Source organism: Lissotriton helveticus, chromosome 1_1, assembly GCF_964261635.1.
Source record: "Lissotriton helveticus chromosome 1_1, aLisHel1.1, whole genome shotgun sequence".
In the NCBI taxonomy this organism is placed as follows: Eukaryota; Metazoa; Chordata; class Amphibia; order Caudata; family Salamandridae; genus Lissotriton; species Lissotriton helveticus.
The window spans coordinates 52,501,290-52,573,378 of NC_136057.1; the positions used below are offsets into that span (position 1 = coordinate 52,501,290).

Here is a 72,089-nt window from a genome sequence, read left to right on the forward strand (position 1 = left end):
GGGGACCCCTGAGTCCAGACCTCCTTGTATCATATCATCGTAACCTAAGAATTGCATATAAAGTCTCGTTAACCTTCAATCTTGTGTGGTGTCCGTCTGTGGGGGGGAAGTTACTTGTCTGTACAGTCGTTGGAGACGGCTCTCCCCGGAGACCTCTCCCCGTAGTCTCGGCCGACCCTCCCGGTCCGTCTAACATTGGTGGCCAGCGGCGCGATCCGAATCACCGCATAACGTACAGAGAGTAGCTCACCCCACGACGAAATCACAATGACAACTAAAGAAAGCGGATCAACCGAGAAGTTCCAAATGGAGAAACTGGAGGAGTACAGCCATCGTGAACTAAAACAATTCTGCATCGAACTGGGTATCGCTACCACCGGACTAAGCACCAAAGACGATTTTAAGCATGCCCTAGAATCTTGGGCAGAGACCGGGGCTGCCGGAACCCCCGATCAAAGCACCGCAGAAAAAACCACCACGGCCCCTGAAGGGCAAAGAACGGGTCTCTCGCAAGACGAGATCCAGGAAAGAGAAAGAACCCGACTACACGAGCTAGAAATGGCCCGACTCAAGATGGACGTTGAACTCAAGTTGGCCGAACAAAAAATCAACTTAGAGCACCTGCGTCTCCGAGAAGAAAGAGAGGAGAAACAGAGACAAAGGGAGCTCGAGGAAAAGAAACTGGCGTACGAACACGAACGGAACCTAGCCGAGATCAACCTGCGCAAACAGAACAAAGAGTTAGGGGTGCCCGAGCGACCCCACACCTCAGGGGCCACAGAGAAAAAGGTACACATCCCCAAGGATGTTGTCCGAGAATATTTCCGAGAGGACGACATCCAGCAATGGTTTAAGGCCTATGAAATCGCTATGACTGCACACCGGATCGATAGAAGCGATTGGGGAGCCGGTCTATGGGGGAGATTCCTCAATGAGGGCCGCGATACCCTGCTACAGCTCCCGGACCACCAGATGACCTCATATGACCATATGAAAGCGGCACTCCTCACACGCTATGGCCTCACACCCGAGATGTACCGTCAGAGGTTCCGAGACTGCACCCGCATCCCGGGTACAACTTGGGTGGACTATGTAACGTACTTTAGCCGAGCTTTCGAGGGCTGGATCAGAGGAAGCAACGTCACGACCTACGAACAACTGTTCAATCTGATGGTATGGGAGCATCTGTCGAACAATTGCTTCATTGAACTCCGCCAGCACCTCCTCGACAGCAAGTTAACGGACCCCCGGCAGCTCGCAGCCGAAGCTGACCGGTGGGAGATCACCAGAGTGGGCCGGAATGGGTCCTACGAGCAGAACCGGAACAACAATGGTCAGCACCGACCAAGAGGAGGAGGAGGGGGCCAAGGACGAGGAAGAGACAACGCTCCGGTCGCCCCCGCTACCAGCACCACCCCCCCGGCCAACCGGGGCAGCACCCCGGCGCGACCGGGGTACAGAGCCAATGTCACGTGTCACCGATGCCAACGAGTCGGCCACTATGCAAACGACCCAAACTGCCCGCAGTACCAGAGCCCAAGACCCCGCCAAGTGGCCGCTGCGGCCCTAGGGGAAGAACAGATCTCCGAGGAGCAGGAAGAATACGCACAAGAGCATCAAGAGTGGGAGCCCGCCGCCATGACTCTCGCATGCTTAGGGGGAAAAGACATGGTCCCGCGGGTCCCCCTACCCGCTAACACCCAGAAGTACAGCCAATGGGTTAGCATCAATGGGCACCGGGCCGAAGCCCTTCGTGACACCGGGGCCAGTGTAACAGCCGTCCGCTGTCACCTGGTGACCCCAGAACAGTATCTACCGAACATTCTCTGCCCTGTACGATCAGCCGATAACTCGGAAAGTCTGTGTCGGATGGCCTGCGTCCCGTTCGAATGGGGAGGGGTCTCCGGCATGTTGAAAGTAACGGTCCGAGACGATGCCCCCGTAGACTGCCTCCTTGGAAATGACCTTGAGAGCTCTCCGTGGGCAGCCGTGGAGCGAAGAGAACACCTGGGGATGTTAGGCGTCCCGGACTGGGCGTGCGTCACCACCCGGTCCGTGACCGCCCGTGCCAACCACCGCCCAGAAGAACCAGAATGGCCGGCGCCCCCGCCTCCGGTCGCCCCAGCCGAAACCACCGACCATGACATCCCCCCCGAACCAGCTCAACCTTCCGACCTCGCTAACCTCGACCAGTGGCCTCAAGAGGGGGGGCCCACGCAAGAACAATTTCGCCAAGAACAGAAGACCTGTCCCTCCCTCGAGGGACTCCGCCAGCAAGCGCTCGCCCAAAGCGCAGGGGATACCTCCGGAACTCATTGGGTCTACTAGGACAATGATCTGCTGTACAGCGAGCAAAGAATCGCCGAGCTGGGGGCCAACCGAGTATTAGTGGTGCCCCTCCGCTTTAGAGACTTTCTGCTAAACCTGGCCCACGATGTCCCCCTGGAAGGACACCTGGGACAAGATAAAACCTACAGTCGCCTAGTGACCCACTTCTTCTGGCCCAAAATGAGGAACGATGTGCACCAGCATTGCCGATCTTGCCCCACGTGCCAAGCCAGTGGAAAGAGCGGCCGCAAACTAAAGGCCCCCCTGCAACCTTTTCCTGTAGTCACTACCCCATTTGAGAGGGTCGGAATAGACATTGTGGGGCCCCTGGACCCGCGCACAAAACAAGGCCATCGATTCATCTTGGTGCTAGTGGACCACGCCACCCGCTACCCTGAGGCTGTTCCTCTGCGGACTGTGACAGCCCCGGTAGTCGGCCGGGCTCTGATGGGGATCTTCTCCCGTGTGGGCTTCCCCCGAGAAGTCGTCAGCGACAGAGGCACGAACTTTATTTCTAAATACATGAAATCCCTCTGGCAACAGTGCGGGGTCACCTACCGATTCACGACCCCCTATCACCCTCAAGGGAACGGACTTGTTGAGCGGTTCAACCGCACGCTAAAGGGGATGATCGGGGGTTGGAAGAGCCCCTCCGTCGCCAGTGGGATGTGCTGCTGCCGTGCCTCCTCTTCGCCTACCGAGAGGTCCCTCAGAAATCCCTGGGCTTCAGCCCATTTGAACTGCTATATGGACACCCAGTGCGGGGGCCGCTCAGCCTAGTCAAAGAAGGCTGGGAGATGCCTCCGTTAAAGAACCCTCCAGACGTCTTCCGGTACCTCCTAACCCTCCGCAACCAGACCCGGCGGTTCAGGGAACTGGCAAAAGCCAACCTAGAGACCAGTCAAGAGGACATGAAAAAATGGTATGACCAGAATGCCTCATCCATTGAATTCGAACCTGGCCAACAGGTATGGGTGATGTCCCCCACTGAGCCATGCGCCCTGCAAGACAAATGGACGGGGCCCTTCAAAGTAGTCGAGCGCAAGGGCCCTGCCACCTATCTCATCGACATGGAATCCTCCCGGAACCCTCTCCGGGTCCTCCACGCTAACAGACTAAAGCCCCACTTTGTGCGAACAGAGCTCAGCCTCCTGATGGCCACAGACAATGGGGTTGAAGAAGACTCCGAGCCTCTCCCTGACCTCCTACGGACTCAGGAGCAAGACGGCTCCGTGGATGGGGTCCGACTCTCGGGGGCCCTCACCAGAGAACAACGCCAAGAGTGTCAAGCCCTCCTATCACAGTTCGCCAGCCTGTTCTCCCTCACCCCCGGTGTCACTCCCTGGTGTGTGCATGATGTGGACACTGGGGACAGCCCCCCTATCCGCCACCGGGCCTACCGCGTGCCAGATCGGGTACGGGCCTGCATCCAGGAAGAGGTGGCCAAGATGCTCACACTCGGGGTCAGCCCTGTAGTACTGGTCCCCAAAGCAGCTGCACCCGGCACCACACCAGAACTCCGGTTCTGCGTCGACTACCGGGGCTTGAATGCGGTCACCAGAACAGACGCGCATCCCATACCCCGGGCAGATGAACTAATCGACCGCATGGGAGCTGCCCGCTACCTCAGTATCTTCGATCTGACGGCGGGCTACTGGCAAATCGGCCTCACATCCCGGGCGCAGGAACGTTCTGCCTTTTCCACCCCCGATGGCCATTACCATTTCACCGTCATGCCCTTCGGCATGAAGAATGCCCCGGCAACATTCCAACGGCTCGTCAATCAGGTCCTGGCGGGGCTCGAAGGATTCAGCGCCGCCTATCTAGACGACATCGCTGTATACAGTCACCATTGGCCCGAGCACCTCCACCACCTCCGAGCAGTGCTGCAAGCCCTTCAGCGAGCTGGCCTCACGATCAAGGCCAGCAAGTGTCAAATTGGGCAAGGGTCTGTAACCTACCTCGGGCACCAGGTGGGAAGCGGCCTGGTGGCCCCTCTGCAGCTGAAAATTGCCGCCATCCAGTCTTGGCAGCCCCCCATCACTCAGACCGAGGTACGAGCCTTCCTGGGCCTCACAGGATATTATCGAAGGTTCGTGAAGGACTACGGTACCATAGTAGGGCCCCTCACAGAACTCACGTCAAAAAACCAGCCCAAGAACGTCAACTGGACCCCAGAGTGCCAAGCTGCATTTGAACAATTAAAAGCCGCCATGTGTTCTGCCCCTGTGCTCCAGGCCCCCGACTACAGCCGGGAGTTCGTTGTCCAGACGGATGCCTCCGACCATGGCATTGGGGCAGTCCTGTCCCAAGTAAACACCGAGGGCCTTGATCAACCGGTGGCCTTTATCAGCCGGCGACTCCTACCACGGGAATAACGCTGGAGCACCATAGAGAGGGAGGCCTTCGCTGTGGTATGGGCCCTCAAGAAACTCCGGTACTACCTTTTTGGCACCCACTTTCGGGTGCAGACTGACCACCGACCCCTGCAGTGGCTGATGCAGATGCGGGGGGAAAACCCGAAGTTACTACGCTGGTCCATCTCCCTGCAGGGTATGGACTTCACAGTTGAACACCGGCCTGGGCCAGATCACGCCAACGCGGATGGCCTGTCCCGTTTCTTCCGCCTCGACGAGGAGAGTCCCCAAGAGGATGGGTAACTCTCCCCGCCTTCAGCTGGGGGGGACGCATGTTGGACAGGCCACATGAAGGGCCGCTCTCCCATGGGCCAACCAGGCCCGAGTCCGGGCCCGCAAGTACCACACACCACCATTGCACGTCCCCTGTCCCCTCAGGGACCCCTGCCCTCGAGCATGTCAACCTCGTGGGCCCGATCCACTGCCAGCCCTCGCGCCCATCCTGGGGCGCCATCTTGGACACTCCACCACGAGGCCGCCTGGCCCCCGATCGACCTCAACCCTGGGTCTGGCCAGGCCTCAGACATCCCGGCACCACCATCCACCCAGGAGGTGAGCGGGCTACTTGGCAAGTCAATGGGAGAAAGAGGTGTCGATGGCTCTCCCCCGCCAAGTGCCGCTCGCCCATCGCCTCCCCGGGCGCTGGCTCCACCCCCCTGCTGGGTGTCTGGACTCCCTCATCCCGGACCTCCCGACCTCCAAGTGCGAGGGTCCGGACATCAAAGAACACCAGCCCTATAACTGGGGCAGCTCCAGAGCAGGAAGGCAGTTGTATCTTGGAGTCGAGAGACGTAAAGAGGAACTCATCCTTGACGGACTACTGGCGCTGCCGTAGCTCTGTCTTGTGCACCATCGTCCTGCCTGTTGGCGCTGCCACAGCCTTCGCAACCTTCATCCTTCATCGTCGTCGGGACCTGCTGGCGTGGCCGCGGACCGTTGTAACCGTCATCTTCACCGGGACCTGCAGGCTCCGCCGCGGACCGTCGTTTTTCCTTCGTCCATCTCGGGACCTGCTGGCTCCGCCGCGGCCCGATCATCTAGAACGCCAAGCTCGAGGATTGAGAGCTATATCCACCTTTGGTAACAAGACTGTCCCGCTACCCCTTTCCTAAACCAGAGACTAGAACCGAGGGGACCCCTGAGTCCAGACCTCCTTGTATCATATCATCGTAACCTAAGAATTGCATATAAAGTCTCGTTAACCTTCAATCTTGTGTGGTGTCAGTCTGTGGGGGGGAAGTTACTTGTCTGTACAGTCGTTGGAGACGGCTCTCCCCGGAGACCTCTCCCCGTAGTCTCGGCCGACCCTCCCGGTCCGTCTAACAAGGATGATGCCCAGGTTCCGTGCGTGGTCCGTCGGGATGGGTGCTTTTCCAAGGGCCTCTGGCCACCAAGAGTCGTCCCAAGCGGAGGGGGAGGTGCCTAAGATAAGGACTTCTGTTTTGTCTGAGTTCAGTTTCAGACGGCTGTGCTTCATCCACTCTGCTACTTCTTTCATACCTTCATGTAGGTTGGTTTTGGCGGTGTTGGGGTCTTTGGTGAGTGATAGGATCAGTTGGGTGTCATCTGCGTAGGAGATGATGTTGAGGTTGTGTTGGCGAGCGATGGTCGCGAGGGGGCTCATGTATACGTTGAAGAGGGTGGGGCTGAGTGAGGAACCTTGGGGTACGCCGCAGATGACTTCAGTGGCCTCGGACTTGAATGGTGGGAGGCGGACCCTCTGGGTTCTTCCGGTGAGGAATGAGGTGATCCATTCCAGTGCTTTTCCTTGGATCCCGATGTTTTTGAGGCGCTGTAGAAGAGTGCTATGGCAGACTGTGTCGAAGGCTGCGGAGAGGTCTAGGAGGATGAGGGCGACTGTGTCTCCATTGTCCAGTAGAGTTCGAATGTCGTCTGTTGCTGCGATGAGGGCGGTCTCCGTGCTGTGTTTGGCTCGGAAGCCGGACTGTGAGGAGTCAAGGGATTTGTTGCTTTCGAGGAAGGCGGCGAGCTGGTTATTGACGGCTTTCTCAATGACTTTGGCCGGGAATGGAAGGAGCGAGATGGGGCGGTAGTTTTTGAGTTCGGTGTGGTCCGCTGTGGGTTTTTTCAGAAGGGCGCTGAGTTCGGCGTGTTTCCAGCTTTCCGGGAAGGTGGCGGAGTTGAGGGAGCAGTTGATGACGTCTCGGAGGTGTGGTGCTATGATGGAGTCTGCTTTGTTGAAGATGTGGTGAGGACATGGGTCTGTGGGGGATCCTGAGTGGATGGAGTTCATCAGGCGGATGGTGTCCTCGGTGGAGATTGGGTTCCAGTCGTTAAGGATGTTCGAGGGGGGTGAAGGTACGGCAGAAGATTGGGTGGGATGGTCTCCGGGTTGGTTGTCGAAGCTGTTGTGGATGTCTGCGATTTTGTTGTGGAAGAACGAGGGCTCAAATCAGTGTGAAAGGGATTTGTAAGTTGTTAGCTCCAGTATGGCAAAATGCTGGAATTCTTAAGTGTGCAGAGAATGTGGTCAAGAATTGTATGGTGTGTCTGAAATACAATCCTGGTAGGGGATCCCCAACTCCAGCTGGTCATTTTGCACCTCCAACGTATCTGTTCGAGCTTTTGCAGCTAGATTTCATCCACATGGAAAGGTGCAACAATTTGAAATACGTACTTGTTGTTGTTTGTGCCTTTTCAAGATGGGTAGAAGCATATCCCCTAAAAGACAACACTGCCTTATCCACAGCTAAAGCCCTTGTCAAATAATTTTTCCCTAGATTTGGAATGCCGAGAATGGTCTGGAGTGATAATGGGAGTGAATTTGTGGGTCGACTGATGAAGAAAGTATGTGAAGGGCTAGGAATCCAACAAAAATTCCACGCTGCAAATCACCCCCAATCAGCTGGACTAGTAGAGTGCTATAATGGCACACTAAAACTTAAATTGGCCAAGATTCAAGCGAGCTCTGGTCTTAAATGGCCTGACGCTATGCCTTTAGCACTCCTATCAACAAGAATGACTGTGCATTCACGAGTGGTACTTAGTCCCTACGAAATTGTGTTCGGCCGCCCGGCCAACATATGGGGAGTGCCAAGGCCAACAAAGTTCAGTGAAATCGAACACCCTGTTTTGCTTGTATTCAACAAAGCCAACACAACCATCGCACACCAACTACGGAAGGTCATCAACATCTCCTTCGAGACAACGACATTCCCAGAAAGCTAGAAACATGCATGAATCAACGCCCTCCTCAAGAAGCCCAAGGCAGAACCCAAGGACCTCAAGAACTTCCAGCCCCTCTCCCTGCTCCCCTTCCCGGCGAAGGTCATCGAGAAAATTGCCAACATGTAACTAGCCCACCACCTCGAGGACAACAACATCTTAGACCCGTCCCAGTCCGGATTCAGACGTAACCACAGCACCAAAACCGCACTCATCGCCGCCACAAACATCAGGCACCAACAAGACAACGACGAAACATCAGCCCTCATCCTCCTGGACCTATCAGCCGCCTTCGACACGGTCTGCCACCGCACACTAAAGACACGCCTCCAAGAAGCCGGAATCCAGGAAAAGGCCCACAACCTTCCTCTCTGGCAGAACACAGAGAGTCCGCCTTCCACCCTTCCGATCCGAAGCCACCAACATCATCTGCGGCGTACCCCAGGGCTCATCCCTCAGCCCGACCCTGTTCAACGTCTACGTGGCCCCCCTCGCACAAGTAGCCCGCCAGCATGACCTGAAAATCATCTCCTACGCCGACGACACCCAGCTCATCCTCTCCCTCACCAATGACCCGCACATCGCCAAAACAAACCTCCACGCGGGAATGAAGGCCATCACCGAATTGATGAAGAGCAGCCGTCTGAAACTCAACTCGGACAAGACAGAGGTCTTCATCCTCGGACTAACCCCCTCTGTCTGGGACGATTCCTGGTGGCCAACCACACTGGGAATGGCACCGTCACCCAAAGACCACACACGCAACCTAGGATTCATCCTCGACTCCTCCCTCTCCATGCCGTAGCAGGTCAACGCCATCTCCTCCTCCTGCTACACCACCCTCCACATGCTCCGCAGGATCTACAAGTGGATCCCATCTGAAACCAGAACAGTGACCCAAGCCCTCGTCAGCAGCAGGCTAGACTACGGCAACGCACTGTACGCAGGAATCCCGGGCAAACACCCACAACGACTGCAACGCATCCAAAACGCAATCGCCCGCCTGATCCTCAAAATCCCTTGTCGCAGCCACATCACCCCCCACCTACGAAACCTGCACTGGCTCCCGTCAACAAAAGAATCACCTTCAAGCTCCTCACCCACACACACAAAGCACTCCACAACACTGGACTAGCCTGCCTGAACAGCAGACTCAGCTTCTACACCCCCACCCACCAGCCCCGCTCCGCCAGCCTCGCCCTCGCCCTCGCCGTCGTCCCCCCGCATCCAACGAACAACTTCTGGTGGCACATCCTTCTCCTTCCTCGCCGCCAAGACCTGGACCACCCTCCCGGCCCAGCTGCGGTAGACCCAAGACCTGCTCACCTTCAGAAAGCTCCTCAAGACCTGGCTCTTCAAGCAGTAGCGGCACCCCCTCCCCTCAGCACCTTGAGACCCTCACGGGTAAGTAGTGCGCTTTACAAGTATTCTGATTAATTGATTGATTGATTGATCTTTTTTAATTTTTTACTAAATTTCCACAGCTGCCAATCATAATGCAGTAATCTCAAAAGAAAGATTTATATACTATATATTAGTAACCACTGCCTACCAATCACTGCCTTTTATTCTCCTCAAATATGGCCAGCACCATCTTGTCTTCCTCTTTTTTGCTGCTCAGCAGCCAAAATAAATGCGGAAGTATTTGAGTGCAGACGTTATTGTAGGAATGCGCCCCTTTTTGACATGGTCACCCCTACTTTATCTAGTATTTGATGCGATTTTGATGGAAGTGCATTGGGTTCCTGCTAACCAGGTTCCCATTGCCAGATCTCTTTCCCAAAACTGTTCAATTGTTTCCACAAGTGGCAATACCTTTAGCACCCTCTGTAAGTCCTTAGTCATTGGTACCCCTGGTACCTAGGGCAAGGAGGCTAAAGAGGGCACCTAAGGGCTGCAGCATATATTGTGCCACCCTAAGGGACTCCTCAGCAAAAACATTCGCACTGCCACAGCAGGCTGCATGTCTTGGTGCAGACAAAAGTGAAAACACCACATCGCTCACCTCCCTGTCTGCCATGACAACATACACTGCATGCAGTGTGGATAAGTCTCCCCCACAGCAGGACTTACAGCCCTAAGGCAGGGAGCACTATGCTACATGTGTGGACATATCTGCATGAGCAGATATGGCGCTGTGTTGGTCAGTTCCATTACTGCCAGTAAAAGTGAAGCCGTTTTAAGTACATGTGCAGAACACTGGTGAAAACGAGTTCCCCAACTACATGATGGTATCAAACATCTCGTATTAATACGCCCACACTGATTCCAGTGGTGATGTATTAATACATGCACCCAGAAGGCACCTTAGAAAACCTACCAACTACTAGTGTGCTACGCTGACTGGTCCTAGCCAGCCTGCCACCACTAACAAGGTTCTGGCACCCAAGGGTGAGGGGTTCTGTCTCAGGAGGTCAGAAAAGAAGCCCGCTCAGGCAGAGGGTGTTTACAACCCCTCCCACAGGATGACCTTTGAATTAGCATTCCAAGGCAGGGAGCTTCAAAGAGCCACCGCCTTTGGGAACCTGGCTTCGCTCACAGGAGAGGATGCTGATCCCCCTTGGTCAGGGTCTGCTCGGCGCCTGGACAAGGTGGAAAATCTGTAGTCAGACAGGTGGGTTCACCTTCAGGATAAATCCGCCCCTAAGATGGGCTACCTGAGTGAACATGAAATCTCAGAGTCATCTTTGTGATGACAGAATTAGGAACTCTGGGACAGAGGTATGCCCACTTCCATCAGGACTCTTTGGCTACTACACTTCACTCCCCTAAATCTAGTATTTAGGAGAGTTCCTGGCACCATGAAATCAGATCCTGATGACCTGAAACAAGAAGACGGTTCTGAAGATTCGCAAGAAGGAACAGAAGACACTAACTGACTTGGTGCCAACCGGATTGCTGTCTGTGACAAATGCGACAAAGACCCCTTTTCCTGCAGCTCCGTGTCTCCAGAAGCCTGAGAGAAGTGCCAGCACTTCACCCACGAACCAGGATCGCCCAAGGAGCAGCAGAGCTGCTTCCCTGCTTCCTGCAGGCACCCAAACAGGACTCCGGACCGATCCCCGTAGATGAACATTGGGCACCAGATGCTGTATTGCACCTCTGCACCCGGCCGCCCTAGTGCCCCTGGGGGTGACCTGTTGATGCTGCCTTGGACCTTTCCCCATACTCACCTTAAGTCCAAGAGAGTGATCAGGTGAGTCGCTGTAAAGAACTTGTATGCAGCATTTGTTTATCCTCCATAGGATAGCATTGACGCTTATGAAAATTGCACTGTTACCTGATCGTATTGATTCTGGTGCCTAAATATATATCAAGATATGTGTTATTTTTATAAATTGGCGTGGCTCTCCTTATTGAGTCATGTGTACCATTTATTGACTCTGTGCGTGTATCGCAGATGTCTTACACTCCTCTCTGATAAGCCTAAGGCTGCTCGACCTCACTACTCCCTAGAAGAGCACCTTGAAGATTGCTAAAGCAAACCCCGTCCACTCATAAGGGAACCCCTGGGCTCCATGCACAGTAGACCTCTTTTTGGTATACTTTATAAAGAGCCAGTTTCCCACAGTTATCATTCATATATCTGGTTGTGGTCATATCTTCTTATATAAGCTTATGTACGGTGTATTTGCTTCTTGATTAATTCTTTTATTTGATTGTTAATGTAATTGAAAGAGAAGCTGCTACACTTGTCTGCCGAGCGATGCAATCGGTGGAATTGCCACAGCGTTTCCATCTGTGGAGCAGTAGATTTGGGTCAGACTGTCAGGATCACTTAGCTGCGCCTACCTAATATGTTGAACTACGAGTCCCATCAGCCCGGTGTGTATTCCTGGTATATAATTAAGGGCGGGACCAGGAGACTTTGTGCGTGATTTTGGTTTGTTAACTGTTTTGTCTTTCTCCACCATTTGTTCCTTTCCTGAGTTCCTGCGTTGTGGAGGTCTCCTTGCTGAGTTGCTGTCATTCGGAGATTCCTTGGTTACGCGCTGATTTCAGCTCGGGTTCTCGAGCGCTGTGCTTGCCTAGTGCCTTTCCTCTGGGCTCTTTGCTTCCGGGTCAGTTCTCTTCGTCTCTAAGGTCGGCTGGTGAGTTGGCCGAGTGCTTGCTGCATAACGGAGTGTGCGGAGGATTTTCCAGATGTCCTAAGCATGAGTAGAACGCTTTCTGCCTTGTTTTGAACTTAAAGTACACAGTTGTGGGTCTTTCTCCGGCCACGGCAAGTCTTCATTTTTTCGAATCGTGAGCGGAGCGCTGTGGCATTGCTACGCGCTGCCGTTATGAAGTCACACACAATCTGGGGGAATTAGGAGGTTTCATTTGCATGTGCCAAAGCGGAAAGTAGTGGGTTGTTCTACACTTTGCCGTAATTGGAGACTGGTGTTAGGTACATTTGTTTTCGAATACAAAAGGATATATGTACTGAACTAAACAACGGAAGATAGTAGTAGGAGGCTACATCTTACCGTTTGATTGAACTGTTTCTCTGTTATCTTCGGATCGGGTGATTGGAACCCTTTTCTGATGACTTTGGATTTATGTTGTTTTGGAAGAGATAAGGAGAAGGATTTCTCTTTAAGCTGGGAACAGTTTCAAAGGAGCATCATTCCAGTATGAACTTTAATACTAGGGGGTGCTTTTTCCAACTGATATGTTACTAATGAAGTATTTCACAAATGTGTATGGGTCTGAGGAATAACTTGTCTCTTCTATCTTTAGGGATCAGGAACGTGTTCAGTTCTATAGATATACATACAGCAGCTGGAGGGCAATTTGGAAGACTTGAGCCAGGTGAATAGAGAGACATTAGCGAGAATGAAATGAGAGTAGTATTTCCTATGTGTAGTATAACATTGGTATGTTTTCTCTTTCAGCTATCCCTTCCCAGCTGTACCCTTCCGTCCCTCCCTTTTTTCTTTATTTCCCTCGCCCGATCACTCGAACACCCTGTGTATTTATATACCAGGGTGTTGGTGAGGTCAGGAGGTGGAGCCTATATTGCTACAATTGGACCCTGCGGAGTGCACCCTGACACAGACTGCACCCTCTCTGATCGGAGGAGCGTACCCTCTACTGCCTGCTTTGATGCGCGCGCCCAAGTGTGCCCTCTCTGATCGGCGGAGCGCAGTCTTCTACTGCCTGCTTTGATGCGCGCGCCCCAGTGTGTCCTCTCTGATCGGAGGAGCGTACCCTTTACTGCCTGCTTTGATGCACGCGCCCCAGTGTGCCCTCTCTGATCGGAGGAGCGTACCCTCTACTGCCTGCTTTGATTCGCGCGCCCCAGTGTGCCCTCTCTGATCGGAGGAGCGTAGCCACTACTGCCTGCTTTGATGCGCGCGCCCCAGTGTGCCCTCTCTGATCGGAGGAGCGCAGTCTTCTACTGCCTGCTTTGATGCGCTCGCCCCAGTGTGCCCTCTCTGATCGGAGGAGCACAGTCTTCTACTGCCTGCTTTGATGCGCGCGCCCCAGTGTGCCCTCTCTGATCAGAGGAGCGTAGCCTCTACTGCCTGCTTTGATGCACGCGCCCCAGTGTGCCCTCTCTGATTGGAGGAGCGTACCCTCTACTGCCTGCTTTGATGCACGCGCCCCTGTGTGCCCTCTCTGATCGGAGGAGCGCAGTCTTCTACTGCCTGCTTTGATGCGCGCGCCCCAGTGTGCCCTCTCTGATCGGAGGAGCGCAGACTTCTACTGCCTGCTTTGATGCGCGTGCCCCAGTGTGCCCTCTCTGATCGGAGTAGCGTACCCTCTACTACCTGCTTTGATGCACGCACCCTAGTGTGCCCTCTCTGATCGGAGGAGCGCAGTCTTCTACTGCCTGCTTTGATGCACGCCCCAGAGTGCCCTCTATGATCGGAGGAGCACACCCTCTACTGCCTGCTTTGATGCGCGCGCCCCAGTGTGCCCTCTCTGATCGGAGGAGCGTACCCTCTACTGCCTGCTTTGATGCGCGCGCCCCAGTGTGCCCTCTCTGATCGGAGGAGCGTACCCTCTACTGCCTGCTTTGATGCGCGCGCCCCAGTGTGCCCTCTCTGATCGGAGGAGTGTACCCTCTACTGCCTGCTTTGATGCGCGCGCCCTAGTGTGCCCTCTCTCATCGGAGGAGCGCAGTCTTCTACTGCCTGCTTTGATGCACGCGCCCCAGTGTGCCCTCTCTGATCGGAGGAGCGTACCCTCTACTGCCTGCTTTGATGCGCGCGCCCCAGTGCACCCTCTCTGATCGGAGGAGCGTACCCTCTACTGCCTGCTTTGATGCGCGCGCCCCAGTGTGCCCTCTCTGATCGGAGGAGCGTACCCTCTATTGCCTGCTTTGATGCGCGCGCCCCAGTGTGCCCTCTCTGATCAGAGGAGCGCAGTCTTCTACTGCCTGCTTTGATGCGCGCGCCCCAGTGTGCCCTCTCTGATCAGAGGAGCGTACCCTCTACTGCCTGCTTTGATGCGCGCGCCCCAGTGTGCCCTCTCTGATCGGAGGAGCGTACCCTCTACTGCCTGCTTTGATGCACGCGCCCCAGTGTGCCCTCTCTGATCGGAGGAGCGTACCCTCTACTGCCTGCTTTGATGCGCGCGCCCCAGTGTGCCCTCTCTGATCGGAGGAGCGTACCCTCTACTGCCTGCTTTGATGCGCGCGCCCCAGTGTGCCCTCTCTGATCGGAGGAGCGCAGTCTTCTACTGCCTGCTTTGATGCGCGCGCCCCAGTGTGCCCTCTCTGATCGGAGGAGCGCAGTCTTCTACTGCCTGCTTTGATGCGCGCGCCCCAGTGTGCCCTCTCTGATCAGAGGAGCGTACCCTCTACTGCCTGCTTTGATGCGCGCGCCCCAGTGTGCCCTCTCTGATCGGAGGAGCGCAGTCTTCTACTGCCTGCTTTGATGCGCGCGCCCCAGTGTGCCCTCTCTGATCGGAGGAGCGTACCCTCTACTGCCTGCTTTGATGCGCGCGCCCCAGTGTGCCCTCTCTGATCGGAGGAGCGTACCCTCTACTGTCTGCTTTGATGCGCGCGCCCCAGTGTGCCCTCTCTGATTGGAGGAGCGTACCCTCTACTGCCTGCTTTGATGCGTGCGCCCCAGTGTGCCCTCTCTGATCGGAGGAGCGTACCCTCTACTGCCTGCTTTGATGCACGCGCCCCAGTGTGCCCTCTCTGATCGGAGGAGCGCAGTCTTCTACTGCCTGCTTTGATGCACGCGCCCCAGTGTGCCCTCTCTGATTGGAGGAGCGTACCCTCTACTGCCTGCTTTGATGCACGCGCCCCAGTGTGCTCTCTCTGATCGGAGGAGCGCAGTCTTCTACTGCCTGCTTTGATGCACGCGCCCCAGTGTGCCCTCTCTGATCGGAGGAGCGCAGACTTCTACTGCCTGCTTTGATGCGCGCGCCATAGTGTGCCCTCTCTGATCGGAGGAGCGTACTCTCTACTGCCTGCTTTGATGCACGCGCCCTAGTGTGCCCTCTCTGATCGGAGGAGCGCAGTCTTCTACTGCCTGCTTTGATGCAAGCGCCCCAGTGTGCCCTCTATGATCGGAGGAGCGCACCCTCTACTGCCTACTTTGATGCGCGCGCCCCAGTGTGCCCTCTCTGATCGGAGGAGCGCACCCTCTACTGCCTGCTTTGATGCGCGTGCCCCAGTGTGCCCTCTCTGATCGGAGGAGCGTACCCTCTACTGGCTGCTTTGATGCGCGCGCTCCAGTGTGCCCTCTCTGATCGGAGGAGAGTACCCTCTACTGCCTGCTTTGATGCGCGCGCCCTAGTGTGCCCTCTCTCATCGGAGGAGCGCAGTCTTCTACTGCCTGCTTTGATGCACGCGCCCCAGTGTGCCCTCTCTGATCGGAGGAGCGTACCCTCTACTGCCTGCTTTGATGCGCGCGCCCCAGTGCACCCTCTCTGATCGGAGGAGCGTACCCTCTACTGCCTGCTTTGATGCGCGCGCCCCAGTGTGCCCTCTCTGATCGGAGGAGCGTACCCTCTACTGCCTGCTTTGATGCGCACGCCCCAGTGTGCCCTCTCTGATCGGAGGAGCGCAGTCTTCTACTGCCTGCTTTGATGCGCGCGCCCCAGTGTGCCCTCTCTGATCGGAGGAGCGTACCCTCTACTGCCTGCTTTGATGCGCGCGCGCCCCAGTGTGCCCTCTCTGATCGGAGGAGCGTACCCTCTACTGCCTGCTTTGATGCGCGCGCCCCAGTGTGCCCTCTCTGATCGGAGGAGCGCAGCCTTCTACTGCCTGCTTTGATGCGCGCGCCCCAGTGTGCCCTCTCTGATCGGAGGAGCGCAGTCTTCTACTGCCTGCTTTGATGCGCGCGCCCCAGTGTGCCCTCTCTGATCGGAGGAGCGCAGTCTTCTACTGCCTGCTTTGATGCGCGCACCCCAGTGTGCCCTCTCTGATCGGATGAGTGTACCCTCTATTGCCTGCTTTGATGCGCCCGCCCCAGTGTGACCTCTCTGATCGGAGGAGCGTACCCTCTACTGTCTGCTTTGATGCGCGCGCCCCAGTGTGCCTTCTCTGATCGGAGGAGCGTACCCTCTACTGCCTGCTTTGATGCGCGCGCCCCAGTGTGCCCTCTCTGATCGGAGGAGCGTACCCTCTACTGCCTGCTTTGATGCACGCGCCTCAGTGTGCCCTCTCTGATCGGAGGAGCGCAGTCTTCTACTGCCTGCTTTGATGCACGCGCCCCCGTGTGCCCTCTCTGATCGGAGGAGCGCAGTCTTCTATTGCCTGCTTTGATGCGCGCGCCCCAGTGTGCCCTCTCTGATTGGAGGAGCGTACCCTCTACTGCCTGCTTTGATGCGCGCGCCCCAGTGTGCCCTCTCTGATCGGAGGAGCGCACCCTCTACTGCCTGCTTTGATGCACGTGCCCCAGTGTGCCCACTCCGCTTTGCACGAGCGATAAGCCGATGGCCGAGCTGTGATAATTAGATCCACAAGACACGTTCAATACCACCTCATACACTGATCGGGGAACACTGAGGGCCTCATTTACCAAGGATTGGCATACAGCAGCATTGCAAGTCTTTTTTGTTGCCCTGCTCTGCACCAATCAAAAGAGCCGGAATGCACCGTACAGGACACAGTGCATTACTGGCCGTTCAGGCACACATTATGCAGCCGAGCACCAACACAGACACCCTTGCACCATGGTGCACTGGGGTCTATGTCTGCTGAAGAACAGGGAAAGAGGAATAAAAGAGGAGAAATGAAAACATTTCTCCTCGTTATGCCTGCTTTGGGGAGGTGTAAGGTTTTGGCATTGCCCCAGGTTTGCCCAAGTGTCTAAATCTGGGGCGGTGTCAAAATAAATGGGTGTTTCGTGGGAGAACCCAGAGCAACACCCATGGAATGCCTCCTTGATGCAGAGTAAGCCGACGCAGCTCTTTGCGCTGCCTAGCCTCACTCCATATCTATGAAGCCTTTTGCGTCGCCTTGTAGGTATGATTCAGAGGCCGGCGCCACACGAGCTCCAGCTGGGCAGGCCTCTTGGAAATTAGGCCAGAGTTTGCACCAGCAAGAGTAAAACTATGTGTCTACAGAGAGTAGCTGTCAAGTACTAGGGTACTCAGCCCCTGATGCCCTTACCACTGAGAAGGACTACAGTAATTCAATTAAGGGGGGACCGCCCAGAGCGAGACCTCCCTCCATGCTTATTTTTAGGGTATAGATCATTCCATGTCAAATAACATTTGGGCGGGGGGAAACGTGACATATTTCTTTAACAACTGGGACATGTTGTCACAAGACACCTGGATACAAGACGAGGTAACAGCCTTCAAGATGGAGCTTTACAGCTCTTCCGCTGAGTGACGTTTATACAACTATTGCAGTGTTCAGGTTAGACAAGGAAGGTAATCCCATCTAGGACCGGGATATTGTGGTTGAACTGTTTGAAACTGAGCATACTCAAATACGAGGCAGTAAGATGGTGCTGGCCATACCGGAGCATAATGGGCAGTGATTTGTGGACTGTGGTTACTGACATCATGGGGAATGTAGTTTTTAAGTGTACTGTTGATTGGTTGCTGTGCAAATTCAGTAATAGAAAAAGAAGCATTATTCTCACCAATATGTGCTTAATAACATTTACAATTCTTGATGTGATAGCTCAATAAAAATTTCTCTCAACACTTATATACAGATACATAAACATTAAGTCTGGGCGGTGAACTCCGCTCCGTTCGTAGACTTTGTGGAGTCTTTCCACACTCCTCAGACACTCGGAGTTCAGAAAAACATTTCCTTGCTTGTGCTCACCAACGTTAAATTGAAGAGCGTGAGCAAGGAAAATCCAGCACTAGACCATCTCCCAGCCAGATTTCTCAACGCGGCTGCCCGGGGATGGGAACTCACACTCATGTCGAGAAACCTTCCATTCACGTTGAGGAAGCTGCCGTTCTAGTAAAACTTCTACTCAAGCGGCGGAAAGATGCAGTTCCCTCTTGCACTGTGCGTGGTGCCGTTCACACTGATTTTACTGCGCGGGACAAACATCTGGCGCCAAAAAATCACTGTGTTTTAGTAGATGAATTTTGAGTCTAATATGCTAGTAACTTGTACTTTTAGAGCCTATGTAAGCCAAATAAAGTTTTATGTCTGGCTGATATGCCGTAAATGTGCCAACGCAGCTGTAACAATCTTGTGACCCGCTGGCTTGCTCTTGACAATAATCCAGTATCACAGCTTCAGCTGAGGCCCCCAATTCCTAGTCTCATCATTCACTTACACCCAGGGCGTCTCATCCTTGCACACACATACATGCCACCATTGCGACTTAGTTCATTCCTAGAGATCCACACGTCACTGCAGATCCAGGGCTTGCTACCAGCCACAGCAAGCTCCGAGCACTCACCCAAATAGGATAGGATAGGATATATGTTCATAGAGCGCTCGATTGCCGTGGCGTCTTGGCGCTAGTGTATGTAGAAGGGAAGTATGGCCTGTGTTACCGGGGGACTATGTGGAAGTGAACAGCCATGTTTTCAAGTTCTTCCTAAAGACCTGCTGATTAGATTGAAATGTCATGGCCATAGGCGTTTTGTTCCGTAACTTTGATGCACAACTTGATAAAGTCCTGCCATCCCATCTTGCTCGTCTGATCTTAGCAATCTGGATAAGGCCCAAATTAGCAGATCTAAGGGCACTTGGGGGGTATAATGTAGGAACATTTTTTGGAGATCCTCAGCACCGCCACCATAAAGGGCTTTGTGCACCAGGAATAAGGCCTTAAATTCCACCCGCTGCTGGATGGTAAGCCAGTGCAGTGACTTAATTCCTGCCGAGGTTGATTGTCCTTTAGGAATGTTTAGAAGTAATCTTGCTGCAGTGTTCTGTAGAGACTGCAGTTTTCTCAGCTGGGTCTTATCAATGCCCAAAAAAGGGCATTGCAACAGTCCAGTTTAGACAGGAAGAGCGCCACCACCAGCGTCTTTTGCAATTTTTGTGAAAAAAAAGGGAAGATTTTTCTCAAGGTTTTTAGTAAAAAGAAGCAGGAGGAAGTGAGACTGTTTACCTGGGCAGAAAAATTAAACTGGTCATCAAAGATGACTCCGAGGTTTCCTACCTTGGGGACAGGACACGGGCATTCCCCGGCCTCAACCGGCCATTAGGAGTCATTCCACAGGCACCGGCCAGGGCCAAACTCTATCACCTCCGTTTTGTCAGTGTTCATTTTCAGGAAGCTATGGTTCATCCAGGTCATGATCTCAGTGAGACAAGCATGAAACCTGGCGTCAGTGGCCTCAGGCTGATAGAAGATAAAGATAACAAGCTGAGAATCATCAGCATATGAGACCAGGGCAAATCCATGCCTCCTGATAAGTCTGGCCCAAGGAGAGACGTAGATGTTAAACACTGTCTGGGATAGGGGTGGCGACATGGGCACTGGTGTCTGAGTGACCCCAGAGCAGCCTCGCACCAGGCATCTGTCTGCCCCTTGCTTCATGGTCACTGATGACTACGGGTGGATCTTGAAGGGGACACACAATGTTCACCAGGATGATTCACGACTCTATACACTAGTGCTGTTGCTTCGATATAATAGTTTAGAGGCACGCCTTGTGCGCTCACAGATGGCACAGGGTCCAGAGTCATCAGACTATTTTAAGCCAATCAATACGCTCAGTGAAGGAAAAGGTCCAAGGGACAAAGGGGTTCCCAATGCAATTACACTATTAAACTTCAAAGGTTGTCGTCTGAAACATCAACAGTGCAAATTGTACTTGTAACGCTTGCACTACTCTAATAAACAAAGTGATGGCGTAAACTACACCCTGGAACGCCTCACATCTGAGGGGCTGGTGGTTGAAGGGCTGCAGGGGGGGGATGTTAGTTCCTCCCCACCCTCTTCCGTGACAGACTAATCACAAAGATAGAAAACGACACTCTGAATGTACTGATGAGTTTGAAGTATCTCCCGTCTCATCGCCACATGGAACAGGCAGGCAGATTGGTTTATTAGCAAAGTTTTATTGCATAAAATAAGACATTCTTGGCAAACAGCTCCCTGCGACAGTGTCCTTTGTCTAGTTGTCAATCTCCCCCTCACACTAGAACAGGACAACAACTGACCTCACAAAACACATCACAGAATGAGATGCAATACTCTTCACAGGGTCTTCATTAGCTAATCTGCTTTGTTTTTTAATGCATGTGAAAGTTAGTTTTGGGGAATTTAATTCTCACCGGAATAGCAGGCAAACTCCGGCCGACTTCGACCATATGGTTTGCTTTGCCCTGGCCTTGACCCATTCTGGTCCGAGGTGGAATCTGAGCTCACACAGACCTTAGGTCGCCAGGTTCCACACGATCCCTTACATCTTCTCCTGGGTGTATTTGAAGGTTTGGATGGCTCAAGAGCGGACAAACATTTTCTGGGTACGGCGGTCGCTGTGGCTAAATGAGATATTGCAGCGGCCTGGGCCCAGCCCAACCCCACTACCCTGCGAAAGTGCAACAGGGAGTGGATGGGTGCGTGGCCCAGGAGGAACATGGTTGTCCCGCGAGGTTCCATAGGGTTTGGGGCAAATGGCTGAACCTACTCTTTTAAATTGCCAGCTTTGGCTGTCCCACGTAACGGGATGCTGCTTTCCAGCTGGGGTGGCTTGCATAAATACTCCTACCCTAACAGTGTTTTTTTTTTACTGTCTGTTGGAGATGGAATTGGCTTTACTGTGTAAGATATATGCTGTCTTTTTTTTTTCTTCTCAAAATGATAATAAAACTGATTATCATTAAAAAAAAAAAAGGAATTCTCACCAGAATAAACCATCTCAAAACATTATGAATTGTGTAACGGTCTCGGCTGTTGAAACTGCAGAATGATATGGTTGGTGCCACCTTTGTAAGTTGTTAGAATCTGGACAGCCACGAATCCTCTTTTGATCTCTCAGCCTGGATGGGTTGTACAGAATATTTACACAGCCGGTCTGAAGATACTGACAGGGAGTAGATGTTCCTGCTTTTTTGATGGAAGGAGTTTATATTTTTTGTCCTCAAGTGGTTATTGATTCCCATTTCTTCTCCTAGTTTCTTTTTCCCATGTGCTCAGGTCTTTCAATATTTTTTTGTTGAATCCCAGAAGTTATGTCTATCAGGATAGTTTATGATCCACACTTGGTAACACGTCCTCAACACTGCACACATTTCATGAGAGTCGGACAGGTTTAATTCGCAGTGAAGCAGCCTCTGTGAAGTTCGTTGCTTGGTGAAGGGACGTTAGTGACGTTGAAGAAGCTACATTCTGTTTGGAGACGCTGCGAACGTTAGAGTGTGTCCTTTAACTCAAAGCTCTTCTGACTTCAGAGGAAAGGGAGGATTTCAGTCCGGAAGGATTGTTTGATGTCAGAAGAGGTCTAACTTTAGCTGTAGATTCTTAGATGATGTAAAAGATCAGATTTCTTTTTTAAATGAAGGTTTTTTGGCAGTGCTTTGAGAAGGCTTCCATCTTGTGTTACTTGATGCTGCTGAGCACCACCTTTTGTTTACAGCAGTTTCCATATCCTGTACGGCGTCATGGCCGTCGCCTGTGTGTTCTTTGATGGCGTACAAGGCTTGCCTTAAGACCAAAGCTCTTGCTACACACAGTGCAGTGATAAAGCTTCTGTCCTGTGTGTGTGACTTGATGGCGTACAAGGGTCCCCTTCTGAGAAAATCTCTTGGAACACACAGTGCAGTGATAAGGCCTCTCTCCTGTGTGTACGCTTTGATGGCTTACAAGGGCTGCCTTGAGAGTAAAGCCCTTGGAACACACAGTGCAGTGATAAGGCCTCTCTCCTGTGTGTACGCTTTGATGCTGTACAAGGCTCGCCTTCCGAGAAAACCTTTTGGAACACACAGTGCAGTGATAAAGCCTCTGCTCTGTGTGTACGATTTGATGCTGTACAAGGGTCTCCTTCCGAGAAAACCTCTTGGAACACACAGTGCAGTGATAAGGCTTCTCTCCTGTGTGAGTTCTTTGATGCAGTACAAGGTTTGCCTTATGAGAAAAGCGCTTGGAACACACAGTGCAGTGATATGGCTTCTCTCCTGTGTGTACGCTTTGATGCCGTACAAGGGTCTCCTTCTGAGAAAACCTCTTGGAACACACAGTGCAGAGATAAGGCTTCTCTCCTGTGTGTATGCTTTGATGCCGTACAAGGTCTGCGTTGAGAGTAAAGCCCTTGGAACACACAGTGCAGTGATAAGGCCTCTCTCCTGTGTGTACACTTTGATGCTGTACAAGGCTTGCCTTCCGAGAAAACCTTTTGGAACACACAGTGCAGTGATAAGGCCTCTTTCCTGTGTGTACGCTTTGATGCTGTACAAGGCTCGCCTTCCAAGAAAACCTTTTGGAGCACACATTGCAGTGATAAGGCCTCTCTCCTGTGTGTAAGCTTTGATGTCGTACAAGGGTCCCCTTTCGAGAAAACCTCTTCTCACACACAGTACAGGGATAAGGTCTCTCTCCTGTGTGAGTTCTTTGATGTTTTAGAAGAATTCCCTTCTGAGTAAAGCTTTTCTCACAGATATTGCAGTGAAAGGGCCGCTCTCCTTTGTGAGTTTTTTCATGTGTTGCCTTATCCGCAAACCTCATTTCAAGCTCAGTGTAGGGATACCGATCTTTGTGTGTTTGTTTGTGCAGTAAAAGATGCGTCTTTCCAGTAAATGTCTTCTTACACTCAGCACAGGTATAAGCTCTTAGGCCGGTGCGTATTCTTTTCTGCCTTGCAAGTGGTGTTTTATTGTTAAAATTCTCCCTCCTGTGTATTCCTTGGTGTTTTCCTTCATTCATTTTATAAGCAAAATTCTTCCTTCCTCCAGAAGCTTTACGTTTCTCTTTCCCATTCATACTTTCTGTCGTCGACTGCTGTGCTGCAGAATGAAATCAACACTGAGAATTATACATGGGAAATATTTCTTGAAAGAAATGCACGGTTATAATATGAGAAAGGTGGACAGTAATATCTAGGAAGGAAGGAAATGTTACTACCTGTAAACAATCATTTGCTGCTTGTAGTTCTACAGTTCACATGTGGTGACCTCTCATGGGTTGGGTTCTGACTACTAAAAATAATTAATTTAAGATTGAGTTTTCATCTGGAGAACGCTCGTAATCCGATACCAGAAAGGCATAATGCATCAGCGCGCAGACTCCAATTAAAATCATTGTGCTGTTTTCTCCATCGGAGTACAACTGCTTATATGTGTAAAATAAAAAAAATAAACTGCTTTATCTGAGCAACCTATATACTTTCCAACCATACAGCAAGTGGGTGATGCATGTGAGCCTGCAACATGACAAGCTGACATATTTGCAAGTGAGTAACATTTTCCATTTGCAGCAAGCCGTGGCACATCACAGGTTGTGCAATAACTTAAAAGAATCGGTAAGGTCCAGAATGCCGCAGCCAGGCTCATTCTAGAGAATCCACGCCACAAACATATGACCCAACACCTACGAAGAGTCCACTTGCTCCCCGTCGAGAAGAAGATCACCTTCAAACTCCTCACCCACACCTACAAATCCCTCAACAACATCAGACCCACATACCTCAACAACCGAATATGTTTCCACGTACCCAAGAGGAACCTCTCCTCCACGGACCTTGCGGGTGAGTAGCGCACTCTATAAACCGCTGATTGATTGATTGAAATGAAAGAATACCTAATTGAGTTACTAATATGCTTAGAACAATTAAACACTTCTGGGTATCTTCCTTGCATTGATGTCACCTGAGAAATATTTTATGAAAGGATGCACAGAACCACATGTTTCTGCTTTACAAATATTTACTAGAGCTATGTTGGGTAGAAAAGCCATGGATGCATCTTTATCACACGTGGACTCAGCCTGTGGTATTTCTATGTGGTGTCTCCGCTAGGCCTGGGCGGTAAATTCAGTTCCACTTGCGGCAGTTGTCGAATTGTCAAAACTTCCGCGATCCGCAACTTCGCAGAATTTTTTGCTTGTTCACGCTTTCAAAATGTGTGTTTGCAAGATATTTCCCCCCGAGCACGCAAACAGCGTTCGCGAACAGGAAAAAAGGATTGTGTACGGGAAGTAGAAGCAATTCTGTGTTTTCGCAGAATTCTGCGTGCTCACGGAGATTTTTTTCGCTGAGCTTTGCGTAATATGACTACGCAAATTTCGCCCACCCCATGTCTCCGCACGAGTAGAAAACCATATGCCAAATTGTGCCGGTGCAAAAACCAGTCTTATTTTTCATACCTTTTCAATTCTGATAATGTAGCGCATGAGTGCATGTTTAACACTGGATGCATATTCAACTTTGTCTTTGTAAACTTGCAGGAACTGTTCATCTACTTATGGGGCGTGCCGTTTGCTAACTGTTTGAGGAAGTGACTGCTACTAGGTGGACAACTATCTCCATTAAGGCTTGCAGTCATGTAGTGGCTTAAAAGGTGGACTTGTTACTCATAAGACAACATTAAAATCTTAACTGGATGTCAGGGGTGCTCTGGTGGGATAACCATTCTCAACTCTCCCATGAACATTTTCACAAGAGTTTTTTTAAAAGTATTCAAACGTTAGTGTAGGCTAGGCCAGCTTCTTTATGTATGTATCTATATGTTATTTCTATACTGCAAACTTAGACTAAAGCTAGAGCCAAGGATGAGCATAAATTATTTTTAAAGAAGGGAGTCCTCAACTCTTTCCTACACGGGAGCAATGTCGGGCGGTCCTGATGGATACAGGGATGTTGTTCCAGATCATGAGTTCATAGATGGAAAAGGCCTGCTAACTTGTTGTTTTGTTACAGTTCTAAGTCTGCAGTCTGATGGAGTTCTCCAACCTGACATTTGTTGCCCTTGAATATAAGAGCTGAACTTAAGGACAACGAGAATGATGAGCAAGTGATAAGAAAGAGGTAAAAGCTACAAAAGAGGAAATTCAAAAGGGAAAAGCAAGACTACTGTCCTGGAAGAGTCTTAAACTTTGTAAGATGATACGAATAAGTAAGGAGAGCGGTCAAAATTACATTGACACAAAGACGAGGAATCAAGCTCAGAAGGTGACTCAGACGACTCTGCTAGCAACTACCTAGAAAAAAAAACTACTTGCCCCTTTTTTCACTGAGTACGGGTTACTGAGACAAGGACGGACAATGGAATATTATAAAAAAGGAAAAACAAAAGCAAGAGGCACAAACAGAGGAAGAGAAAGACAGGAAAGAGCAAATGGAAGACAAAAAGATAACTCACCCCTTAGGAAGAGAAAGGTGATAGAGCAAGGCGAGATATGAATTAAATCTCCATTATTAACTCATCACAACATTAACTGACAATGGATGAATTAAATATCCATAACCTTGGCTTATTTTTCTGCCCCAGTAGGGACTTAGGTTACAGTTCACGTAGAATTGACATATTTCCATTTATAAGATTTCAACATAAAATCAGACCCAAGCCAATGAACATGAGAATAGGGGGCCCAATTCAGAAAACATGACTTGTGTTCAAGAGACGCTGATACTTCATGACATTGGCTGGTCTGGATGATGGAAATATATATGCAACGAAAGAGCGGGAAGCGTTGCTGGGAAAGGGGGCACAGATAGATCAGGGAAGCCTAACTCGCTTCAAAAAGCAAGTTACATATAACTCCTCCTCGCCTCATGATAATCTGGATGTCTTTAGTGACTTGGTCGCCAAAGACTTGTTCAAATAAATTGTTCACCAGTCAACGCAAGAAGGGAAGAATCAGATCCAACTTGAGTAACGGACAAAGGGAGGCCATTAACACATTACGTAATGACAACATAAGTACCAATGTCATCCGATAAAATGCAAGAATGTGGTTTTAATGATTCTTTGCAATTATGAACAAAAGGCTTTTCAATAATTATTAAATTCGGATTGTTGTGAAAAGGGAATGGCAACATTTTCATTTGTGTAAAACACTACCCTCTACTGTACCATGCTTTTACCTTCTAACAAATGTATGCAAGAACAAGGGGGGCGTTTAGCGCCCTCCAACAATCGCTTACTGGAAAACACAGCAATAAACTAAAACCATTTATTGCTGATTCTTGTGGAGAGCCTCCCATCATATTGTATAGATGGAGAGAATTTCCCACCACAAAAGATATACACAGGAGACAATAATATTTGACAATTACCTAGGATGTGATCTTGCTAATTATGCATACAACACATGCAAGGTCTACGAGCCTATGAACACGCTTTTTGCAATAGACCAATATCTCCATATGACTATACATGGATGCTTAGGACCATGACTTTTGCCTAAATAACAATATTTTCATATTTAACTATAGGTATTACAGATAAATCTCAGGAACAGCAATGGGCACCTTCTCTCCCAACTATGCAAATGTAGTTGTGGTATGGTGGAAGGAACAGGTGTGTCGTGTAGTTCCCACTAATCCGAAGGACCTGCGCGTTTGTTGGACAAAATAAACTTTGGATGAGGTGCCTAGACTGCTGCTAGAGCGGAGGGACGCAACTCCTCCCACCTACAGCTTCACTTCCGGGGCACGGCTCACATATACCAATGTGCATCCGGCCGCGCAGCGGACGAGAGCAGCGGGCGCGACGATGGCGCGCCAAAGTTAAGCCTGTCTGCGCCCGTCCGCGGCCCAGTGCCCTACCCCCTGCTCAATCCTCCGCGGTCCCTATAGTCTATGACGGACGCTAGCTGTGGGAATTACGTCCAGCGGTTGCGGATTGTTGCAGGCACACTTTGTAGGTAATCTCGTCCACCAAGTGCCCCCATTGTTCCTTTAAAGCTAAGAGAGAGCTAGCATGTAAAGCAGGGGTAAGTAGTTTCCACGGGGCCCTACTGAATTGCAGATCACTCCCTAAACATGGTTTGCAAATTTGGGATCTTCTTTTAGAGGAGAAGTTGGACATACTCTTCCTGACAGAAACGTGGTTGGGGGCGGACTCAGACCCTGAGGTCATTGAGGCATTAAAGCCGGGTTATAGCATGGCCAGGGTGGATAGACCCTCAGGAAGAGGTGGGGGGATTGCAGTGATCACTAAAGCGCCTCTTGTGTGCTCTTTTGAATCTCTAGGGATAGAGAATTGTGAGGCCGGCAGGTTTGGACTACAAATTGGCCCTCAGGGTCATATATCGGGTATCCTTCTTTACAGACCACCGGGGAGTTTAGGCAATTTTAGACAAAGTCTGCAAGAATGTGTAGCACATATGGCGCTTTGGCGTAGTAAGTTTATGCTACTGGGAGATATGAATATTCACTTTGAGGATGCACGACTGAAAGAGGCTGTAGAGATTAAACTGGAATTACAGGATAACTATTTAGAGCTGCTAAATCACACCCCCACCCATACGCATGGCCATTTATTGGATCCAGTGTTTGCCAGCTGGGATGGTATAATGATGAGAGCCCCAAGTCCGCTCCCTTGGACTGACCACTTTCTGATTCCTTTTGATATCTGTATCACTGAGGGGGGGGGTGATAACAGCTATCCCCACCGAAAGTGGAAGAACTTCTCCCAGTCTATATTTAATGAGAAGCTACGCATTGGGGGATGCCGGAGGAGCGGATAGTGAAAGCTCCAATTTAAATCTGGAAGCCCGTATCCTTGAAACCCTGAATGCAGTAGCGCCATTGTATACCGCTAAGCAAGGGAAGAGAGCTAGAAAATCTGCCCCATGGTATACGTCAGACCTGCAGTCACTCAGGTCGGAGTGTAAGAAGCTGGAAAGAAGCTGGCGGAGGGACTTTGACACTCTTAAAAAGAATGAGTATAGATTTGCCCAGAGGGGCTATCAAAGAAAGGTGAGAGAAGCAAAGGCCCTTCATTACAAAACTAGAATCAGTGAGAGCTTTTTAAAATGTATAAAGGAGACCTCAGCGGTTTCCAGCTCCAATGCGCCTGAGTCGGACTCTATCATGGAATGTAACAGAGTGGCAGAATTCTTTGCTAGTAAGGTGCGTAAAATTTATAGCTCCTTCTCCAGCTGTCCTGCAAGTGGGGAGGCCTTTGTAGAAATGAGGGAGGCTGACTCTGACAGAAGGCTGGAGTGCTTCACAGTACCTACATCTAAGGAGCTTGTAAGAACATGCCTTAGGGTGAAGTCAGGATCTCCTCGTGATCCAGCCCCCCCTAGAGTGGTGGAAGAGAGCTTAGAGGTTCGCCATGTCCTTAACTTCATTTAGCACCCAGATCCTTCCGCTGAGCTGGAAGAAGGTGTAGCATTGTAGTAAAGCAAAGGGAGACGATGGTGATATCCAAGAGTTTATTATGTACAGTATCATAAGATAGTCACTGCACACGACACCAGCCACTGGTCGCCAGTCCGATCGCGGCGCCTCAGGTCACCGTTCTAACCACGGCGCTCACCCTGGAACCTTCGCAGCAGTGACATTCTAAGTGATGTCACTACGGAGTGTTCCAGGGTGCGTGAAGGGCAGAGGTCAAGGTGGAAGATACCACAGAAGGCTATCGTTCTACCGATAAGGAAAAAGGCCAACATAAGCCTTGCTGTTTTAGACAATCTGAGACAGATTTCCTTGCTGCCATATACCGCGAAGGTAGCTGAAAAAATAGTGAACTCACAATTGATGGCGTTTGTTGAGGAGGCCAAACTCCTTCATCCTTCCCAGTCGGGGTTTCGGGCAGGATATTCGACCGAAACTGCCTTACTGCGTGCCACAGAGACGCTACGGCAGGGCGCTGACGCAGGTCACACCATGGCACTGGTCATGCTTGACCTAAGTGCAGCGTTCGACACTGTAGCACATATCACCTTGCTACAGTGTCTGAACAGGGGAGGTGTGACGGGTCAGGCGCTCAGCTGGTTAAAATCCTTCCTGACTGGCAGAAGTTTCCAGGTCCAGAGAGGCCCGTTTCAATCTGTGGAAATGGCACTGGAACAGGGGGTGCCGCAGGGCTCGGCCTTGAACCCTACCTTATTTAACTTATACATGGCCCCCTTAGCAGCTGTGGTTCAATCGTTTGGTGTAGAGATAGTATCCTACGCCGACGATACTCAACTGCTGCTCACCCTCTCCCAGGCACCGTCAGGTGGAGCCGACAACTTTAGAGCATGTATGCAGGCCTTAGCAGTGTGGCTGGATAACCACTGCCTAAAGCTGAACGGCTCAAAGACGGAGGTGCTGGTGGTCGGTGGTGATCAACTCAAATGGACGTGCGACTGGTGGCCAAGCTGTCTGGGTACAGTGCCTACCCAGTGTACGGAAGCGAAAAACCTTGGGATTTGGGTAGATCCCACACTTTCCTATGAGGCACATATTGGGTGGTTGGTGGGGAAGTGTTTTGGGGTGCTTAAGATCCTGAATAAAACCTTGGACCTGCTCCCCTTGGAGGCTAGACGCACGATGACCCAGGCCCTGATTACATCCCGGCTTGATTACGGGAATGTCCTCCTCTTAGGAGTTTCCAGCAAAAGTATAGGTCGGCTTCAGGTATTACAAAACGCAGTGGCACGTCTAGTGCTTAGACTACCTAAGAGAGTGACATCCAGAGTCGCATTGGCGACCCTCCACTGGCTTCCAGTAAAGGAAAGGATACTGTTTAAGGCCCTCCTGACATGTCACCCTATCCTATGGCAGAAGGCTCCCCCATACCTTACTGATTTGATCACTAGGTATGAGCCGAGGAGAGCGCTGCGGTCTTGCGGAATGGGTATGTTGGTGACCCACCGTTTTAAGAGGGCTAAAATGGGAGGTCGCTCTTTTAGAGTGATGGCCGCCACAAGCTGGAATAAACTCCCGCTCAGTCTTCGCCTCCAACAATCGGGAACTAAAGTTTCGGTGTATGTTAAAAACTCACCTGTTCCAAAGGTGAGTTCGATGCTGGTCTCTGATGTGGGTCAGTCAAAGTGCCTGGCTAGTATTGCTCTGGCAGCGTGGGGACACGCCGAGATGGCGCAGCCATAGCACTTTACAAATATCTTTATTATTATTATTATTAGACTAGCTCCGGGCACCTCCGCAGGATGAGTTGGCCTAGAGACCAGCTAGCTCACAGTGCCACCATAAGACTCCCTAACCTTACCAGGAAGCCAATGGTTTCTGGCAACCTCTGAACGTGACAACCCTGACCACTCAGGGATCGTGGAAACAGAACAGAAACTTTTGCTCAGTCACTCAAACTTACTTGCTCTCAGAGAAATATACAGAAAATACACAGTAGGGCGTTTTCAATTTATTTATTGAGCCAACGTTATTCTTGTATAGAATACATAAGCTGCAATAATCAGAAGATTGAAGCAGTTGAAAGTGATTACAAACACGTAAATAGTGGATATAGTACTACCATGGTGCTAAAACACTGTATATATGCAGGCATATAAGCAAGGCAGTAATCAGGCGTACTCCTACTATGCACTCCCTACTCTGCGTGTACCTAGAGTGTGTGTGGGTGTGAAGCCAAGAATCCCGCCTAGGGACGATCCCACCCCATTACCTGACAGGAAAGAATGCAGGCCCCGTATTGATTACAAACTGAACTCCCCCTCACGGAGATGCCAGCCCGCTGCATAGTGAAGTCTCAGCCTGCACAGACCCTGGGTGTCAGCTGTAGCGCCTCCTCTACTAATCGATTGGGATGCTCATTATTTATAATAGAAACCATCTTTGTGATGTACGTATAGATTATGTTCTAGATATGTAGATAGCCCTGTCACCCCGTGGATGAAGATACGACATTTGTACATAGTGCGTCAAGAGGCCTTGTACTTAGTGTTCGAGGCATCGTGATAATGTTGTGCGAAGCTAGATGTGTAAACAAAGTAATTTCAGAGAAACGAATCCAACATTGTCATGCATGCAAATATGTGCAAAAGGTCACAGCAGAAATGTTACTGTAAAAAATAGGACAATATATGAAATGAGCCACTTTGCTATATGGGCCTAGACCGGGCACATAACGGGTGGTCTGGACATCACAAAATGAAAACATGACAAACCATACGCTGATTTGGATCGGGGATATAAATGACCTTTCCCTGCTGTGGGACGGAAGTAGGGAAATGTCTAAAAGATTAATCCAGAGACAGAAACTGATCTCAACCTAAAATTCACTCAGGGAATCAGAATTAAATCTATAAATGAGAACCCACAACATGAATAAACTACTTTCAAATCAGAGACACCAAAGGAGGGACCTGATAGTACAGTAAGGTTCATGACTACAAACAATACGAGGTACACAGCAGCAAGACAAATTCTAAACATTGGAAAATATTAAAAGCTGATCAGGTGATTGGACACAATATTACCTCACATCCCTCCATTACGTATCGTAAAGCCCTATCCTTAAAGGACAAACAAGCCCATAGCTATATAGATAGTCCAATGAAAGAAAGGGGCCATCTAACCTAAAAGGTTTCAGAAAATGAGGGAAATGTATGGCTTGCAAATCTGGTGTCAAAATAAAGGAGGTTATTCTGCATAACAGGAAGAAAAAGCAATCAATTCATAACCTGTAGCACAGATTTCTGGGTATATATACGTGAAAGAATGTACACACAGAAAACAATATGTGGCCAACTGGATGTTCCCCATTGGCAAGTGATGGAGCACATGAGAGGCATCAAACACGCGACTTAAATTCACCAGCGTCTGGAGATTTTGTAAAATGCCACGATAGCATTGTAGACTCGCTCATTTTCCTTGGCCTTATATCAGAGGAGGTGATCAAGAGAAGAAATTGAAAAGAATCGATTTAAGATATAATACAGAGCTGGGTACCGAGGAAGCCAAGGGCCTGAATAAAGATCAGGAATTACACGGGCACATAGGATGCTTACTGATGTCGAATCTGCACACTTCCCCACTACTGACACTCTCTGGAACACATGTTAAAAAAAGCCATCATTTCCTTGCAAGATTAAAAATATAGAATTTCTTTACATTTCTCAGTGCTCTACTTAGGGTAAGGGGGGTATACCTCATAATCATACTAGATTGATAATGCTCACCAAGAAGGCGCAAGAAGTTGGACTTAAAATCAGTGATACCACTGCGATCCCCTGCGGCTACAAAATCACCCGTAAATACAGCGTCGACCGACCAGGAGAAGGCAAAGCCATCATCCTCAAGAACACCCACCAACTGACCATTTACTCGAATGACTCAACGACGGGGCTACTGTTAGAGAAGTGTGTCAGCGCCGGGGGAAAATCACTGTCCCTGCCACTGGGAAAGTCCAAAACTGCAACGCCCACGCAGCGCCCGGTCTCTCCCTGCCGTCGGCGCTCCTTCAACACCAGCGCGACAGCAGAGGAGGGGAGATCGGGGGGCACGGAGAGACTTCATCTCCCAAGTGCCCTTGCGCTGTGCAGCTGACGCCGGGGGATGACGCGCCAGGAGGCGCCTTAAAATCATCACTGACCTCCGCGTCGCGAGAGCGCGCGGGAGCTGCGCCGGGCTAAGCCCGGGCAAAGGGAGGGCCCTAATCTACAAGACCCCCAGCAGCCACCCGACCTTCAACAAAGCCATCGTAGACCTCATCGCACCCCAAGTTCTAGCATCCACAGATTACATCCTATTCGGAGACCTCCACTTCCATTTGGACAACCCCAGTGACCAAAACACTGACTACCTACTGCAGAGCCTCGCCAACATCGGACTCAAGCAGCTAGTCACCACATCAACCCATACAGCCAGACACACGCTAGACCTCATCTTCTCCGTCAGTGGGAACATTACCTACAGCCACACCACCGAACTCCTCTGGACCAACCCGCACTGTGTGCACTTAGCCATTCCCACCGTTCACCACCACCCTCACCACCCCCTCCGCCCCATCTGTTGTAGCTGAAACAAGGCCACCGAAGAACTTCTCGTCAACTTTCTCAGCATGACCGCACCACCAGCAGACGCCAACACCGCAGCACACAACCGTCATCAATGGATCTCCAACTGAGCCGACACACCAGCACCCCTAAATAAGACACCAGGCAAGCAAAACTTCAAGAAAGCCAGCTGGTTCACTTCAGCCCTCCACAAGTCCAAACGTAACAGCAGACAACTTGAGAAGAGATAGAGGCACAACAAAATCCCAGAAACCCAAGCAAACCACTGTCAACGCACACCACCTTCTCCTTAAAACCACAAAGAAAACGGCCATCAAAGACAGAATCAACGCCTACGCACACAACAGCACAGAAGTCTTTGCCATCGTCAAGGAGTTCGCCAAGCCCAACAGCGAGACCACAGACTTCCCACCCTCCCTAAGACCTCTGCAACAAACTCAGCACATTCTTCACCACACGTTCAGACATAACTACGACAGCTTTGACACCCAAGACCCTGCTACAATGCCTGCCACCATCGCACACAACAAAGCCTTACCCCCAACATATCATGCTCAACTGGACTCCACTCACCACAGATGACACACTCAAGACCATGAAGAGCATCCATTCCAGAGCCCCACCGGTTCCTTGCCCGTATTACATCTTCTATTGAGCAGCGGCAGCACGATCAACTGCGCCATCAAAACTGCCACCTTCCCTGCCGCCTGAAAACACGCCAAGATCAACCCCCCTGCTGAGGAAGCCGTTTGCCGACCCGACAGACCTAAAGTACCTCAGACCTGTCTCCCTCGTCCCATCCCTTGCCAAGGTCATCAAAGAGGCCCTCAACGCCCAACTCTCCAAGTTCATCGAAGCGAACCATGTCCTGAACAACTCCCAATCCGGCTTCCAAAGCAATTATAGCACCGAGCTTGGACTCCTCGCCGCCATCGACGACATCCACTCCCTCCTTGACTGGGGAGAAATTGCCACTATCATCCTACTGGACCTCTAGGCCACCTTCGACAACATCACCACCGCACTTAGTCACAAGCTTCCAGTACACTGGTATCCACGACAAATGCAGCCACAAGCTACAATGCACAGAAACCAGTAGGGACTCAAAAAGGCAATAACTTATTCACCAGACGTGACACTGACTGAGTTCAAGGCCGGGGTCTACGCGACCCACTGCGCACCAGATACCTGACAGTGAAAGGGGACACAGCACGCAGCTTCTCGAAGAAGCGGAGACGGTGACAGGCGGACTCCCAGGGACCAAAAGTCTTGGCTGAAGGGGTCCGCAGTGTGCACCCACAATGATTCGGGCACTCTCGGACAGGCGGGCTCTTACCGGCAGCATCACGTGGCTGCGGCCGCCCGGGCTGGTGGTGGCAATGACTCTCGTCTTGCAGCTCCGTGGTGGGCTCACAGCGGCAGCAGCTCTCTCAATCCTCGACAATGGTGAGCAAGATGCGGGCACACAGCGACGGCAGCTCTCTCGTATCTGTGGTGGCCCACAGGACAAATCAGGATGATGCAAAGTTGGCAAAGGTGAGGGCACTCAGCGGCAGCAGCTCTCTTAGCTGCGGCGGCCCACAGGACAGATCCCAATGATGCAAAGCTGGCAAAAGTGCGGGCACTCTGCGGCAGCAGCTCTCTCTTAGCTGCGGCGGCACACAGGACGAATCACGGTGATACAAAGTTGGCAAAGGTGCGGGAACTCAGCGGCAGCAGCTCTCTCTTAGCTACGGAGGCCCACAGGACGAATCACGGTGATACAAAGTTGGCAAAGGTGCGGGCACTCAGCGGCAGCAGCTCTCTCATAGCTACGGTGGCCCACAGGATGAAGGATGGTATCGACCAGGCTGACACAACAGTGGGCACTCAGCGGGTACAGCCCTCTGTTAGCGGCCCACACATATTCAGCGAAGGTTACAAAGGATCATATTCAGGCAGACTCTCAGCGGCGACAGCTCTCTTAGCTGCAGCGGCCCACGCAGATTTAGCAAAGGTTCCAGAGGTTCAAATTCAGGCGGGCTCTCAGCAGCGGCATCGCTCTCTTAGCTGCGGCGACCCACACGGATTCAGCGAAGGTTCCGGAGGTTCAAATTTAGGCGGGCTCTCAGCAGCGGCAACTCTCTCTTAGCTGCAGCAGCCCACACAGATTCAGCGAAGGTTCCCAGTCCGCGTTCCTCACATTAGAACTAGAGACTCCGGATTGCTCGACGGTGGTGTGAGAGGGAAGGGCGAAAGAAGAAGCAATTAGGCCGAATTCGTGGATCAATGGTGCCAGGCTTTTATTTACAATGAACAGTTTCTTTTCTGATTTCTTCTGGATATCCTGAAGATTGGTGCAATGACAACTCCTAGGGTTCTTCCTTTCAAGGTCCTTGGGATGTTTTCAGGAACGCTTCTCTCTCAACTGATGGCTTTGATGTGGTCACGCACCCCGGCAGCCTCAGGAAAAGAAAACAAAGAGAAGTGGCGTAAGATGCCTGGTTTTAGCAGACTTGGAAATTTGTTTTGTCTTGGTTGTAATAGGGATTCCCGATTGGAGGACTCATGTCCGGTTCCTCCAATTGGAACTCCAACCTATGAACTCTACGTGAAGCATGGCGTGGGTCCTATCACGTACAATGAAGTATGGGTCCGATATACTAGGAAAGACGGTGTCCTAAAAGGGCCCCAATATGGTAGTTTTGACACAGAAATTTCATATAATCTAGAGGTTAGACTTTTTAAGAAGAAAGCCCGACCGGCGATGTTTGACTCTTTCCGCCTATGGCGAAAGGAAGCCAAACAGAAAGAAATTAAATTAGCGAAGAGGAATAAAAGAGAAAAGGGTATCTCGATAATGCAAGCTGCTACACAGTTTAAAGATAACGAAGAAGAGCAGGTGAGTGAACAATTGCACAGGCAACGTAAAATGGCGATTGATAAATGCTACCCAGTTTTGCCGCTTCTTCAGCAAGATGCAGCAAAAGAACTTGAAAAAGATCCTTTAATGTCACACTTATTGAGTTCGCACCCCCTTATGCGCAAAGTGCTACAGCTCCTCCGCAACCTTTAGTTGTGCAACCCCCAATTGTTGTGCCTCAAGTTCTTCCACAGTCGCCAGCTCCTCTCCAGTTGGCCCCTACTCCTCTGGTTCAGCCTTCTCAAGGGCCACTGACTTCGCTACCTGCTCCGCTACTTGCTCCGCCTTTAACTCCTGCAACTTTTCCACCTGTTCTTGCTACCTCCCCTACTACTGCTCCTACGTTGACCTTTTCTCAGTCTGCTCTATCTCCCGTCTTGTCGACTTCTCCTTCTGTTCGACAGAGAATGACAAACACTGTTACTAGTCTTTTCCCTCCTTTCTTTGGGTCGCATAGTGCGACCCCTGAATCGGAGGGTAAACAGTTGCGTAGCCAACTGCCTGATTCGCGAGAAAAATGAAATATTGGACCGCCTGGCGCGTAAATGGGCCACTCGTCCTTTAAGATATGATGTGGAATCTGTTACGGATGTCTTCCATCAATGGGAAGCACCAAAGCAGAGATATGTTTTCGATAAGGTGTGTACTTTCCTTCGTGAGGAATGGGAAGATGATGATGTGGGACAGGCTCCTTGCGAGTTGTTCAATATACAGTCTGAGTTTGCAAAGGGAACTATTGTGGGTTCCGATGTTGAGAAAGCAGTTGCAACGTTGTCGTCGTTTAGGAGTGAGCCCCCTTCTCAGTCGTTATTTGAGCCTGATCCATCGGTTATAAAGAAGACGCACAAATATTCGATGAGAGAAGTTCCTCCGGTATGGAGAGACGCGGTACCTGCTGGTGCGGGTAATAATCCGCCAGCTGTGCCGGCTCATTTTCAGCGTGTTTGGGTACATGTTCCATGGAAAAGAGCCGAAGTATTGGCTCTTAAACAGACCTTACCTGACCCTCGTAAAAATCCTGCAGGGTAATATAAGGAATTATCTCAGACTGCAGACTCGTGTATTATGAATCTAGCTGATATAGACATGTTGTTTGGAAATGTTGTTCCGCAGCCTTTGTGGGGTTTGATTCGCCATACTGACCACGCGCAAGAATTAGGTGACACATGGACTAATATTAGCGCTGCGAATGACAGACAAATTGGGGGTGCTAAACCTGAGCCTTTAGTAGCAGAACTTCCTGGTAGAATTTTTAATTATATGAAGACTTTGATGCCTGCTATGCGAGTGAATTGGGACAAATTGTCTGCGTGTAAGCAGAAGAAAGATGAAACCGTGTCTGCTTTCTTCAGTAGGTTTGAAGAGACGTTTATCGACCACAGTGGTCAAGATATGAGTACAGAAGGTGGTCAACGGTTGTTCGTCGACAAGTTTGTGCACAATTTGCTTCCCGAGCTGTGTAAGAAATTGAAAGATTCAGAGAGTTCTTGGGCAGTTTCCTCCTCAGCACAGATATTGGCTACTGCACAGTACTACGAAAATAGGGATAAAGATGAGAAGGATAGAGTAGACAAGAAAACTAAAGAATTGAAGACGAAGGTTCTTTTACAGCAAGCGTATCCGCCTCGTGGTGGTCAGCGTGACTATCAGCAACCTTAGCAGTTTCAGAGGAACTCGCAAAGGTTTGAGTATCCTCAACAACGTGCTCTGGTAGGCCCCAATCAATGTTCATATTGTAAGGAAGAGGGTCATTTCAAGTATAGTTGCACTATTTTGTTACAGCGTATGAATGGTGCTTCTGGTGCAAGAGGTCGAGGTGTTCAACAAGCTCCCAGAGGTAGAGGACGTGGAAATTTCCCCCAGAACGCGCGTCCCTTTCCGCCTCAAAATTCAATGAATAGTTTTGATCAGCAGAATAACGTGTCCGGTAGGACGAGTCAATACTATGCTGATGACTACTATGCAGAGGTTGAGAACATGGAAGGTGATGATTGCTAGGACAGCCTTAGACAAAGAGAGAGAGTTGTTTAAGTTCCATTAGATCAGAGTGGACCTTATGTTGAGGTAATTACATCAGGTGTGTCAGAGCCTTTTCTGTTGGATACTGGTGCTACAAAGAGTTCTATTATGCACTCTAAACTCCCTGGCGCACCTTTGTCTGGCGAGACGAATGTTTCAATAGGTTTTTCTGGCGCCTCGGTTCGAAACCCGATCTCTAGTCCTATGTCCCTTTCTGTTGGACCTTGTGAATTCGAAGCACCCCTTATTCTGACGACAGGTTGTGGTGAGAATTTGTTAGGATTGGATCTGTTGAAGAGATTGTATGCGACATTGTATTGTTCTCCTTCGGGAGTACAACTTACACTGGGTAAGAAAGTGGTCTCCCCGATGTGTTTGTCGAAGGATAAACTTCCGACAGAATTGTCTTTACTTACGGATATTCTTTGGGCTACTGGTCCTAATGATGTGGGTCTTTTGGAAATACCGCCATATGTAGTGACATTGAAAGCCAATGTTAAAATGCCACGCATTCCCCAATACAAGATTTCTAGTGAAGGTGAAAAAACGTTGCTAGCGATCATTTATGATCTGATTGAAAAAGATGTAATTGAAGAAACTAGAGGTAATGTTTGCAATAGTCCTGTTCTACCTGTTTTGAAGCGCACTGACCCCTCTCAGCCACCTGTTTACAGGTTTGTGATTGATCTTAGAGAGGTGAATAAAATCGTTGTGCCACAATTTCCAGTTGTTCCTGATATCACTGCCCTATTGACTATGATTCCAGCTTCCGTAACTTGGTTCTCGGTGATTGACTTGAAGAATGCTTTCTTCAGCATCCCGATTGGTGAAGAGAGCAGGGATATTTTCGGCTTCTGTTTAGGAGGTCGAAGCTTCCGGTTCAAACGCGCTCCCCAAGGCTACTGTGAAAGTCCATCAATATATAGTCAGGCTTTAAGAACACAGCTTGATACGATTGTTTTACCTGATGGCGCTACCCTTATTCAGTACGTTGACGATTTATTAGTCGCTGCAGATACTGAAGAAATTTGTAAAGAAGCCACCTTGTCGTTGTTGCGTCATTTGTCTGATTTGCATCACAAAGTGTCTCTCTCGAAATTGCAATATTGTCGACAAGAAGTGACCTACTTAGGTCATCTCTTATCGAAGGAGGGAAGGAAACTGACCCCAGAAAGAATTCAGGCAATTGCAAAATTGAGCGTGCCAAGGACACAGAGAGAAGTGCGTGCTTTCTTGGGTATTACATCATATTGCAGACAATTGATACCAAATTTTTCTTTATTGGCCAAACCTTTGGTAGCATTGACTTGTAAAGGGGGGCATTCCCAGCAGCCCCGGGTCCTGGCGCGCTCGTGACGCTCCCGCTGCGCCTGGAGGCGCCTCAAGAACGCGGAGCGCCCAGCGGGCCTGGGGGCATTTCCAAACATACCTGCAGCTGTGGGGAGCCGTGAGGGGGAACGGCCAAGCAATCCCTTCTCCTTTACAGCCGTGAGGGCAACGGCAACCGCAACGGTGAGACAGGGACTCTCCTGGCCAAGTCGGGCAGTTGAAAACTACACTTCCCAGCAGACCCGGGTCCTGGCGCGCTCGTGACGCTCCCGCTGCGCCTGGAGGCGCCTCAAGAACGCGGAGCACCTCCCGCCCCGCGGGACGCGCGCGGGTCGGCGCCGGGCTAAGCCCGGGCAAAGGGCGGGCCCTCTGTGGCCCTCCGTGGACCGAAGGGGACAGGACAGGCCTCCCCCCTTGTCATTTCTGCTAAAGGAGGTACAGTGTACACACACTTATTTGACTTTTCTGTAACACTACTATCTCTACTCTGATCATGCCCTGTAAGGGGGAAACAAGCCCAGCTGCGCAGGGGTGCCCAGGTCAAGTGGTGCAAATGTACCAAATGATTAGCACAAGCTCACTGCCTACTGTTCATGTGATAGACATAAACTGTCCTTGTTACTCTCCATCTAGTACGCTATCTCCTCCACTAATCTCCCCAAGAATGCATAACCTGTCCCTGTGGGATGAACTAAACAGTCTATGCAAAACAAAGTATGTCAGTGTGGATTCACCCTCTCTCGCCAAAGGCACCTGTACTACAAGTACTAAAGGCAGTACACAGGAATCCTCCTTTTTATTGAACAAATCCAACACACAAGCCTCAGTACTTTCACGGCAATTACCCGTCAAAAGAAAGCATGATGAGGAAAATGCCGAAGGGAATCAATCCAAACTCCATAAACCACCTGTAAGCCCCGCACTGTCTGTTCACAATCCCCCTATCACCATGGAGACTGATGTCAAACTGGATGAACCAATATCTTATTCCCAGATTCCTCTACTGACTCAGATTGAACAACTTGTTAAAACCATCATTTCCCCACTAACAGAAAAAATCAACGCCATAGGGGAAAGGCTCTCGGGTCTAGAGAATAAAATCACGGCTATCCTGAAACCCATCAATAATTCAGTAACATCGAACCGACCCCAGCCATCTACTACTTTCCCAACAGCTAAGCCAACTCCCAACCACAAAAGCGTTCAAGTCACTCTACAATCCCCTAAAATCCCAGATTCGACCACTTCCAAAGCTCCCTTCAAATCTGTTATATCAAGGCCCTTAGAGGTTAAAACAGTACGCAAAGTACCACACATACACCTCCCGCCAGAAGCCGCGCCATATGTGTCCGTCCTCTCAGGAGTTCCAGCACTTGCGATGGGAAAAGCTGAAAGACAGCAGGACCTATTGAACAAAATTATATTCTGGATGGGAAGAAATAGACCCCTACCACCGGACAAAGATGGCGGAATCTTGAGTGTGAGAAGGGTGGGCTGGTTGGGCCCACTACCAAAAAACATTTCAGGGGACTTGGTACTGGTTAGATTCAGGAACCGGAACATCGCTCCATACTTAAGATCTTGTCCGCCCCAAGAAGGGGATGGCCCAATACACATTTGGGATCTACTTGACTTTTATCCCTGTATGCCAAATATCCCCCGGTTAGGACCAACAATAGCCTACCACCACCCGTTGGGTGGGGGAGTCCAGGTACCCAGTGGTATTAGTTTCTCTGTTTCCAACAGATTTGATCCATTGTACAACTGTCGCAACTCTTGAATCTACTCACCTTAAAGGACAAACCCGTGTATCTTTACTCCTGATAGGGATAAACCCCTTCAATAACATGTCACACCACTGAACTTTGAGGTTGGGGATATGTCTTTTTTTTTAAGTTACGTTGTTCTTGAATGTACATATTTATTTTTAATGACTGTCTTTTTCTTTGTACGCTTTTATGATTTTAAAAAAACAAAATCGAATAAAGCATTTTCGTATTTCATATTCGACTTGTAAAGATACACCGAATCCCGTTCCGTGGTCTGAAGATTGTCAGAATTGCGGGAGGCATTGTGTTCGGCTCCTGTGTTGGGTACCCCTGACTACAGTAAGCCCTTTACACTGTATGTCCATGAGAAAGAAGGATGCGCATTGTCAGTGCTGACACAGTCCTTTGGGGACAAGCAACATCCATGTGCATATTTCTCGTCGACTTTGGATCAGGTAGCTAGAGCATTGCCGAGTTGCTTGAGAGCCACGGCGGCAGCAGCTGTTTCTATTCGACAGTCTGCTGGTTTGGTAATGAATAACATATTGATTGTAATGATCCCACATGCAGTGGTCACTTTGCTAAAGAGGACCAAGAGACAGCACTTAACTAGTGCTCGATTGTCCGGATATGAGTTGACACTGTTAGCAAGTCATGTGCACATAAAGAGGTGCAACACGTTGAACCCAGCTACGTTGTTGCCGGTTGTAGCAGAAACAGATGTTTCTGAACAACAGGATTGTTTTCACAGGACAGAAGAAGAAGCGAAAGGGAGAGTAGATCTCAAAGACACTCCTCTTGTGAAGTGTGATGGTACCTTATGGGTGGATGGTTCGTGCTCCAAGCTTCCGAATGGTCATACGACTGCGGCATATGCTGTTACGACTTTGCATACGATTGTTGAAACTGCACGTATCTCACATAATTCAGCTCAAGCAGCAGAGTCGATTGCACTTACGAGAGCATGTGTGTTATCAAAAGGAATGAAAGTGACCATATATACTGACAGCCAGTATGCATTTGGTGTGGCTCATAGTTTTGGGCGCTTGTAGAAAGAGCGTGGGTTCCTGACTTCGCATGGAGCCAAGATTCAGCATGGTCAGTTGGTGAATGAGCTTCTTGAGTCACTTACTTTGCCACTACAAGTCGCGATTGTAAAATGCAGTGCACACAAGAAGGTTACTGACGATGTTGGTCGTGGTAATGTGTTTGCAGACGAAGTTGCGAAAGAAACGGCAAAAGATGTGATGAATCGAATGTATGTTGCGGGTCCAGCAAGATGGGTTGGTGACGTTGGAATGTGTGAAGATACGATAGAGAGTGTGAAGTCGATTCAAGCTGAAGCTACAGAGAAAGAGTTGAGTGTGTGGAGAGAGAGTATGAGTAAATTGGATGCGAATGGTTGTTGGATTGAGTTGTCAGAGCATCAAAGATGGTTGTTACCCGATGCGTACGTGCTTGCAGTGGTTACGATGGCGCATGGAATGGCTCACATCAGTGTGAAAGGGATTTTTTAAGTTGTTGGCTCCAGTATGGCAAAACGCTGGAATTTCTAAGTGTGCAGAGAATGTGGTCAAGAATTGCATGGTGTGTCTGAAATACAATCCTGGTAGGGGTACCCCAACTCCAGCTGGTCATTTTGCTCCTCCTACGTACCCGTTCGAGGTTTTGCAGCTAGATTTCATCCACATGGAAAGGTGCAACAACTTGAAATACGTACTCGTGGTTGTTTGTGCCTTTTCAAGATGGATAGAAGCATATGCCTTAAAAGACAACACTGTTTTATCCACAGCTAAAGCCCTTGTCAAATAATTTTTCCCGAGATTTGGTTTGCCGAGAATGGTCTGGAGTGATAATGGGAGTGAATTTGTGGGACGAGTGATGAAGAAAGTATGTGAGGGCCTAGGGATCCAGCAAAAATTCCACGCTGCAAATCACCCCCAATCAGCTGGACTAGTAGAGTGCTACAATGGCACTCTAAAACTGAAACTGGCCAAAATACAAGCAAGCTCTGGTCTTAAATGGCCTGATGCTTTGCCTTTAGCACTTTTATCCACAAGAATGACTGTGCATTCACGAGTGGGACTTAGTCCATATGAGATCGTATTCGGTCGCCCGGCCAACATATGGGGAGTGCCGAGGCCGACGAAATACAGCGAGATTGAACACCCTGTACTGCTTGATTATTTGTATGATTTGACGGCTACATTTCGTGTTTTACATCAACAGGTTCACAATACTCTGCCTCAGGCTTCTACAGATCCAGGCCACATCATCGATCCTGGCTCATGGGTTTTAGTGAAAAACTTCCAGCAGACAAAGAATGACCAGCCCCGTTGGACCGGCCCCTATCTAGTCCTGCTATCAACGAGATCCGCAGTACGAGTGCAAGGAAAGAAGAACTGGATCCACGGCGTACACTGCAAGAGGGTCCCTCTGCCATACGACCGGTGGGTCCGGGAGGGTATCGCTGACTCTGAGACTGAGACTGTGCCTCGTTTTCTGCCTTTTAGCGATGCATGTGTAAAAGGGACAAGTTCTGAACATGAAAACGACGATCTTTTGCAAAAAACTGTGCCACCGTCAAATCGATTGGACACTACAGAGCCTGAACTTTTGTTCCAAGACCAGACACTATCTGGAAAAAGCCGGTATAACCTGAGGCCGAGAACTATGGACAAATAAAATTCCTTTTCTTTGCTATTTTTGAAAATGCAGCTCGCTCTCCTCCGAGGAACTACTTTGATTTTTGTTTTTCGAACCGCCATCCGGGTTCAGCTGTAGGGTCGTGGCTGCCCAAGTCTTTGGGGTGCAGCCGAAGACGTTAAGTCGACGGTTCTGGTTGGTCTAAGGGAGTTGCCCTGGACTGACAGAAGCATTCCTTAGCATAGAACACCCTACCACCGCGAGCAGCAATTAGAGAGGATGGAGTTTTTCGAGATGGAGAGACTTGCTAAAGAGATGAACTTTAAAGCCAAAATGTGTATAATGATGACCAAGAAACGTTTTTTGATATTGTGCCTTTTTATGTTGCTCAGCCTAATGATGTTTTTAATGGGATATGTGATATTCTCCCTTCAAGTGACATTTGCACCCACTGCACAGCCTATACCTTCTTCTACTGTTTCCTCACATTCTTTTCACCCCCTGCCTGAACACGAGTCCGCTAGAAGATTAGAGTTCGTTAATAACTCCTACGTTCAGCTCTTACACCAACACCAATTAGTAGTGAACACGACTAACTGTTGGGTGTGCGGTCTTATGCCTCATACCACTGATAAAGGTATCCCTTACCCGATCCTGCCATTCAGCCATAATGGTTCTGTGTGGGCATACAGAACGATGTTCATCTATGCTCGTGAAGTCCACCCCCTACGTTCTATAAAAGACAATCCAAAGAATAGTGCTCTAGTCAAGGGTATAGTAGATATGATTAGAGGAGCTACTTCCTACGAGACTATCCCGAGAGATGAGACACTAGCATATATTGGATGGAATGTAACCGGATATGGAGTTAGTCTGAGTGAGAACCAGCGAGCAAAAGGATCCTCCCCGATTTGGGTTGTACCCCATCAGGGTCACTACTCTCTGCAGGGTAATGGCAAGAATCCGAGAGCTCAGCTAGGGAAGAGTATCTGCACTGAGACGTATGTTTTTGCGTCCCGGACTTCCCCATCGTTTTTAGCAGCCAAGGGTACCTACTTTGTCTGTTACGATAGAGCGTACACATGGTTGCCCCCTGACTTCTCGGGCACATGTTTCGTTTCATTCCTGTTGCCTCCCACCTACACAGCTGCGGCAGATTACCACAAGACAAGGGTAGTTAGAGGTGTCTTCAGCAAGGAAGACACTGCAGAACAAGAACTGGGAGATTTCTTGAAGGGTTTTCTGCCGTTTTGGGGACCTATGGTTAACAGCAGGAACATAAGGCAATTGACAAGGGTGGTTGAGTCCACTGTAGTTGAAACTGCCGGTGCCCTTAGTAACTTGACTGCTGAGCTCCAGTCGGACCGTCTTATGACTCTTCAGAACAGAGTTTCGTTAGATGTCATACTCGCAGACCGAGGTGGGGTATGTATTGATCCAATCCAGTTGCTGCGTTTTCATTCCGGATAACGCTCCGACAGTGTACCAGGCTATTTCCAGACTGTACAAGATCTCTGAGTCCATTCATGTGGATAAAGGAGATTGGTCATTGATGGGATGGTTCTGGGAGCTGTTATCTGCCTGGGGATGGAAGATTCTAATGGTCATTGGGATAATCTTAGCCATTCTTTTCCTGTTCTGTCTGTGCGTACAGTGTGCTCCTACTATATGTGGCCTCTGTGCTACGTCGTGTATAAGGAGACCTGTATCGAGGGACAAGCTAAGTAATAGGATGATGCTACAGCAACATCTCAATGAATTTATGAATATCGACCTGGACTCAGATTAGCGTGAGTATAGGTTATTGCCTATGTAAGGGCAAAAGGAGGGTCTGTGGTTCCGTGGATTCTGGACCCATGTAATAAACATGTTCGTATCAGGACGATTTTAGTATCAATAGACCGAGAATGACGAGTATACTATATACGAGTATTTCCGTCATGTTAGAGTGACGTGATCACCCTGAAATCACAGATTCCGTCTTGAACCCTCGGGTTCCATTTGGTGCATGGCAGCCATTTTGTGGTTGCCCTCACATAGGCCGATGACTAAGGCAAAAACGAGTCTTAGAGACACGTACACCTTTGCTGACTTTTGTGTGACCTGGGCAAGCTGACTCCACTGCCCGGAGCCAAACCTGTTCGGCCAGTTCCTTTCCCAGTGGCCGATCGAGATTAAGATCAAGGCACAACCTACCATAAACCCTTTATTGCACACAACTATGTCTAATCTTACACACACCTGTCTCTGCTCTTTGCTTTATGACCTGGTTTACGATGAGGAGGTTCCCATTTTTATTAGGGGCCCGACCATCTATCTGATGAAGAGTGCCGGGTTTTTGCCAAGTCATTCTTGGTGGGCTGGACTATGAAATGTGGGCTTGTCATGCAATACTTTTGTCGTATACACATGGGATTAGTTTATTGTAAATAAGGAATTTTTGCCTGAAGCACAATATTTAGTATAAAAGGAGTAACTTGCTTTGTAAAGTTGAGCAGTCTCCTGAGAATATACACTGTGTTGTACTTCTAAGATATCTGTTACTGGCTGCAGCCAATACAATTAATCTTTGAAGTCACCAAGAAGACTCTGCGTTTCGGTAGTCTGAGACAGAAGAACTCAAAGTCTTTGGGTGTTTCCCCTGGCACCGCTGGGTTCTTAAAAACCCAGTACTTCACTATCCTGAAGAATTTAGTTGTGCCTTACAAGGCCAATAGAGCCTTGCGCTCAGATCAGAAACATTTGCTCAAAATTCCTAAAGTTAAAAAGGCACGAACGGGAGGGAGAAGATTCTCAGTGAACACAGCGATTCTTTGGAACGCACTCCCCGTGAGTTAGCGATCGGAGACTTGTCTTCTCCGGTTTCGCAAACTCCTCAAAACGCACCTCTTTCCTAACTGATGCCTCTGACTACGCTTGACTGCTACCTTTCTGTTGTTCTGGAACAAGCGATGGGATGCTCTAGGGTAACTACGCGCTATACAAAATTCGAAATAATAATAATATTATATGAGATAAAGTACCACCTGGCGCACATTATAAGATTACTGCAAGTCACCCCGGCGTCCCATAACCTTATAAATTACCTCTGCCTTCGACCTCGTTCCTCTATATAGTTATGGAACTCCTCACTGACATGCAATATCCTTATCATGTGTGGCTGGAGGTACTTAATCCCTAAAATATTTTCACTGAATAAGATAAAAGTGAAATTATAGTTGGTTTTGTTATAACACCTTAATGGATCTTTAAAAAATAAAAAATTACTTTGCTTAATAAACAAGGGTAAAGTGCATTTATAGTTAAAACTTAAAACTCATCAAACCACTACAATATGCAAGTTCTAGTTAGAACCACAATCCATAACTCCCACTACGGGTGTGCAAACCCTAACTCATGATGCGATGACATTTTACATACTTAAAGAGTTTGCTAAAGGCAGGATGCTGCTGTAGGGAGATCATCGCTACTTTTGTCTGAGCATAAAACAATTCATAGCACACTTGGGACTGAGCTGGAGGTTGGGAGGGTGAACTCACCAGTGACACATAAATCACTTTGTGTATCTGTCTATCATGGGGTGGTGTGCACTCCTGGAGAACCCTGCAGTGATAAGAACATCCCTGGTCGGCCCTGCTGTTGAGGCCGAATACAGGCTAGCATTTTTATGTCAGGAACTGGAGACGACTGCGTGTTACCCAATGTAACTGTGCAACAGGAAACAGTTCCCTCTCTAGACTGCGCATGTCTGCTATTCTCAATGAACACCACATCACTTGCATCCGACTATTACGTGTGATTCCGGCCAGTAATTCCTCCCATGAATAGCACTATTTCCAGTTCCTCAGCCTGGAATGGGGACGAACAAGGAAGGACGGGAGCTACTGGCCTCCTTGTCTCATGCAGAGTCCCATAACCAGGCCTGTTCCTGCACAGGAAGGATGCAGTCCTGTGTGGAACCAGAGAAGAGTGCAGGGACACACCTGAACCTTGGGTACTCGTACTCTGGGGGTCGGTATCTCTCAGGTGGTTCCACCCAAACCATATTAATCCCCTCGGAGACTTACTAAAACCTGCCCATATGCATTCTAAAGAGGTTACATGTGTTAGTGCACTCCATGTGTCCATTTATAGCGAAACACATACCTGGGGTGGCTTTGGACGGCAATAAATCTGACTGTGTTGGTCCTGTCTCCATTGAGTCTGAGGGGGCATCTTCATCTGCAGTAAATGTGTCCAGTTCTAGGCATGATGGAGGCACAGGCTGACCCCGCTCTTCAGGACAGAGCAGTTCTGCCTTGCAGTTCTGATGTTGATGCTGTGATTCAGGGTGCAGTGGTTCGAGTATGTAGTTCTGATCTGAGCACTGTGCATCAGTACAGGCTGGTTCTAGCTTGCAGTTCTGATTTGAATCCTGCTCCTCTGGGTGTAGTGGTTCCACCGTTTTTTGTGCTTCAGGAAGCGCCGATTCTCTCTCTCGATCCAGTGCAGCAGTGTGCAGTGGTTCCACCGTGTTGGTCTGATCTGAACCCGGTGCATCTGCACAGGTCTGTTCTAGCTTGTGTTTCTGATCTGGTTCCTGTGCTTCAGGGCGCATGGATTCTAGCTCGTAGTTCACGTTTGGATCCTGCGTATAAGGAAGTTCCTGCTCAAAGCATAGGTGTTCCTGTAGGCACTGGGTTTGTTGTGACCCCAACTCATCAAAGGACAACAGACCAGACTCTAAGTGTTCGTCTGATGACATCCCATCAGGTGACACGGGTTGTAGGCTGCGGTTCTCCTGGGGATCTTGGCAATCAGAACACATCAATTCTTCCTTCAAGGGATCATCGGGACTGTTCCCATTTGGGAGCGCAGGTTGTATACAGTGGTTTTGCTGTGGCTCGTGTCCATCAGGAAATACTGGGTGTGGGCAGAGGTTCTGTTGCTGGTCCCAGCAATTAGTAGACAATGGGGATGGTTCTTGCTTCAGGGGCCCATCTGGTTTTCTCTCTTCTGGGAACGCGGACTGTACGCTCTGGTCTTGCTCTGATGCCGGGCCAAGAACAAATTCTGAGGGAAGATACAGGTTTGCCTCCAATGATCTGCCTGGAGGATCTGTCTGAGGGCACCGGGATAGAGGACAATCCTGCTGTACTCCATTTCCATCTGGAAACCCAGGTTGCATGCACTGGTCTCGCTGCGACTCGTGTACATCTGGAAACCCACGTTGCATGCACTGGTCTCTCTGCGACTCGTGTACATCTGGAAACCCAGGATGCATGCACTGTTCCTGCTGCGACTCGTGTACATCTGGAAACCCTGGCTGCATGCACTGGTCCTGCTGTGACTCGTGTACATCTGGAAACCCTGGCTGCATGCACTGGTCCTGCTGTGACTCGTGTACATCTTGAAACCTAGGCTGCATGTGCTGGTGTTGCTTCGACTCGTGTACATCTGAAAAACCAGGCTGCATGCGTTGATCTAGCTTCGACTCATGTACATCTGGAAACCCAGGTTGCAAGCACTGGTCCTCCCGTGGGTCACGTCGATCTGGAAACACTGGCTGTAGACAAAGGTTTGGCTCATATGGACGCACTTTAACATCAGACGGAGAAGAGAGCGTACAGTCCTGCTTTGGTGCATGCCCATCAGAAAACACTGTCTGAAGACACAAGCTCGGTTCCCCTGACCTGTCCAGTTGAGGTGTCACAGGAGACCGGCTAACAGTACAATCTCTAATGCTCGCTGGACAGACCTTCTCCAAAGACACCGTACCATTATCTAGGTAACATTGATCCTTTTCTATCCAGATATTCTTAATCAGCCCAGCGACTCTAGAAGGTACGTCTTCCACAGTATTCATCAAGTTATCCAGTTTGGCTTCCAACTCCTCCAGCATGGATAGAAGGATAATGTGGGACAGGTTCTCTGACAGCAGTTCCAGGGCCTGGTCCCTCTGAGCATCATTTTGAGATCCTGAAGTTGAGACGTCATGGAGAGGTAAAGATGGGACTGTGGCTCTTACGGATTCACGTGAACATTGCGCTGTCACTTTCTTTCCTGGAGCCCGTCTTCTGCCCATTCTGGTAAATTGACGTTCAAGTCTCAAGTGTCTGCAGAGGAGAGGAAAAGAGAAAAGACAACACCTTATAACAGGACAACTAGGCCAAAATACTCCTTCCTGACTCACCAACCCCAGTGTGATCAGAGGAAATTGCGAATTTCTAAAACCCAGAAAAAATTCAATCATTGAAATTTAACAATATCCATAACATCTATCCATAAAAATAAAAATGTAAATAATCATTTGTTCAAAATCGTAAATTTACGAAAGTTCTTCATCGATTGCTTTGAAATTTTGACACAACGTTGGATTCGAATATGCGCGGGTCGAACACGCGCGTGTTTTTAATCGAAAGCCCTAACAGACACATAAAATTGTCAATGTTCGTTTGTTCAAAATCTTAAATCTCTGAAACTTCTTCACCGAATGCTTAGAAATTTTGACACAACATTGGATTCGATTAAGCACGTGTTTATATATACACAACGTTGGATTTGAATACGCACGTCTCCAATACACATGTGTTTTTAATTGAAAGGCCGAACAGACCCTATCTATTGGGTTGCTGCACAACAACTCCAAGGGGCGCATACAGACAATAGTCATAAAAACATATTGTATACCCACAAGCATTGTGAAATTAGGAGTTGGTTCACTTTGCAACATTAAGAAAGGACGCATAGACAATAGTCTACATATATTAGGATGGACAGTTGGTGTCAGGATGGCAGACCGGGAAGTGGGTGGAGGGAGTGGGAGGAGTTGGTTCACTTTGCAACATTAGCGCGTGTTTATATATACACCTTGTTGGATTCGAACACTCGCGTGTACAAGAAGCGCGTGTTTTTAATCGAAAGGCCGAACAGGCCCTATCTATTTGCTTGCTGCGCAACAACTACAAGGGACGCATATAGACAATAGTCACAAAAACATATTGTATACCCACAAGCACTGTGAAATTAAACATATCAGAAACGTGCGCTTACTCTTTTCTTTCTCTTCCATTTAACCAGACTGAGCCACAGCAAACCGTGGCAGGGTACAGCTAGTAGTACATATATTAAGAAAGGCACTGATTTGAAATGCATTTCCAACACTATGTGTGTTCCTTGGTCTGCTCAAATTGCACACTTTTATGAAAAAAATTGAACAGCCTTGCAGCAATGAAAGGTTTATAATTCCCCAGCAGACAAGACTGCTCTATCATTCTCACTTGCACTGTACAGCTCTCTTTTGCAATATTCAGTTCAGTGACGGAAGCACGCGCCAACATACCAAACCTCTACAGGATCTACAAAATGCTTATTATGTCATTGCATATATAGAGAGCATGTTCAACCTGGGGTTTCTTTGAGCGGAATCAGGAATACGCAAGAGGAGACAACCAATCAGACCAGGGAAGAATGCGGTATGAGTAGGCTTGTGGGCTGTTAGATTTCTGGCAAAACACTTGAAGTAAGATTCAAATGGATTTAGCCGGGAGAGAGCCCCGTATGGAAGGAGCTTGTACCACAAAGCTGCGTCCACCTGATCTGATCTTCCGTAATTTCGGAATAGCAAGTAAATTCAAGTGAGATCGTAAGTGTTTTGCGGGTGTATCTTGCAATGAAGTGAGGGGCTAGACCTCTCAACCCTTTAGGGCTGAGGCAGAGGGTCTAAGACTGGATTTGTTATTTCAATATAGGTGTGGCTCGTGCCCACCTCTGAAGATGATGTAGTAAACAAGCAGCGTCGCTGTGAATTACTTGCAGTCTATGAATGGTGATACTGGGCATTCTTCCATATACTCTGTTGGCATAATGCGATCTGGACAGGACTGCGGCCACCACTATTGCTTTTCTGTTCTAAAGTGGGAGGAGTGGGGTTAGTTTCTGAAGCAGTTTCAGCATAAATCTGCATTTACATCCTACTGCTCCAGCCTGCTGGTTCTTGCTAAGATTACTATTGATTATCACTCAGATGCTTTTAGCTGTGGGTTTAGGCTCCGGTAACAATCTCATTTTTGTTGGAGAGTAAAGTTGTTTCCAAACGTTGGTCTTATTCTTTAGAATTTCAAACTCGGTTTTGTCCACATACGGTTTTAGCTGATTCATCCTCATCAAGTAATCATTAAATTGCATCATATTTTGAGACTAGAGTGGTGAGGCGGATATTCCATCTATAAGAATCATCTGAGAGCTGGTGTAGTTATAAAGCCTGGAACCTCTTGAAGGCAGTTCTCTGGCCAATAGTTTTTGCAGGTTAAGGGAGCAGAGGTATTGCCCTATAATTCTTGGTTATATCCGGGACTTCTCCCTGCTCTTTCAGTATCGTGAGCTCTACAGCATTTTGAAACGTGCTTGGAACGATCGCTTGAGCTGCTGAATTGATGAAAACGCTCTGCAGGGGATTGCTCAAGACCTCGCTTTTCGACGGAGACACAGCAGCCTCAGCGCCCAGATATCCTTGGGGTGCACTTTACAAATGCTGATTGATTGATTGATTGAGGTCAGAGATTCTATGACTGCTGGAGGGCAAGGGTCAGTTGGTGACCCGGATTTGACCTTGATCATAAATTCATGAAGCTTGTTTATTTCTTCAAACGAGGATAAGGTGGTTGAGTTCTTTCAGACTTGACTTCAGAAAAAAAGCCTTACATGAGAAAGTAAGAGATAAGGAGGAAAATAGGAAATGTAGGAAGCTGTACAATGAAGCTAGAAAAACTGGCGCAATGAAATGAAAGAGAAGACTTGGGAGGACCTTAAACAAGCTTCAACAAGTAAAGACAGCTCCCTATTTTGGCAGGGCGTGAACGCACTTTTTTTACTAACAAGCCCGATGCGCCTTCCATTGAGGTAGCAATTGAGGAAAAAACTTGGGTGGACTTCTTTTCAAATGTTTACTCCCTACTGAATGCCACAGAGAGGGAGACAGACTGCAGGCAAGAGCTCGGGGAGGGGTGGGGGGGGGGGGACCAGGGTTTTCTGCCTATTGACTTTCATATCATGCTGGAAGATGTAACCATGGCCACAAATGCAAGCAAGAGTGTCACGGCCCCAGGCCTGGATGGGGTACCAATTCATTTATTTAAGTCAATTCCGCAGCTGTGGTCCCCAATATTAACACCGGTTTTACGAGCATGCTGTGCAAAAGGATTTATAGATACATGGTGCGAATGGATCATTGTCCAAATTTTTATGAAGGGGGATCGGGAAAATCGCGCCTGCTAACGCCCGATATCCTTATTAGAGTCCCTTATGAAGTTAGCAGGAAGGATTGTTTTAGATCGGTTGCAAACACGGGCAGAAGAAAAACAATATTTTAAGTAATGTACAGTATGGTTTTAAATCTGGTTTAGGAATCAACTAATTGGAAAGTACACTCAGGCTAAATCAGGGACAGTTTATTTGGCATTCGTCGACCTTACAGCCGCATTTGACTGCATTATACACAGCGAACTGTGGGGCGTTCTTAGTGATCTCAAGGTCGACCCAATACTAAACCAGTTTCTAAGACATACTCTGGTGCCACAGCTAAAGTTCGTTATGGACTTAAGGGAGAGTGTACCGCTCTGTTCAAAGTGGAGAGGGGAGTGAGGCAAGGATGCGTTTTGGCACCACTCCTGTTCACTCTCTATACCAAAGCATTGGAACAGGAGTAGGTGTCAAACGCTAGGGACCCGCCATATGTAAATAAGCGTCCGATAGTCTCCCTTCTCTACACTGATGATGCGTTACTTATGGCGCGTACCCAGATTGGTTTACAAAGGGCTCTTACTTGTTATACTAGTTTTATGGACAACCTGGGTTTGAAAATGAATGCAAAGAAAAGCTTTATAATGACTTGTGGGAGGGGGAAACAAAAGTGTCGAAGCTTTCAAGGTTCAGGGAGCAGGGTGGAACCTATTAACTCATTTACATATCATGGTGTCCTATTTAACCATACTGGGTCTTGGGCTCAAGTGATCAAGAATAGGAGCCTTTGGTTTATGAAGTCTACTGTGGCCTTAATTAATTTTATGAAAAACTGGGCAAAAGGCCACCCGAAATTCTCCTGATAATCTACCAGGATAAATGCGTGAGCATAGCAACCTTTGGGACAGGTATATGGGGATTTCACGATTGTGCACCAATCCAACATGTCGAAAACGCCTTAAGATTTCTCACCAGCACCCCATTTTTAACTGCCACAGAGCGGTAGGAGTATCATTCATCTCAGACTTAATGAAGGTACAACCTGTGCTGCTCTGGCATAGAATTTGGACCTCCACCAGCACAGATCTAAAAAAGGAAATCCTGACCGACGCAATGAAATTAGACCATGCCAGCAAGATTACTTGGCTAAAATACGTAAAAAACTTTATGCAGGATATTGGGCGTCCGGAATACTTTTCCCTACTCGAAGCAATGAATTCCATACATCGGAAGGAATTCAAAAAAGCTTGTATGACTTTCCTGGAAGAGAACAGGCTAGCTCTGGAAACGAATAAATGTATGGTGGTTCAGCACCAAATAATTACTATAAGGTATAACATCCATCCGTATCTATTGTGTTGTATAGGGGGATACGATGGATACGTGTTAACATGTTTTAGAGTTGGGACCTTGCATCGTTTGATTAGTCACCCAGACATGAACAATTGGTCAAGGGAATAATGCCCGTGCCCCTGCAATAATATCTCTCCATAAACAACTATCCATGTAATCCTATTCTGTACATAAATGAACGACATAGATGGATTATACATCTATTAAAACAAGGGGGGATCGAGACAATGCCGTCCAGCTCTTTTGTATTTACAGATGTTGGAGAACTATTATTGCATTGGAACGATGGTGGGTTTCCTAAAAAGCATACTGAGAGCAAGGAACATTTTAAATGTTTAGAGGTTTGACAGAAAATATATGGGATGTGTTATTTTTATGTTGACGAACTAGAAATAGAGACAGTAAATGAACTGTTTTATGAACTTGTACATATTTATGTTTACCCTTATATTTTTAGAAGTGAGATGAGATGTTTTTAATTGACTGCTTTTATGATTTTAAAATCGAATAAAGCTTGTTTTGATTTGATTTGACTTCAGAATTACTGCTGCTGTATTTGTTTATACTATATTTGAAGAATTTTTTTGTTAAGTATGTAGATTGTCACAGAATGCCACGATAGGAGTCAGGGAAGTTCTCATTTCATCTGGGGGCGACAAATCATTTAGGATATAAAAAATAATTTTTATTATTTGCCTATTCAGAGGACTTTGCATGAGCGGTTTTGCCTTTATATTCTGCAAGCTCAATTTTAAATTAGATTTTTCGCTCTTCATCATCCCTTTCCCGCCAGTTTCGAAGCAATGCAGGTTTCGCCTTCTTTAACTCTACCTTGTACCAGAGCACCGGTCTGATGCGGTTTATAACTAGCCTGTCTGAGCCACAGAGTGGATTATTTTTCTTTGGAGAGAACGTCTTCAATTGATGGTAAGTGGGGCAGGGGTGGGATTGTGAGAGTGTTGATAACACTGGTTCTGTATTAATGTATCGCCATGTGTGTATGGTTTCATTTGCTGCTTGTGGATCAAGTTAGAAAAATCTACCGGAATACAACGCTGATCAAATACTGATTGGACCGTATGCAAGATGGGATGATTATATTGGATCGATTCAAATTATATGCCCAGATCAGATCTTAGGGACTTCATTTGATGTGATCTGAGCATGTCATTTGCTGGTGTAAACTCAACATCATTAACTCAGCAAATTCATTATCTTTAGGGGCCGAGTTGTCGTCATCAATTCCAAACTTGAGAAAGGAAAGCAGATCTACCCCTTCAGTTCGAGTAATTTGTTTCAGAGATGTGTGGATCCACTGGTGAATAATTGCTGCTATCTCACTCCTTCCTCTGAGCTTGTTCTCTTTTGGTTATCTTCGGGTTTGGCTTCTGGAGATGTGGAGTAGAATCCTCGGACAACCAGGTTTCAGTTAAGAACAGGATATCCGGCTTAGGAGATTCTAATATTTTGAGTATTTCCACCATATCTTTGCCTAGGAAGGGTGGGTTTAGTAAAGCCGCTTTTAACGACTCCTCAATCTGAGGATGTAGAAGAGTCTTATTGTTTGTTGGCCCACAGTGAGGGCTGCTGAGTACCAGATTACTCGATAAGTGTGGCTATCATACACGCCATTTGCTTCTAAAGACGAGGCAAGCATGGGGGAGATACTAAAATCTGTGTATATTAAAGACAATAGATCTTATGCTGAAGATGAGAAATATTGAGGATACTACCTGACTCCAGGTCCCAGCGGATGTGGCCAGGCTTGCCTGGGAGCAGACAGGCTTGTCTTTGGCAACATTTTTGCAGCACACACACAAAGAAATTGCTCTTTAAAAACTCCATTCAACTGTATACTCACAGATGTGACACAAACTCCAACTCTCACTTGTACAGCCTCACACCTCATTTATAAATGGATTAATGTAACAAACCAGATATCTCTTAACCACATCTTGCTGCACAATTACACAGGCATTATGCTCTGCCGTGCACACACACCTGAAACACAATTGATCTCCAGGCACAAAGACCTACACACTGGAAATAAGTAATCAGACGGATCAGTCGCTTACGCGCTCATATATAATGTATCCACTCGAGAGGCCCAAGCATAAACAAGCACATACACACTGTCTCGCACACACAAATCACTTCCATACATTCTGTATTGAAAGGTTAGACTTCGTCCAAGCCATTCACGAGCATCGCCTACTCCCAGAGACCTACACACAGGGCGGGCACAGATCTGCACAATCACATGTAACACCCCAAATAATCACGGGTCACTCTTCACACAAAGTTCTTGCAGTCTCTTCAACAGAGCTGTGACATTCCAGAGTCTCTGATGCAACACCCAATGTGGAATGCTGTTGAGGGAGTTCGAAGGTGTCAGTATCTGAGGAGGAAGCAGATCTAACTGTGGGTGGAGCATTCTGTAAGGTATAAACACTCCTTTCTATCATCACCATGAACACGCGATACTTCATATATTAGCGACGCGCGGAAATATGGAAAAATGTACAAGGCTTCAATATCGTATTGTGAGAGTACTGAGGGTCTGTTCATTTTATGTTAAAAAAGGCATTGAAGTAGGTGATAACATGGAGAAACGTTGTCACTTCTTCAAACACTCCACATATTGCATGTGCACTGTACTTCACAGCACAAAAACAACCTGCCCTGCACTTCACAGCACAAACACAACCTGTGGAGTGTAGAAGGATTAATCTATGTATAGGATTTTGTACTGTAAGTGTGTTTCCAGTACTAATCCTATGCTAGACAGCACACACTCCTCTGCCCTATGGTGTAAAGGTTTTGCGTGGCACTAGGTAGACTGTGTACTTGTGCCGGGGCAGTGTGCAGCAGCGTGCTGTATTTCATAAATCTGACTAGGCGCTGCTTTCTCCCCCTCGCACATCACAGCGCTGTAACCTAACTGCTGCACTGAGTTGCACTAAAAATAATGTATCTGCTCCTTACTGTGCATGTGTGGTCTGCCCAGCATCAACCCTCACATTCTCTTGGGCACGCTTGGTCTGCCCAGCCTCAACCCTCACATTCTTTTGTGCATGCTTGGTGTGCCCAGCCTCAACCCTCACATTCTCTTGTGCACGCTTTGTGTGCCCAGCCTCAACCCTCACATTCTCTTGTGCACGTTTGGTCTGCCCAGCCTCAACCCTGATATTCTCTTGTGTACGCTTGGTATGCCCAGCCTCAACACTCACATTCTCTTGTGCATGCTTAGTGTGCCCAGCCTCAACCCTCACATTCTCTTGTGCATGCATGATCTGCCCAGCCTCAACCCTCACATTCTCTTGTGCATGCTTGGTGTGCCCAGCCTCAACCCTCACATTCTCTTGTGCATGCTTGGTGTGCCCAGCCTCAACCCTCATATTCTACTGTGCATGCCTGATCTGCCCAGCATCAACCCTCACATTCTCTTGTGCATGCGTGGTCTGCCCAGACTTAACCCTCACATTCTCTTGTTCATGCGTGGTCTGCCCAGCCTTAACCCTCGCATTCTCTTGTGCATGCGTGGTCTGCCCAGACTTAACCCGCACATGCTCTTGTGTACGCTTGGTGTGCCCAGCCTTAACCCTCACACTCTTGTGCATGCATGGTCTGCCCATCCTCAACCCTCACATTCTCTTATGCATGCTTGATCTGCCTAGCCTTATCCCTCACATTTTCATGTGCATGCTTGTATTGCCCAGCCTTAAACTACACATTCTCTAGTGCATGCTTGTTTTGCCCAGCCTTAACCCTCACACTCTTGTGCATGCGTGGTCTGCCCATCCTCAACCCTCACATTTTCTTATGCATGCTTGGTCTGCCCAGCCTCAAACCTCACATTCTCTTATGCATGCTTGGTCTGCCCAGCCTTAACCCTCACATTTTCCTGTGCATGCTTGTTTTGCCCAGCCTTAAAGCTCACATTCTCTTGTGCATGCTTGGTATGACCAGCATTAAACCTCACATTCTCTTGTGCATGCTTGGTCTGCTCAGCCTTAACCCTCACATTCTCCGGCAGCTGGTGGCAATTATAGTGAAATGAGTGTGTTACATCACTCTCTCCTTATTTGACATCACCGTCCCGCTTAACCTCTCTCTACTTCTCTATGTACCCCCACCTTCTCTTTTATCTCTGATCTCTTTTCCTCAGCTTTGTCTACCTCACCTCTCATCCAATATACCTCACTCTGCTCCCCCTTTCTATAACTCTCTCTCATGCCCTTGTCTCTCTTTCAGTCTCTGTACCTACATCTATATCTATTCTTATATCTCTCTTACTCAACTCTCTCTACCTCATCCCTATCTCTGTACCGCACTTAACTTGTTTCTCAATTACATCCTTGTTTCTCCCTTGATTACATTTCACCTCTCACACAAACTCATCTCTAGCTTTACCTCACCTCCATCCTCTCTTCATGTCTACTACCTTACCTCTACTTCTCTCTCTGCCCTTTCCATGCCTTCCCATTCTTCTCACCTCGCTATCTCCTCTCTCTCTCTGCCACATCACCCTCTCTCACTACATACATCTTAACACTTACATCATTCTTAGTTCACAGCCTACTCTCCCCACCTCTCTTTCTCACCCTCTACCTCTGTTCTCTTTCCTTCACCTCGCTAAATATTTACTACATTCTGACTACCTCTATCTCTCTACCTCGACCATGAACTATTCTCTCTTTAAATATGTTCTCTGCCTATCCTCAACCCTCTATGTCCCTTGCTCGCTCTTTCATGCAAACATATATTTCTCTATCTGGACCTCCTTCTTCACTTCACCTCACCCCCTCCACCTCAACTATCTCTCTCAAACTTTATCTTTAAATATGTTCTCTGCCCATCCTCAACCCTCTATGTCCCTTGCTCGCTCTTTCATGCAAACATATATTTCTCTATCTGGACCTCCTTCTCCACTTCACCTCACCCCCTCCACCTCAACTATCTCTCTCAAACTTTATCTGTACGGATCGCTCTACCTAAATGTCTCTTCCTCTTTAATTTTCCCACAACTCGATATCGCCATACTAACATCACCTCTCTTTCTCTAGTTCATATATGTTTTCAAATTCCTCTTTCTACACTTCGCCCCTCTCCGCCCTCGTTACCTGAAATGTTGTGCTCTACCTCTTCTCACTTTGCACACTCTATCGTGCATCGTCCACTTCTTGCTGCTTTTACCTCTCTCTAATTCACCTTTTATCTACATTGCCTCTCTCTCTTCACCTCCCCCCTTGGAATACTGTCCTCTTCTGCCTCTCTACATTACCTTCTCCCTACCTCACTCTAAACTCTACCTATTTCTCTACCTCTCTTTCACATCTTCCTCTATCTACCACTCTTCATCTTTCCATCCGGCTACCTCACATTTCTCTATATACTTTGCCTCTCTCCGCCTCACATATCCTTCTACATCATTTCTGTCTCTCACTTCCACCTCTACTTCATGTCGTCATGATTTTTAATGAACAGTGCGGTCTCCACAGCCTCACACCAGCTGAAAAGAAGTTCGAAATTAGAACAAAAAGATGCTGCGTTCTGTGCAAGAACCATGTGGAGGCCACAAGAGGGGAGGAGAACACGAGAGGGGAGGAGGCCACAAGAGGGAAGGAGGCCACAAGAGGGGAGGAGGCCACAAGAGGGGAGGAGGCCACAAGAGGGGAGGAGGCCACAAGAGGGAAGGAGGCCACAAGAGGGGAGGAGGCCACAAGAGGGGAGGAGGCCACAAGAGGGGAGGAGGCCACAAGAGGGGAGGAGGCCACAAGAGGGAAGGAGGCCACAAGAGGGAAGGAGGCCACAAGAGGGAAGGAGGCCACAAGAGGGGAGGAGGCCACAAGAGGGGAGGAGGCCACAAGAGGGGAGGAGGCCACCAGAGGGAAGGAGGCCACAAGAGGGGAGGAGGCCACGAGAGGGAAGGAGGCCACAAGAGGGAAGGAGGCCACAAGAGGGGAGGAGAACACGAGAGGGGAGGAGGCCACAAGAGGGAAGGAGGCCACAAGAGGGAAGGAGGCCACAAGAGGGAAGGAGGCCACAAGAGGGAAGGAGGCCACAAGAGGGAAGGAGGCCACAAGAGGGAAGGAGGCCACAAGAGGGAAGGAGGCCACAAGAGGGGAGGAGGCCACAAGAGGGGAGGAGGCCACCAGAGGGGAGGAGGCCACCAGAGGGGAGGAGGCCACAAGAGGGGAGGAGGCCACAAGAGGGAAGGAGGCCACAAGAGGGAAGGAGGCCACAAGAGGGGAGGAGGCCACCAGAGGGAAGGAGGCCACAAGAGGGAAGGAGGCCACGAGAGGGGAGGAGGCCACGAGAGGGAAGGAGGCCACGAGAGGGAAGGAGGCCACAAGAGGGGAGGAGGCCACGAGAGGGAAGGAGGCCACAAGAGGGGAGGAGGCCACGAGAGGGAAGGAGGCCACGAGAGGGAAGGAGGCCACGAGAGGGAAGGAGGCCACAAGAGGGGAGGAGGCCACAAGAGGGGAGGAGGCCACAAGAGGGGAGGAGGCCACCAGAGGGAAGGAGGCCACAAGAGGGGAGGAGGCCACGAGAGGGGAGGAGGCCACGAGAGGGAAGGATGCCACGAGAGGGAAGGAGGCCTCTGATTATCAACTAAAGACTCACATTCAGGACAGAGTTCTTCTGCCTTAAAAGGTCTTACATTACTGAGCACAATATCAAGCACACCCCCTACCCCCCCTCCTTTTCTTCTGACCCCCCCCCCCCCCCGCCCCAGGCCCCTTCCCTGCCCCAGGCCCCCCTCCTCCTCTTCTGACCCCGCTCCTCTGCCCCCCTCTTCCCCCTTCCTCTGCCCCCCCTCTGTTTTCACCTCTGACCCAGGCCCCCCTCACCCCTCCTCTGCCATAGGCCCCCTCCTCTTCTGACCCCGCTCCTCTGCCCCCCTCTTCTGCCCCCCCCTCTGTTTTCACCTCTGACCCAGGCCCCCCTCACCTCTCCTCTGCCATAGGCCCCCCTCCTCCTCTTCTGACCCCGCTCCTCTGCCCCCCTCTTCCCCTGCCCCCCCTCTGTTTTCACCTCTGACCCAGGCCCCCCTCACCCCTCCTCTTCTCCCCCGACCTCCCCCTCCTCTTCTCCCTCTCCTCTTCTCCCCCCACCCCCCCACCCCTGCTCTGGCTCCTCCTGAGTCTCACCCTCTCTCATTCCTCGAAGCTTCCTTCACACTCACTGTAGCAAACTGTAAACGCTTTCACTTCCGGGTCACCGGGGGTCAGAGTCAGCGCCAGCAGCAGACTGGGCCTCTCCCTGGCCTTTGTAGGCAATACCATCCGGGTCAGCGGCGGCAGCGACAGCAGAAGTAGCGGAGGCTGCGGAGCTCTTCTCTTCCTATGAGTATGAAGAGTCTCTTGGTCATTGGTGGCAGGGTCAGCACCAGCAGTGAGTACTGCCAGGCCCAGCCTTCACTGATTCTATTGCAGGATCGGAGGCTTCAGATTATGCCTCTTTCTTTGCTGCTCACAGCAAGAGCTAAGTGCACTTTGTTACCTCCCTCTGCTGTTGGCATATATTGCTCATGTTTATGGGATTAATGAGGGGCTAAAATATGTTAACGTGATTAACGAGTGGTTAAAATTGCCCAGTTATAGCATACAATTTATTGTTAATGCGTATGTTGGTCTATCGAGTTTACCTGCTTGTGGGGTGACTGGGACTTCAGGGAGTGTGTTGTGCTTGTTCGCTAGCGTCGCGAACAATTTTAGCCCCTCATTAAGAGGCATAATCCTCGCCTCCGTGTCCTTAATAGTGTAGTGTTGCTGCAGCGGGGCGTACCACTGCAGCACACGCCCCCTCCCACATTGTTCCTGTGCCTCCCCCCCTGGGACGTGCAGGGTCCTTGGTTTGCCCCTAACGTGAGCGCCGTTGCGCTCACGTATGAATAAATAGCCCAGAGCCCTGGGCGTGGTCAGTAAGTAACTAGCCACCACCACAACCACATGTGTCCGAGTGTCTCCATTATCCAGGCCCACACCGGGACACTACATTGGCGACGAGGGGGTCTGGCCCCCGCTCATCGCGTGCCTCATCGGACCCGTGACCCTGTCGGTCACCCACGCCTGGCTCGCTGCCCCGCAGCGCATCCTGTCGGCGGCGCGCCTCCTGTCTGCCGCAGCCGCCCAGCAGCTTGGTCCGCGTCTCCCGTCCTCACCTGGCCCGCCTGTGCCCCTGCGGAGTTCCCGAGTGCCCCGCCTGCATCCGGCGCGACGTCCGGCCTTCCGGCTGCCTGTGCCGCTGTCCGACCCGCCCACGTGGCCTCCTCCAGGTACGGGCTGCTGGCTGCCCCTGTGCCCTGCCTCCAACTCTATCCTGCCGCCCGGAAGCCTGCAGCCCGCTCCCTGCCCGCCGCCAGCCTGCCCGTCATCCCGGAACTCCCGCGCATGCGCAGTTCCGACGGCTGCCGTCTCTCACGCTTCTCGCGTATCGGCGGGAACGGGAGGGTGCCATTCCTCACGCATCTGGCGGAGTGAGGCCTGTGTGTTCGCCGGAAGGGCCTCTTTCTTCCTGTTGGGCCTGGGCGACCCCAAGGGACCTGGTTCTGCCTGCAGAGCGCTAGGGGTGTATCCCTTTCCTCCTTCCGGCTGCCAACATGGCCACTGTGCCCCCCCTGGAGCCCTTTTCTGTCACCGGCACGCCTCCCTCCCAGGCTTCTCGCTGGAAGAAGTGGATAGAACGTCTGGAGACCTACTTTATTGCGGCGGAGGTTGCAGCGGAAAGACGCAGGGCGATGCTCCTACACCTAGGTGGGGAAGAAATCCACGACATCTCCAAGGAAGTCACTGAAGGCGATCCGCCCCTCACATACGCCACCCTGCGAGACGCTATCACCAAGTATTTCGAACCTTTCACCAGCGCAGACTACGAACGCTTCCTGCTCCGTCAGGCGCGCCAACTCCCCGAGGAGTCAGTTGATGTGTTCTACGCGCGCCTCAAGAAATTGGCGAGCACGTGTACTCTCCCAGACGCGGAAGACGAAATTCGCGCACAGTTCATTCAGGGGTGCGCATCTCTGAAACTGAGAGAGAGAGTCCTCGAAACAGACGCCATGCCGATGCGAGAAATACTGGCCTTAGGACGGTCCAAGGAGCTCTCCAAAGCCCGGGCGGCCCACATGGAGCCGGGCCCAGCCGTCAAGATCAAGCAAGAACCAGTGTGCGCTGTCCGGACGCAGCGTCCAGATAACCGGTCCAGGCCGCAGAGGACCCCCCAGCCCCAGCACTCCCAGTCTACCCGGGATCGAATCTGCATGTGGTGTGGGGGTACCACTCCGCACAAAGGAGCCTGCCCAGCTCAAGGGAAAATCTGCAGTGCGTGCGGCAAAGCCAACCACTTTGCCAGTGTCTGTCTGTCGTCGCAACGGAAGAAGCCCAGCGGCCCACCCAGGAGAGCGCGGCAGGTGGCGCCACTCCCGGATACGTCACCCGGCAGTGACATGGACGACGACGACGAGGACGCCGCATCTGTCCACGTGGTGCGCATGCTCAACTCCCTGACGCCTGCTTCCTCGTCCGAGCCGATGTGCACAGTCCAAGTCCACGACCAGGCCACCCGAGCTCTCATCGACACCGGGGCGACGATAAACCTCATGGCTGCCAGTGTATACCGGGACCTAACGGACGCTCCCGCACTCCACCCCACCAGAGTGCAAGTGTTTGCCTACGGAACTCGGCGGCCCCTACGCCTGTGCGGAGTGTTCAGAACCACCATTTCACATGACACCCGGCAGCTGCAAACAAAAGTCTATGTGTCCCAAGAGGGGTCAGGGTTCCTCCTCGGTTGCAAGACAGCCCGTGAACTTGGACTTATACATTTCGCCCTGACCGTACAAGCTCAGAGCCTGGACAATCTAGTCACTGAACACTCCTCACTGTTTGAGGGCATCGGATGCCTCCGTGGACCCCCTGTCCAGCTCCACATTGACCAATCTGTAGCCCCAGTAGCTCTGCGACACCGGCGGATAGCGTTCCACCTCCGGCCCAAGGTAGAAGCCGAGTTGAGAATGCTGGAACAAGCAGGAATCATCGAACGTGTGACCGGGCCCACCCCGTGGGTGTCCCCCATCGTAGTGGCGAAAAAACCTAAGCAGCCCGACGCGGTACGGATATGTGTGGACATGCGTATCCCCAACCTGGCCATTAAGAGGGAACGCCACCTAACGCCCACCATTGACGACATCATCGGAGAACTCGCAGGGTCCAAGTGGTTCTCCAAAATGGACCTAAGATCCGGGTACCACCAGATTCCGCTCCACCCAGACTCACGCCCCATCACCACATTCTCGACACATGCTGGCCTGTGGAGGTACACGAGGCTCAATTTCGGCATCTCAAGCGCCGCCGAAGTGTTTCAGAACATTATACACAATGTCCTTCAGGGTCTCGTCGGGGTACTCAACGTGAGTGACGACATCCTGGTGCATGCCCCGACGCTGGAGGAACACATCCGGCGCGTCCACGCAGTGTTTGATCGCCTCAAAGAGAGAGGTTTGACTCTTCACAAAGACAAGTGCGAGTTCCTGCGAAGAGACATAAGCTTCTTCGGGTACAAGTTCTCCGACCAAGGGGTAGGCCCAGACCCAGAAAAGGTCCGAGACATCCACGACGCACCCGCCCCCACCTCAGTGACCGCAGTCCGCAGTTTCTTAGGCATGGTGACCTACTGCGGGCGTTTCATCCAGGACCTGTCCGATCTCACAGGACCGCTAAGGAATCTCACAAAATCAAATACCGCTTGGATCTGGGGTCCGGAACAACAGGAGTCGTTTGAGAACACGAAAGCGGCTCTCTCAGCCGACACCACGCTAGTGTACTTCAACCCTCAAAACGAATCACAGCTGCTTGTAGATGCCAGCCCCACTGGCCTGGGTGCCGTCCTATCACAGCGTCAGCAAGGCGGGGAGTGGGCCCCCGTTGCATACGCCAGCCGCACCCTCACACCCACTGAACAACGCTACTCCCAGATCGAGCGGGAGGCCATTGCTATTCTGTGGGGGTGCCGCCACTTTCATATCTACCTCTATGGACACCCGTTCTCAGTGGTCACTGATCACAAGCCCCTGATACCACTATTCCAAGGCTCCTCCTCCCGCCCTCCCCCACGGATCGAGAAGTGGGTGCTGCAGCTGCAGGAGTTTCAGTTCACAGTGGAGTACCAGCCTGGCTCGCGCAACCCGGCGGACTATCTGTCGAGGCACGCCCGACCCGTCTCGGATGCCGAAGCAGCCGAAGCAGCAGACACCGAGGAGTATGTCCGACTGATCATCGAGAGGTCAAGACCTCGCCCCATGTCCCTGGACAAGGTGTCACGTGCCACCACGGAAGACGATTGCCTCCAGATCGCGATCCAGGCCATAAAGAGCGGTGACTGGAAAGCACTCCAGAGCCCAGCTTCGTTCCGCACGCCTGAGGCCCAAACCATCCTGAAGGCGTTATTTCAAGTCCGGCACGAACTGTCCGTATCTACAGAAGGGTGCCTCCTGCGAGGCCCTCGCCTAGTACTTCCCAGCAGGTTGACCCAGCAGGCCGCGGTCCTAGCACACGGATCACACCAAGGAATTGTCAAGTCCAAGAACAGGCTCCGGAGCAAGGTGTGGTTTCCAGGGTTAGATAAAGCAGTTGAGGAAGTGATCCACCGGTGCCCAGTGTGTCTAGCGACGAGCCTCCCAAACCCTCCGGCGCCAATCGTGACCGAAGATGGCCCCACATCCCCGTGGGTGCGAGTGAGCGCGGACTTCGGCAGCCTCCCGGGAGGCAAGTACATGCTGGTAGTGGTGGACGACTTCTCCCGCTACCCAGAAGTGGAGATCGTGTCGTCGACGGCTACGTGGGAAGTCATACCTAAATTTGAGAAGATACTGGCCACCCATGGGCTCGTGAGCGAGGTCCGCACCGACAACGGTCCCCCCTTTAACGGCAGTGAATTCACGGAATACCTCCAAAGCCATGGTATCAAGCACCGACGGATCACCCCCCGGTGGCCCCAGGCCAATGGAGAGGTCGAGCGCCTAATGAGGACTTTGAACAAAACTATACAAATTGCGGCTGTTGACGGCCAATGTCTGGAGCTAGCAATCTACCAGTTCCTCAGAGAATACCGTTTGACCCCCCACTGTACTACAGGAGTCTCCCCAAGCCGACTTTCCTTCAATAGAGTCGTAGCAGATACCATCCCACACCACCCGGCATGGGAACAGGCCACACCCCCACAGAACCAGTCTATGGAACGGCGCACCAAAACCAATCAGGAAGCGTCCCGACGAAGACGAGCAATGGACAGGCCGTTTCAAGTCGGAAGCAGGGTTCTGGTAAAGGACCGCCACCCCGGAGGGAAATTCCGAATGCCTTTCGAGCTGGATCCGTGGACAGTGACAGAGGTAAACGGAACCATGATCACAGCCACCAGAGCTGGCGAGTCTGTCACCAGGAATGTATCGTTTTTCAAGCAGGTGCCGGAAGAGAACATAGACTATGACCAAAATGAGTGGCACCCGACCACTCCTCCTCAGCTCCCAAGTTCGGCGGATGTCAGTGCCGCAGCAAGCCAAGCAGAGAACAATAACCCCGGCGTGCAAGTCGCTCAGAGACCCGCAGAAGACCCCACTGTTCAAGAGACGAGAGACTCGGAGGGGTCACCTGCAGCCACCGGCGAGAGTCGAAGTCAGACAAGGTACAGCCTACGTCCATGCCCGAAGCCGTCTCAGAGGTACCGTGACTTTGTAGCACAATGCTGGCGTTGAAGAAGTCGAGATGGCTGACCCCGCCGAGAACTGAAGTAAGAATGTTCTGGTTTTTGAAGTTTAAAAATGTTATCCCATGTTTGCAGGTTGACCAGAGACTATATCAGAGACAATTGGTGAACTTTCACATGGACGTTGGCTCTCTCATGCCGTATCATGGTCGCCGACCAGAGAGTATGTGAACAATAGACTGTGGCTCCTAGCTGTTTTGTATGGTCCTGTTTCTCCCCTAGGTAAAGGAGGAATGTAGTGTTGCTGCAGCGGGGCGTACCACTGCAGCACACGCCCCCTCCCACATTGTTCCTGTGCCTCCCCCCCTGGGACGTGCAGGGTCCTTGGTTTGCCCCTAACGTGAGCGCCGTTGCGCTCACGTATGAATAAATAGCCCAGAGCCCTGGGCGTGGTCAGTAAGTAACTAGCCACCACCACAACCACATGTGTCCGAGTGTCTCCATTATCCAGGCCCACACCGGGACACTACAAATAGAATTGCAAATTCTTGTCGCGAATGCTAGCAAATTTGTGACTCCAAAGCAGAGGTTTTTAAATGTATCTTTGAATTAAATGTTTAAACATTTCACCCCAGACAAGAAAAAGAGCAAAAGAAACTAAAGAGCGTCAGTACATTTATAAATGTAAATATGAAAGAGAAACTAAAGAGTGTCAGTTCATTTATAAATGTAAATATGAGGAGTGACAGCCACAGTTGTAAGAAAGGATCCAACTTTCCACCCACTCAAAAAACCCGTCAGTTTCCCAAGTCAGCCTCAGTATTGAGGATCAGGTGTGGCGCAGCGGCCAGAGCAGCTGACTCCGGCACACAGGGCTCCGGGGACAGGTGTGGCGTAGGGGCCAGAGCAGCTGACTCCGGCGCACAGGGCTCCGGGGACAGGTGTGGCGCAGCAGCCAGAGCAGCTGACTCCGGCACACAGGGCTCCGAGGACAGGTGTGGCGTAGGGGCCAGAGCAGCTGACTCCGAAGCACAGGGCTCCGGGGACAGGTGTGGCGCAGCGGCCAGAGCAGCTGACTCCGGCGCACAGGGCTCCGAGGACAGGTGTGGCGTAGGGGCAGCTGACTCCGGCGCACAGGGCTCCGGGGACAGGTGTGGCGTAGGGGCCAGAGCAGCTGACTCCGGCGCACATGGCTCTGGGGACAGGTGTGGCGCAGCAGCCAGAGCAGCTGACTCCGGCACACAGGGCTCCGGGGACAGGTGTGGCACAGCCGCCAGAGCAGCTGACTCCGAAGCACAGGGCTCCGGGGACAGGTGTGGCGCAGCGGCCAGAGCAGCTGACTCCGGCGCACAGGGCTCCGAGGACAGGTGTGGCGTAGGGGCCAGAGCAGCTGACTCCGGCGCACATGGCTCCGGGGACAGGTGTTGCGCAGCAGCCAGAGCAGCTGACTCCGGCACACAGGGCTCTGTGGACAGGTGTGGCACAGCGGCCAGAGCAGCCGACTCCGGAGCACAGGGCTCCGGGGGGCAGGTGTGGCGCAGCGGCCAGAGCAGGTGACTCAGGCGCACAGGGCTCCGGGGACAGTGTGGCGCAGCAGCCAGAGCAGCTGACTCCGGCGCACAGGGCTCCGGGGACAGGTGTGTTGCAGCGGCCAGAGCAGCTGACTCTAGCGCACAGGGCTCCGGGGACAGGTGTGGCGCAGCGGCCAGAGCAGCTGACTCCGGCGCACAGGGCTCCGGGGACAGGTGTGGCGTAGGGGCCAGAGCAGCTGACTCCGGCGCACAGGGCTCCGGGGACAGGTGTGGCGCAGCAGCCAGAGCAGCTGACTCCTGCACACAGGGCTCCGAGGACAGGTGTGGCGTAGGGGCCAGAGCAGCTGACTCCAAAGCACAGGGCTCCGGGGACAGGTGTGGCGCAGCGGCCAGAGCAGCTGACTCTGGCGCACAGGGCTCCGAGGACAGGTGTGGCGTAGGGGCCAGAGCAGCTGTCTCCGGCGCACAGGGCTCCGGGGACAGGTGTGGCGTAGGGGCCAGGGCAGCTGACTCCGGCGCACAGGGCTCCGGGGACAGGTGTGGCGCAGCAGCCAGAGCAGCTGACTCCGGCACACAGGGCTCCGGGGACAGGTGTGGCGCAGCCGCCAGAGCAGCTGACTCCGAAGCACAGGGCTCCGGGGACAGGTGTGGCGCAGCGGCCAGAGCAGCTGACTCCGGCGCACAGGGCTCCGAGGACAGGTGTGGCGTAGGGGCCAGAGCAGCTGACTCCGGCGCACAGGGCTCCGGGGACAGGTGTTGCGCAGTAGCCAGAGCAGCTGACTCCGGCACACAGGGCTCTGTGGACAGGTGTGGCACAGCGGCCAGAGCAGCCGACTCCGGAGCACAGGGCTCCGGGGGGCAGGTGTGGCGCAGCGGCCAGAGCAGGTGACTCAGGCGCACAGGGCTCCGGGGACAGTGTGGCGCAGTGGCCAGAGCAGCTGACTCCGGCGCACAGGGCTCCGGGGACAGGTGTGTTGCAGCGGCCAGAGCAGCTGACTCTAGCGCACAGGGCTCCGGGGACAGGTGTGGCGCAGAGGCCAGAGCAGCTGACTCCGGCGCACAGGGCTCCGGGGACAGGTGTGGTGCTGCGGCCAGAGCAGCTGACTCCGACGCACACGTCTCCGGGTCAGGTGTGGCGCAGTGGCCAGAGCAGCTGACTCCGGACCACACGGCTCACTGCTCGAGCCCCAGCATTGGCCGCAGCTCAGCATCATGTGACTCTGGGCAACAGCTCACGACGGCCCGAGCGCCTGGATACCCTTAGGGGTGATAAGTCACACTTTACAAATCTGCAATTTAGGGACATGCTTGAGTAAAGGAGGAATTTGCTGAATTCAATCACTTTTAGGTGCTTTTATTTAATCTTGATGGAAACAGCTTCTGTATTTAATGTTACTGGTGTTTCTTTTTCCTAGGCTGTTGTACGTTAAAGGGAGAGGGTGCTGATGGCTTCTTCCACTTACCATCTGGAGATCAGAGAGTCTGCCTTTCTGTATTTAGACTAGGTGAAAGCTGTTCTTTGTTGAGTCTGTTTTTCACTTTCGTTTTGCAAGAGTTTTCATGATGTTCCACATGGGAGGAGGCATTTTCAAGTATCAGTCGTGCCAATTGGCACGCATCATGGGTTAGTGTAACACATTGTAGTGCATCTCACCACTTTCTCCCAGTAAAGTACATTTGTCACACCTTTTTAGCATTTCTCGAGGTGTTTTGCTTTCATTGAGGCTTGAGTGCAGCCAGCGTATATTTGTTTAATCTTATTGCAGTCTTGGCTGCACCAAGAGAGGTGACTGCGTTGTGATGGGAACGTCTTCTGGGCCCAGCTTATTACAATATTATGCATTGTTTCTGGCGCACACGCCCGGAAACAGTAATGAAACAGTCTCTGACCCTGAGCATCTCCTCTGTTCACACCTCCAGTCGAGGGATGGACCAGCCTATAGGACAGTGTGACTGTGCCAGGACTGGTCCCACAGGTCAGTATGAGGGCCATGGTGTTGGCTGCCTGTGGGGCTGTTTCATGGACTGATGGGCCATTTTTTTTACTGTAGATTTTCATGACATTTATTATCACATGGACTGTAATTTGTATAGCAACCAAAAGTCTGATCCCCTATGCATTACCTGTATCCATTGGGGGTGTTTCAGCACCCCCAGCATGCCTTAATGATTGCACACCCTTCCAATATGAAGACAGATGTGTGATCGAGTGGACCTCCCTCAGTCATGGGTTGCTCTCTAAGCCCCAAAGCGAATAAAGCTGTTACAGGAGCTCATGTCCATCAAAGCTGTTACAGGAGCTAATTTCCATCCCATGCCCCTTGCTGTTTGTCAAGAGCCGGCGTTTCCCGTTATGAGTGTATTGGAGTGGTGGGAGGAATTAAGATTGTTCTGCTGTTGCCTCAAGCAGGGCATTTCCTCATGGGCGGTGTGGCTGTGGGCCCATCCTTCACAGTAAGAAGGCCAGTCAGTACATTGAGTTGAGGATGACGACCAGCCGCCTGAAACTGAACTCGGACAAGACGGAGGTCCTCCTCCTGGGCTCCTCGCCCTCCGCCTGGGACGACTCCTGGTGGCCCCCCGCCCTGGGCACCGCCCCAAACCAACGGACCACGCACGCAACCTGGGCTTAATCCTGGACTCCTCCCTCTCCATGACCAGACAAGTAAACGCCGTCTCCTCGTCTTGCTTCAACATCCTGCGCATGCTACGTAAGATCTTCCGGTGGATCCCCACCGAGACGAGGAAGACGGTCACCCAGGCCCTCGTCACCAGCCGACTGGACTATGGCAACGCCCTCTACGCCGGAACCACCGCCAAGCTCCAGAAGAGACTCCAGCGGATCCAGAACGCCTCGGCCAGACTCATCCTCGACATCCCCCGACGCAGCCACATCTCCGGACACCTGAGAGATCTGCATTGGCTCCCGGTCAACAAGAGAATCACCTTCCGTCTCCTCACCCACGCGCACAAAGCCCTACACGACCAAGGCCCGAGCTACCTCAACAACCGGATCAACTTCTACACCCCCAAGCGCCTCCTCAGATCAACCAGCCACGCCCTCGCCGCCGTCCCCCGCATCCGAAGAGCGACAACAGGAGGAAGGTCCTTCTCCCACCTGGCCGCCAAGACCTGGAACTCACTCCCGACCGACCTGCGCCTGACCCAAGACCACCTCTCCTTCAGGAAGAAGCTCAAGACCTGGCTGTTCGAGCAGTAACGGCACCCCCCCCCCACCCCAGCGCCTTGAGACCCTACGGGTGAGTAGTGCGCTCTATAAATGACCTGATTGATTGATTGATTGACTCTCTTAAATGATGGAAGAGGATGTGGCATTAGGGCTGGAGCCATTGTCTTTGGAAGCTGCGGCATCCCTGGCTAAAACAGCCTCCCTGGGGGGGTTTGAAGCTCTTTTACCCTAATGGGGAATGCTCACCTCA

General features: G+C 50.5%; 1 protein-coding gene across 1 annotated transcript; it reads right to left on the reverse strand.

Annotated features, from left to right (window-relative positions):
- Positions 1 to 20,414: 20,414 nt before the first annotated feature.
- LOC144767393 (uncharacterized) lies at positions 20,415 to 49,932 on the reverse strand. The gene is made up of 2 exons (XM_078650844.1): positions 47,990 to 49,932; positions 20,415 to 23,256 (listed from the first exon to the last, which is right to left on the reverse strand). Exons 1-2 carry the CDS (start codon positions 49,905 to 49,907, stop codon positions 21,917 to 21,919), a joined length of 3,258 nt encoding a protein of 1,085 aa, XP_078506970.1. The 5' UTR covers positions 49,908 to 49,932; the 3' UTR covers positions 20,415 to 21,916.
- Between the last annotated feature and the right edge of the window lie 22,157 nt (positions 49,933 to 72,089).

What these genes read in the sequence shown, in the direction of transcription:
- LOC144767393 (XM_078650844.1), bottom strand. Translation starts at nt 49,907, where the DNA reads ATGGGCAGAAGACGGGCTCCAGGAAAGAAAGTGACAGCGCAATGTTCA. An exon ending in GCCGTCCAAAGCCACCCCAG is followed by an intron (nt 23,257 to 47,989) that starts GTATGTGTTTCG and finishes TTCATTCTGCAG; the next exon opens with CACAGCAGTCGACGACAGAA.